The sequence below is a fragment of the Nelumbo lutea genome, chromosome 3, assembly GCF_056320005.1.
Source record: "Nelumbo lutea isolate HS-2025 chromosome 3, American lotus-T2T, whole genome shotgun sequence".
Taxonomy (NCBI): Eukaryota; Viridiplantae; Streptophyta; class Magnoliopsida; order Proteales; family Nelumbonaceae; genus Nelumbo; species Nelumbo lutea.
The window spans coordinates 5,617,764-5,688,705 of record NC_142686.1 but is presented as its reverse complement, the minus strand read 5'-3'; the positions used below and the strand labels follow the sequence as shown (position 1 = coordinate 5,688,705).

Below are 70,942 nucleotides of genomic sequence, written 5' to 3'. Positions count from 1 at the left end.
TCTTATTGGCTCCACTCAGCTTCTAAAACTCAATCATTTGATATTAAGTTCATCCAAGCCTTTTTTTATTGTTAACTGGTAAAAATTTTATTGATAAATAAAAACTATAGTATATATTTACAACAGATGCATTCTCTTATAAACTTTACAGAAAACAGTGAGCCAATTTACTGATGCTCCCCTAGTGCTCTCAGAATAGCATCAATCTAGTAAAAAAGAAAACAGAAAATTTGCCAGCATAATGGATATCCACCCCATACCGATGACTGTCTGCTAAGAGCTAACTCCTTTACAAGTTAAAGGAATCAAAAACAGAATTAGAAAACCTAGGCATCCATGAGAGTTAAGGTTATGAAATGCAAGCATAATGCCTACAATCTAGCCCACAACTTTTTTTTTTTTTTGATCAATAATCCCACAACTAAATTTACTTAAGAAAAAACAATAAATTTTAAGATCTTAGATTTATTATCTGCAATATATTGATCAATAAGGTTAGACTTAGGCTCAGGCTCAATTGGCAAGCCTGAAAATGAGTTCAGACTTGGATCACATGAGCCAAGCTGGCTCAATTCATTTGCAGTGCTGAATCAATGAGATCTATTGAAAAGCATTCGTTCAAAAAAAAAATGAAAAAAAAAAAACAAAAAGTTTAAAACAATAGTATATTGATATGTTGCAAGGATGGATATAGAAATATGATATATTCCGTATTATTGTTATGTTCCCACCCAAAATTCCATGGAGCTCAAAATATTCATGTAAAGGAGTTAAATAAGATAAACTTACAGGGCATATAGGGCCTTGCGAAGAAATAACTGACTGCATCTCAGATGGATCTGAAACATATCCCAATCGTATATAAGGAAGCATATCTGAAACTGCTTCTTTTTCTTTGCCTGCATATACCTGTAGGAAGGTAAATCCTTGTATTCAATGAATAAAAACGTATGAAAAGCATATGTTAGAATTCATGATAAGATATTCAATACATACATGGAAAACTTGTACAGCTAGCTTTCCATGTCTTTGAGCAACAATTCTCTTTTCTTGATATTGAGGATCCTCAGTGTTTAGCAATGCCTGGATGAGGCAAGTCATAAAATATGTGAGTAAAGAGGAACCAGTTAGAGATATGGTGACCTTATTAAAAGAAGGGCAGCAAATGGATTTCACCTCAACCATGATACGGTCATATGGATTATTTTCATCAACAAAACCATAATTCAAAAGCAGCCTTGAATTTGGTTGAGGTCCACACCTAATGTTAACATGACATACCAAGTTTAAGATGTATTAGTAATAAATAAAATAAGTCAAAAAATCAGAAAACAACAAAGAATATTACTAAGGGAAATTTTCCACCACCAACAGCCTTTGTAGAAGCAACTAGCACTGTCAACATAGAATGCAAGGACAACTTAAAAATCATGTGGTGGTTAATTAAATGATCCCAAACAAGCAGCCACTATACCATACAACAATTGAATCCCCAGCCTTATACGGACGGTCAACCACCAGTTGAATAGCACCTTCTACAGCTTCCAGCATTGCCTTGCAGTCACTTTTATATGCCAGCAGCGGGGGTCCTAGAGGAACCAAAGCAAACCTTCGTGCCAAACTAACTTTCTAGTTCCACCAGATAATCAAGCCATCAGTTTGTATGCATGTATGTATGCGTGTGTGTGTGATAGATAGACACAGATGAAAGGATACTAAATAGCATAGAATACCTTTCTAAGAAGCTGTATTAAGAAACATTAGAATGACAAAAGGAACAATAGAAACGAACAATCAAATAGCTTGAACTGCTAAACTGGTTTCAACCCCAAGTTTCTTCCAATGACCCATTATGACCAATGATTCAAAATATCATGTAAAAAGCCTTTCCATGATGAACCTGCATCGTGAATGTAACTCTCACCATTTTACATGAGAACTAAGTGTACCCAACAAATAACAACCCAGTGTAGTTAAAAAAGGTGATTCCTAGGTGTTTTTGGCCTGGCAAGGTGAGCTCATGCCTAGGCAACAAAAATAAATAAATAAATAAATAGATCCATATTTCATTATAAAGTGATTAAATTAGTACAGATATTAACTGCCACTTATACCCATTTTCAAGAAAACTGGTTGAATTTTTAGAACCACCCTGTTTCAAACTCCAAAGTGCGCATGATCACAAAAAAAAAATAGTAGCCCTAATTCTTAGCTTTACATGCACTTTTATTGACCCGAAATAGGTTAGATAGTCATATCAATATATACAAAGAAGCAATAATTATTTATTTGTCCCTATTAAGATGTTTATAACTATACCGCCAGTGTCATTGATGATGGTCTCAAAGTCTTAAAACACAGCTGAACTGCCCGGTAGAACCAGTTAAGCAGTGACTTGAACAGCTTTCCAGTTTTAGGCAGTGTTGGGCCTTTTGGCTGGTTGATGGTTGAATAATAGGTAAACCATTGACCTAGATGCTATAACTACACTATAACAACCACACCTTCAGGGATAACTAATAAGGACTTGTAGAGCAATGGGGCAACTATAACAATAAGTGTATTAAATTTCTCCACTAGTATGCATTCTGGTATCAAATTTTGCAACTAGTAACTGGTAAAGAAAAGGGGAAGGGGATGAGGAAAGAGAAGAGAGCATAGAGGAAAGTAATATCTGTCTCATAAACTAAAGACTGATTCTTTGCAATTTTGTACATCAGAAGGCACCAAATTCTAGGAAGTGGACTAGAATGAAAACTAAAAATCATGTCTCCTTCATAATTGCATGAAATGCATAAGATAACAGCTATTTCAACATCACATATTCTATAAAATAGTACCTGCAAATGCACTACACAAGACTGAATTGCAACAAATGCTTGTTTGAAGATCTCAAATGGAAAGGCCTCAGTAGGTATGTCATATGGATATTGCTGCAAAATATAAAACCAATAATTACAATATTGCAATACCAAGTTCTCACCATCTCCTTTTTGGTTCTGTAAGATCTTGTAGTACATATATGGATAGCTCATCTAGAGCAGGGCAAGAAATGCATGATACCACCTGACTGCCTTAATAAAGCTTACCTTGTACCTAGTCTAAGGTCACTAAGCCCTTACTTTTTTATATATGTTTTATAATGCATTGATCATTAGTGCAAATACAATGTTTACTATTTTATAAGGAAAAAGGATAAAAAGTGCAAGTTATTTTTTAATGGAAACTGAATTTATATAAGAAAATGACCTGAAAGAGAGACCCAGCCATAAACCAAACAGTGTCAAGTTCATTATACTCTCTCTTGATACCCTCGCTTCTCTCAAGAACTTCTGCCTGAATCATTATCAGCAAAAATGTGTTTTAGAACCTTAATCTGCTATGGTTTTCTTACCAACCTAAAGTTTGTGAGGACAGAATAAGTATATTGATACAGAATAGACTCCTCCAAGTGTTAAAAAAAAGAATAATCAGATACAAATAGAAGATAGAATAAGAGATAATAACGAGCAATTTGCTTAAGAGCATGAAAAAATACAACTCTAACAAGATAGTCACCATTCAAAGTAGTAAAGAGGAGGGATAATTCCTTGAAAGTCTGAAAATTGGAAGCATATATGCTAAAACTAAAATTTCTCAATACAATCTGGACTATTTTGAGAATCCAACATAATCTGAACCATTTTAGGAGTGAAAACTGCTAAAACTTGGAAAAAATGATAAAGTTCCTAGAGTATCTGAACCATTTCTATGCCAACATCAATCAATACTTTTAAGAACAATAGTAATTTTATAAAGCAAATAATAAATACTTTTAGCAATGTTTTGACGATCAGACCAGACTGGATAGTTGAACCATTTGAAGCAGAACAACATGTCCTATTCCTAATTGTATGAATCAACCCCGTGCCCCAATTAGCAATTGACACATCACGGAACTGTCAGAACTAGGTGTTAAACCATTAGATCCTCTGAACTGGTATGCAAATGTTATAACAGGATAATTATTGTTCAAATGCGCCCAATTTGATAAAACTCTGTAAAATCCTAAAATGTACCTAAAGTCTAAACATGTAAAGCATGAGAGGAAAGAAACTAAGCAGGGGGAGTTCTTCAGTCATGGGTTGAACATCAAGTTTCTTTTCCTTATTTTTTCTTTTTTTTTCTATATTTCCTTCTTCAGGCATGTATGCCAAAATCCAAAATTGCAGTTCACATGAAATACAGGAACAACCAAATGTAATCAACTTATTTCAAATTTTTTGATGGATTTCATATTTACTAACCGTTATGTTCTCCCATCATGGATTTCCTTTTTTTTTATCAGTAATCGGTTATTAATTTGTAAAAAGAATGGTTTATGTACAAAGCTGTCAAGAATCCCCATGCACTGGCAAGACTTCATGGGTTTCATGCTTTTGTCATATAATGCCTATATTTGATAATGTTTCATATATTGCTTCCCAATCTTTTTCCTGTTATTGGCTGATTTACACCTTTTTTCTGCAATTTGGTGGTAAAATTCATAATATTAACTAACTTGCCCACATTAGTTTTCTTTCCCACATAAGCTGTAGGCACCCTCTTAAGTTATCATTTCATTCCTTGATTGAAAAGATTACCTTCTTAATATTGCAGATTTTTGTTCCATCATATACTGTTACCTACTTGTGGTTTATGTTGCATCTCCAATTGGCCAAATGTGTTCTTCTGTTTATAAGCATTTATCCTCCATTTAGGTTTGCTGATTTTTTTATGCTTTTATGTGTGCATTTCATTAAAGGCCATTACTCAATGTTGATCCCACTTATCTGGGGTCTTGGGAGGAGTAGACTGGGTATGATCCTAAAATTTGGCATTTTCTGCACAAAGTGGCCACCCTCAGACTCAAACCCACATTCTCACAGTCACACTTGCCACTTTGCCAGCCTGAGATTTTTCCATTAAACCAATTAATGGTCCCTTATGAGTGAATTTTTTTGGGAGGAACAGTAAGTAACTGAAATTTTAAATTGAGAATGTATAGAAAATTTACAAGAATGTATATTATAGCCCACAGATAGGCTAGAATATCCAACCTACCCCTTATCTGTACATTTGATATCATCCCATTTTGGTTTTATTTTCCAATGCATTAGGATGATAGACATTTAAACACTATTATATAGGCATTTACTCCATTTATTTCAAATTAGTTTTTTATAGGAAAGGTAACCATGTATAATGTTATGATGAAGAGTCAAATCGATAATTTAATAATGCTATGGTTGATATGTAATTTTCCAATATATTCCATTTTTTCATATTTCTCCATCTTATACTTTTTCATAAGTTCTATCACCGGGAACTACCAGCCTTTATAGATCAATGCCCAGTCTAGTTTTCAAAACATGGTTTCTTCCTTAACATCGTTGCTTTTCCCATACATGCCTGGTGGAGGTTCTTTTCTCGTGTGTGCACCTCCCACCCCAGGATTGAGATTTGGTTTGAAGAAGCTTACTCATCATTCAGTTCAACGCTGGCGATAATCCAGTTCAGATATCAAGAGAAATTCAGATAATACCTTTGTGGCACTCCCAGTCAGATAATCCAGTTCAGCTTCCGACCACAGAAGTGGAGATTCCACAGCTAATTGGCCCCTCCCACGCTGGCGATCAAGCTCTCTGATGAATGGGTACCAGAAAGATTTCTTTCCCTGTTTCTTCTCGTACATGAGATATAGTGCCAAGCAAGCAAGTTCGGACAGCTTGTTTGTTGTTAGTAGTTCAGCTGCATAAAGCATCCAACTGTCAATGAAGAAAAAGCATGCAGCAGAGTCCCACACCTTATCGTGAAAACTAAAGATAGGAAAATACATTAGTCCCAAAATAAACTAAACATCTCACCGATTGTCTCGTTGCCCAGAACCCTCTCGAGAGTTACTACCAAGGAATTCGGCACACAAAATGCAATATCGCCCGCCTACAGAAAGAACAAACATAAATAAAATAAATGGATGAACTTCACAGTGGAGCTGGAATAAGGTCGAAGTAAAACATTAAAAGGAGCAATTCGGTTTGCAAGAGAAAAAACTAATGCAGTCACCTGGAGGTCCTCGCTCGCTGCGACGTAGTGTATAGGTCGATGTTTCTTATCGTGCGAAGGCCTTTCCTTGAGAATGACCTTGCAAGGAGGAAATCCGTTGCTATGCATCCAAGCTTTCAGATCCTCGAACTCTTCTTTCTTACTAACAACTTCATGAGACTTCCCGTCTTCCTTACGCGATCCGACGACTAAGGTGTCAGCACCAGACGCCAAGCAGAGTCTCCGCCGACGAATCGAACAAAAAGCAATGGAATAGCTTGAGGTTTTGATGAAAGAACTCGAAACCCTAGAAACAACAGCAAGCGGACGAGGAGAAGATGGATTGATGGGAGACGACGAAATGCAACTGTTTAGCAGATGAACAGCATCCATGTTGTCCTTCTGTATGGGAAAAAAAAAAAAGTCGAAATCCTCCTGTAGAAAGAGAGGATCTGTGAGGGAAACGTGGATGTGTGGTCCAAGGTTCAGAGTTCCTACGTTTTGATGAACATTTTAGTAGTTACTGACTTGCAGTTGCAGAGCGTGAGCGTCAGAGTATTGCGGTTCAAAGAGTGAGAGAGGCTGGGGACCTGGGAAGCCAAGATATTTTTTTTCCTCGATTGAGTCTCGATTTATCTTGATTTTCTCTCTACTTTGTCTATGCGCCGAGGTGTCGTATCGGATAAGAGAATGAAGCACACAGACTAATGGTAGAGTAAAAACTACAAAGAATCTAGACGACCGGTGTAACTGTAATGAGTTCAGAATTGGCTTTTACATTTGTGTGTCTCTGCTGCTGCATTAAAATGATTTTTTTTTTTTTTTTTTTTGGTTGGGGATCTTCTCCTTGTTTCGGCCTTTCCGCAGCACTTGGGGTCATGGGAACTTCAGCCAGTGGTTCATGGACGGCTAGGGCTTCCAACGGGTCGGGTTTTGGGATTTCCGACCCGACTATTAAACGGTACAAGTTTATTTATGGACCCAAAACCGCCATAATTAATAATCATAGGGAGGCTTAAATATATTTGGAGAATTAATAAATCTTCAGTGCTTTTCTCAAAAAATGCTATTCAAAATACTTAGAATTCCCTTTTTTTGGGTCGGAAAAGATAAATTTCATAAAGCATCAAACAACTTATAAAGGAGGGGGGTCAACCAATTTGCTACCCACAATGCAAGGGCTTCTATGAAGAAGTCTGTGAAGCCCTTTTATGCAAAGTTGTGGACTATAAAATTGGCTTCCCTCCTTGTAAAAGAAAAAGAAACATTCAAGTTTTTACATTCTTCTTAAATATCTTTACAGCAAAAAAAAGCTTAGAGACTTCATTTAAATTCATTGCGTTCAACACCTTGACCAGGTAATTACTATCACTCTCAATCACAAAAGGACTTTTGTTCAACAGCTTCCCTAGTTTCACTCCTTGAAGGCAAGCAGCAGCTTCAGCTTGAATGGGTGAGATTGACATTGACTGGCCAAAAGAGATTCCTTCTATGAGACCCAAGTGGTCTCTAGCAATTGCACCAAAACCCGCTTTTCCATCACACAAAAAACTACCGTCTACATTTACCTTCAAAAAGTTATGAGCTGGGGGTTGCCACAAAAAGATTGAAGCGGTAGCTTCATGTGCTTGCAAAGAACCTAGCCATATTTTATGCAAAGTCCTCTTCCTCTCCTTCCAGGCTCTATTAAGACAAATGAGATTTTTAATGGGTTTAGGCAACTCTTTGTCAAAAACAAATTTGTTCCAACTTTTTCCAAATAGTCCGGAGAATAAGCGTTGTATAACTTAATAGATCTTCTTTGCAATCCTTCCTCTAGCTACAAAGGCTAGTCCACTCCAGGAACCAGTTTATGAATTCATTTGGAGCATTCTCTGTTATGAGATTTAAAGTTGACTGGTGTTGGCGAAAGCATGTCATTAACCACTTTGGAACACCAGTTTAGAGATTTAAAATTTTTCAATCCTCATGTAACCTTAAACAACGCAGTACGTGGTGAGGAAGGGGTTGAACCAATAGGGAAGCAAAATAAAAATTATTATTTTTTGTTCCGAACAAATAAAAGGAAAATGGATCTAGGATTTGCAAAAAATAAAAAATAAAATTTATTAATGTTCATAAATTAAAGAGCATTGAATTCAACAAAAGAAACAAATAAAAGTGATCCAAAATTCGGATCTAGTGGCAGTAGCTTTCTAGGTAGACGAAATACAAGCTTTCTCCTTCAATTTAGCCCTCGAACCCCTCGAAACACCTTAGCCTTGAATCGAACGAATTCAGATATGCAAAACATACAAACGAATAGAAATTAAATCTAAAAGTGATCCTAAGGCTGATAAGAGAAGGAGAAAGCACCCAATGTTATGTATGATTGATATTTGAGCTCCTAAGATTGGATGGTGGAGATTTAGGCACCTAGGGTTGAAAAGTGGAGATTAAAAGGAGTGGGTGGCGCCCTAGAGTTATAATGCTAAAGATAGGGCGCCCTAAATTGGAGGGTGGAAATTAAAAGAAATGGAAGGTAAGGATTTAGCAGTTAGGGGCGGCTAGGGTTTGTTAAAGATGAAAAGAATGAGTGAGAAGGTGCCCTAGGGTTTGCTAAGGAGAGAGGAGTATGGTAATACAGTAGGAGGGGCATCATTATGGGTTTAGTAGACAGGAGGGGCCCTCTTGTGCTCAGTTTTTCATAGAAACACCCCATCTCTCAATTGAAATTCTCACTAGCTTCCCAAATCTAAAAAAAAAACTCTATAAATTTCCTGTTTTTTACCCATAATTTGCAGAGAGACCCTCAAAGGTCACAACATTGAATTTAATCGGAAAAAAAATGGTACAAATTGGTCAATCCAAGGTCTAAAATACCCTTAAAATGATACCCCTAAGGCATCAAAATACAAAGTTATCATTAACCCAAACCACAGGAGCTTAGCGTGGTCACATTTGAACAAGGCATGCATAATTGATTCAGGTTATTTGGTGCAGATAGGGTAGGTTCACACAGTCAACAATTGAATTTCAGAGGCATCTCCAAATGAAGTGTTTAATTTTTTTATCAATTTTTAATGTCCAAAACTTCTTCCAGGGATCTCTGATTTGGATGATGGTGTTGCTATTATTACCTAGATGGCCAGAAGGGGGGGATTAAAATCTTTCTCTACTTGCTAAGAAATATGTTGATTTGACCGTGAATTTCCCTGAATGGTTTCCTTTCCAGATTAGATTGTTCTCCCAGTTTCCTTAAGCCGAAGGAATTCTTTTTATTTGGCTTTTTATTTCTTTTGTGAATGAAGCCTCCAAGATAGATAGGTTCTAGCACCTTCTTTCCTAATTTATTAAATCTTTGACCCACATTGGCCCATTGTTACCTAGGTTTGGTCCCATTAAACGAAATTCTGGTAAATCCTTTAACCATGGATTGCTCCATATTCTGATATGCTCTCCTGATTTACCTCCCACAAGGCACCTTGTTTTAAGATTTCCTTTCCTGCTATAATGCTTTGTCATCCCCAAGAACTCCTATGAAGGAATACATCATTTAGGAAATTTTTTCCTTTGATGTATTTTGCCTTGATAACTCGACACCATAGGTTGTTTTCCTCTATACAAATCCTCCAAGCTTGTTTGGCTAGGAGGGCCTTGTTGAAACATTGGAGATCTTTAAAGCCTAGCCATCCATCATTTTTATTCATACTAATAGTCTCCCAGCTAACTTTCTTTTATCCTAAGAGCCCCACCATAATTTCCTTTGGAGTTTTGCCATGTCTTTACAAATAGTCTTGGGAACCAGGAAGCATGACATGGTGTGGTTTGGGATGGTTTGAACCACTGATTTTAAAAGGACTTCCTTTCTTCCATTTGAAATGAGGAGTTCATGCCATTTGAATGTTTTGGATTTGATTCTTCCTAGCAAGTAATAAAAAGTGACAATTTTTTATATGCCAATGGCTGTAGGGATGCCTAGGTAAATACCTGGGTTCTCTACCTTTTTTATGCTTAGTCTTCTAGTCATTTTCTTTTGCAATTTTGGGTGGAAATTTTTGCTAAAGAAAACCTCATATTTTGAAAAAATTTACCTATTGACCAAACGACCTTTCATACAACTGTATTGCTTCCACTAGAATTTGACTTTCACATGGTTTTGCCCTCATAACGAAGTAGCTGTCATTTGCAAAAAAGAGGTGGGATATTACTAGGCATTCTCTATTTAGCTTCATTCCAGAAATTCTCTTATGCAAAACAAGGTGATGAAGGTAAGCAGAGAATACTTCAGACACAAATAGGAACAAATATGGGGACAAGGGATCTCCTTGTCTAAGACCCCTTTCTAGGTGGAAATGTTTATCAGGAACTCCGTTTACAAGAATCTGATATGACATTGTTGTAATGCATTATAGATTCCAATTAATCCATTTGTCCCCAAAGCCTAACTTTTTTAACACTTTCTCTAAGAAACTCCATTCTACTCTGTCATAAGCCTTGCCCATGTCAAGTTTAATTGCCATCCAGACTTTTTTCCCCCTACATTTTTTCATGTAGTCAATTATTTCGTAGGCAATGAGAATGTTGTCATAAATCCGTCTACCTTGAATGAAGGCATTATGATTTTCATTGGTAATTTTTAGGAGCAGTGGTTTCAATCTATTGACTAAGATCTTTGCTATTATTTTATAGTTGGAATTACAAAGGCTAATTGATCTGAAGTGGCTTGCTTCAGTGGGTTGTTTGACTTTGGGAATTAGGGCTATGAAGGTTTTTTTTTTATTTCTTTGTTTAGGTGATTGGATCTGAAAAACTTAGATATGGCTTTGCAAATATTAGGTCCAACTACCTCCCAATTTTTCTGGAAAAAAAAAATATTTTGAAAACCACTAGGTCCTGGAGCTTTAAGGGGGGCCATCTGAAACAGTTCTTCTTTGATTTCCTCCTCTTCTAAATCCCTCTCTAGCCATCTATTATCTTCCTTTGTAATTTTCCTGCTTAGAGTCTCCAACAAGTCTTCGAAGTTCTGAGTACCTGAAGAAGTGAAAATATTTTCAAAGTAGTTGTTTTGCACTTCTTTTACTTGGTTCTCACCTTCTACCCAAATTCCATGTTCCTTCTCCAAACTTAGGATTATATTTCTTCTTCTCCTTTTCAAAGTTTGGGCATGGAAGAATTTTGTATTCCTATCTCCATGCTAGAGGCAATTTATTATGGATTAATAAACCCACATTTGTTCCTCCCTAGAAAGCCAAGTCTCCAATTCAGATTCCAGAGTATTCATTTTGTCCTCATTTTTCCTCTCCATATTCAATTCTGTTTCCAGAGATTTTTTTATCCTTTCAATGTTGTGCTTTACATTTCCAAAAACCAGCTTGTTCCAGCTCCTCAGCCGTTGCTGGAGGTTTTCTATATTCTTCTGTAGATTACTCTGGGGGGATCCCAATGAATAATCACATCAACTAGATTGAATAGTCTCCTTGAAATTTTCATGGGAGAGCTACATGTGTTCCATTCTGAAAGGCCTAGCTCTCTTTCTTAGAGTCTCCTTAGTATTTATTGATATTGGGTAATGATCTTAGTCTAAGGAGATCAGAACTTTGACTTGGGCTTCTTTGAAAATATTTCTCTAGGAAAAGTTACAGACAACCCTGTCTAGTTTTGCCTCTATTTTCTCTTCACCCTCTCTCTTGTTGGACCAAGTAAATTTAAGACCATGGCTTTGGATTTCACGAAGTCCACACTTTATGAGGAAATCTTTATTGTGGAATAGTCTAGTGGTTTTGCTAGGGCTTCCTCCTTTATTTTCATCTTTGTTGAAGATCATGTTAAGATCTCCACAACACATCCAAGGGCCTTTAACAATAGTGGTCAGGAAGTTCCACTTTTTTAAGAAACATTTCCTTTTGTGCTTCTTTGGTTCTCCATAGATGAAAGTACAATACAAGCTTTGTCCTCTGTCACCATTACATTTGACATTAATGAAATTGTTGTCAACAAATAGGACTTTGCTTATGGTATATTCCTTCCAAAAGAGGGTCAAACCTCCTTTTAGGCCTCCAAAATTGCTACCCCAACAAGCCCAATATTTGAGAAAACCGAGCTTCTTTTTACAATTCAATAGAGATTATTTTTTGTTTCCATTAGAAAGATGATATCAGGGTTTAGATTATTTTTGGTCTCCTTCAAAGCCTGAATTGTTAGTGGAGACCTAATTCCCTGATAATTCCAGCTGATAATCCTCATTTGGCACTTGGGATCTGTTTCGAGACAGATCCCCAAACCCACTTATTGAGATTACTTAGTAGTGTAAAAATTTTCTTTGAGAGTGAAGTCTCTCCATTCACTATTTTGGTTAAGATTTTTGAGTACAGAGCCCGACCCACCTATATAGCATCTACTGAAACCTTCGCATAAAGGATGCCATTTCTTTTCTTTTCATCTTTTTTAGCCTAGGGCCAGAGTGACCTTTTGGTGTTTTCCCCCTCACTTTGGATGATTTCTTTCTTCCAAAAATTTATTTTTCCCCAATCTGCCATACAATGATTTCTTTTTTTTTCTCTCATGAAATATCTTGATGTGGATTTTCTTATCATGTCAATATCAGGCCAAAGTACTGGTATGTTCATGGGTGACAAGGAATTGAAAGTAAGTAAACTGAGGCTACTGACTGAATTCATAGAAGAATGAGCTAGACATACCTCCTTCTCCCATTTATGCTTTGTTTGGGTAAGTCTCCTCTCCCGTGGCATGTTGCTCTGATCCAGTTTTGTTTACTTTCTGCTTGAGAATGCTTTCCACACTGATGTGTTCTTGATGGAGGTTGAATTTTGGCAAAGGGCTCATCAATTGTTGGGTTCAATATTTGTTTTCAGCACAATGAGTTGGGCTGGCCAAATGGGTTACTTTGGCCTGTTTCTCTTGTGGTCTGGAACCCAATTTGTTAAGTTGCCCCTCTAATTCCTTAATAATTATTCCTTTTTTTTTCTCCACTACAAATTGGAAGGCTATGTCAGCTCACTCGCTAGCATGTGGGACACTTGTGCAGTTGGCCTCCTTATGCCCGATCATCCCGCATCTTTTGCAAAAAGTAGGCAATTTTTCATATTGAAAGGCATACTAGTGGAGGTTGCCTTCTTTGTCCTTGTTCTAGTTCCCTCGCGCTAGAGGCTTGTTGATATCAAATGCAACTCTTCCCATTGAGGATTTTCTTCATCTAATTCTGATTCCTCGTTTTCCTCCTGGATCGGTGTCCCCACTAAACTCACCATTATAGCTTCCCACAACCAGAAACATTTCTCTATTGGTGCATCCACTATTCTGATGAAGATTTTTAGCTTCGAGAAAACCACAGACCTAGGAATGGTGTTTGGTTCCCATATACCTAGAATAAGGGGATAGCCTTACACTTGCCAGGGCTCTTGCATTAAGAACAGTTCCATGTCAGTCTTTTTTTTTAAAGCTGATGAGGGCGGATTTGGCCCTCTAGTGAAATTGTGACACCTGGCACCTCATGCAAACCAAGTGCAGCCTCTTGACAACTATGCAGCTCTGCAGAGCTTGCCACTTACAGACAGCTCGGCATGGCTCGCCACAAGTAGCTCGGCGTAACTCAGGGAGCTCGGTATAGCTAGGGGCAGCTTGGCATAGGCAGCTCGCCACTCCGCAGGCAGCTTGGTGTCTTACGAAGAACTCGTCGCTTAGGGGCAACTCGGCACTTAGGGTCAGCTCGGCGATGGCAGGAAGATCTCATGCCTGACAACTATACCTGACAGATCCGGAGACCTGTGCCCACATCTCTCGCTAAGCGGCGCCATGCCTACCAGTCCTAAGAGCTGTCCCTTGACTGGCAGAGCCGTACTTTGCAGCAGCCGCCTGCACCCGCCACCTCAGCTCTGGCAGTAACGGCTGCGGCAGAGAGACAGAGGCGGTTACGCCTGACTTGACAGAGGCTGCTATGCCTGATTTGACAGGACACCACTATATAAGGACTCTGACCCCCAAAGACAAGGGGGAGAGAATGAAAAAATGGAGGTAATCCCTGCTCTCTAGCTCTCTCATTTCTCTCCAAGCTCCCTACAATCAGAATGCTAACTTAGGCATCGGATAGTCCCCACCGGAAAAATACCCCCGAGTCCTCTGATTCAGTTCTTGCAGGTTCCTCAGCTCTCGCCACCTATAAAGAGGAGGAAAATATGGAGTTCTCGCAAGTCCCTCAGCTCCCGCCACCTACAAAGGATAGGAGATCACCTCATGCATAGGGCAGTTGGGTTGCGCTACACTAGGGAGCTCCACCATCCCCTGAGTTACAGGCCGCCTAAGAGCAGGTCAAATGACGAGTCCACCCAGGTAGTTCACCACCAGGAAGCTTGTCACCAGGTAGCTCACCGCCAGGGAGCTTGTCACCAGGTAGCTCACCGCCAGGGAGCTCGTCACCAGGTAGCTCACCACCAGGGAGCTCGTCACCAAGTAACTCACCACCAAAGAGCTCACCACGCAGGGAGCTCCACCATCCTCTCCTGGGAGCAGGTCAAATGGCGAGGCACTTAGCCAAAAAAAAAATTGATACATCACAAAAAATTGGTACGTGACCATAAACGGTTACATCAAAAGCGATCCATAAAATTTCATCCTTTAGCCACTTAACTTCATACTTGCAATTTGGCAAAAAATTTGTAACTTTTTGAAGGACACCAAATGCATTCATCTTCTTATCAGCAACTACTTTGCCATAAACAACTTTCTTGCATCTTTCTTCTAACTTTTTCTGCTTCTCTATGATTTTCCTTTCCAAAGGGATTTCGCATTGTTCTGATTTCATCTCCTTCGTTGAATGCAACTCTTGAGGGATTGTTGAGTTTCTTGATCGGAAATCCTTGCTTGTGTCTATTTTGATCTTCATAAAGTTTCAGGATCTCTACTTCAGCTAGCATTCATTGCCTTCGCATTAACTACGAAAACACTACTAGCTCTCACTGTAGCACACTACTATGAAAGCAAACTTATATGGGTGTTTGGGTGCGTTTCATAAACATTTCTAGAATCCCATTGGAAACTAATTCCAAATCCTATCTTGGGGCTCCCATAATCACTAGAAGAGTTACAAAGAGTATATTTGGAAAAATCAAAGAGAAAATGGTTCAAAAATTAGCAAATTGGAAAAAAAATATTCCTTATCAATTGCGAGTAGATTAACCCTCATAAATTCTTCAACTAACATGATGCCACAATATATAATGAGTTCTTTTAGAATCCCAAAAAATTCTATAGACGAATTGGACAAGATTCAAAGTGATTTTCTATGGAACAATTCAAATGGGAAGAAATCTCTTCATTTGTTAAATTGGGAAAAAGTGTGCACCCCTAAAAGGTGGGGTGGTATGAAAATAAGAAAGCTCCACTAAGCTAATGAGGTGCAAAGTTAGGTTGTAGGATCATAAATGAGGAGAACAATCTATGGATGAAAGTTATCAAAAGCAAGCATTTGAGGATGGAAAATTTCTGGATTTGCAAAACTAAAAAGGGTATCTCTTGGGCTTGAAGGGGTATTCACCTTGCTAGAGATCTCATTAAGAAAGGCACTTGTTGGCAAGTAGGAAACGGTATGCTTATTAGCTTTTGGCATGATAATTGGGTTTATGACAAACCTCTATCTGAAATCATTAACCGTGAGGTTATGACAAACAATAATATTGAAGTCTCGGACATGATTGATTTTGGAAGAGAATGTTGGAATGAAGACAAAATAAAGGCGGAGGTATTTGACCAAATTTGGCAAGATATTAAGACAATTTTTATTGATCCTAACTCTATGGAGGACAAAATTATTTAGGGGTGCAACCCTATGGGGATTTTCTCTATAAAAATAGCTTATTTGTTGAAGTGCTTTTCTGTTCTTAACCTAAACGTCACCTTTAATTGGTTGGCTAATATTTAGAACATCAAATGCCCTCCAAAGACAAAGACTTTTCTCTTTTTCATTCTCAACAATAGGCTTCCTACTAAAAGGCATCTAAGGAAGAGAGGATATAACATTGATGGCTCTTGTATCTTTTGTGGGGATGAGGAGGATATTGATCATATTTTTAAAAATTGTGCCCATAAAAAAACAAATGTGGCTTACCTTAAACACTCCCCTAAAGGGACCAAAATGAGAATGAAGATTTAAGTGATTGGTGGGCAAGGGTCAGCAACAAAAAGGAAAACAAGATTCTTTTAGTAAAGGAAAAACTAGATTTTGTTCTTTGGGCTGTCTGGAAAAATATGAACTTGAAAACTTTCAATAATGTTTCAACTCCCATTCCAATTATTTTGGAACAGGCTCTTGATATGTTTTTGGAGTTTCTTGATGGGGGCAAAGATAAAGACATTGCTTGAATGGACAAAGTGTGGAAACCAATTTTTTGGAGTGCTCCAAAATTTGGCACTATTAAAATAAATATTGATGCCTCTCGTAACAGTGATGGAAAATGTTATGTGGCTAATATTGTTCGTGACCATCTTGGTCAGGTGCTAGCGGTTAAAGCATATAAACTTGGCACCTGTACCATCAACTATAGGATCCTATTATAATCGACGGTGATTCATTATTACTCATCGCATGCCTTAAGAAAAATGTGGAAGTTCCTTGGAATTTGAAAGGTATCATCTCTTTCTACTTGAGGAGGAGAGTTCTGTTCAAGGAAGGTCTTCAGTACCATCATATTTTCAGATAAGCTAACCAGGCAGCAGATTGGCTTGCTCATGAAGCTCTTTCTTCTTCTACCCCTTCCCTATATTTTTGTATCAACTCCCTTCCCCCTTCCCTTCTTATTTGTTTTGCTGATTTTTGGGGACGTACTACCCCCCGTTGTATGTAGTACACTTCTTCGCTATTCAAAAAATAATAATTATTATTATTATTATAAGAGGGATTGAACTAGGAAAAGGCCTATCGCCTATGAGGTGTGATATGACACTTATCACACATTGAATAAGAGCGGCAATTTAGGGCTCAATACCTTGCACTTGCATTTGCTTCCAAGTAAGACAACTCGAAAATTTTGGTCCACTCATTTGCTTCATGCTTCTATAAACTATCTCCTTTCCACGCACAAACACACGAGCCTCTCAACTGGTATGTGTGTAGTTTGTTTCCTCTCTCTCCCTCTCTTCCCCACCTATCGTGTTTGATGAATTTCACTCATCCCTTCTTTTTTATTCCGCTATATAATGATTACTATCAAGAAAAAATTATGCAAAATGTTGTTAAATGGTTATATTTGGATTTACAAGTTTGGGTTTTGACATTGGTTTGATTCCAAATTCAGGTCCATGTTTAGGGTTAGTCTTGGATTGGCACTTAATTCCATCTAATTTATACTCGTATTTTATAAAATATGATTAAAATGGATTCAAACATTTTTATGGCAATTTCCGAGTAGATGTTTTAAGGGTAAATATTTTAAACTATCATTGTGGTTTAGCTAATTGACTAAGTATATCCCTACTGTTCGACTATTGTGTAACACTATCCTTACTGTTTTTAACAATTGGCTAGCTCTACCTTTACCGTTAGCATCCATTAATATTCCATCAAAACTCTTCTTCTTCTTCTTCTTCACTGTTTTCTTCCTTTCACTATCCCTCACTCCCCCCTCTCTCTCTCTCTCTCTCTCTCTCTCTCTCTCTCTCTCCTCTCTGCTCCTTCTTCCCCTTCATTCTCTTTCCCCTGTTTCATCACCATCACTACAACTCCAATTGCAGTAGTGGACTCCTTCACCCCGATCCCTGTCCTCGACTCCACCTCCTATGTTCCAACAACCGTTGGGTTGTTGCATATCAAATTCTGGCTATGTTTCGTGAATCGAAACTTCCCTCACTCCCCTATATATTATTATCGTGTCTTCTCCCAAATTGTAGGGGCGAAATGAGAAGCCAAAAAGAAAACAAGGTAGAGAAGAGATAATACAACACATATTGCGATATAAATCTTGAATCAAGATGAAGGCGCAAATATGTAGCAAGAGAAAGGGAGAAATCATTGACTATAAATGTTATCTCTCACTTTAAGGTGAAGGTGCAAATCTTGACCTGAGTTGCACATCCAAATGCAGATACAAGCAGTTGTATTAATTGAATATAATGCCACCAATATGAAATTCCCGAGCCAATTAAATACAAATCCTCTCATCATTAAACGCAAAGAATGCATCACTATTTGTTTCACTTAACATAATTATCGTTAAAATGCCACCTTAATCATCAATCCTCATGGTGTGTGTGTGTGTCTACTTGGCTTGTGTTGGACTCGACTTGCTAAAAGGGAAACACACACAGAAAACTTATACATGCAATGAGAATGAATGGAACACAATTTTCACCGAAAACAGAGAAAATCTACATTCATCAGAAGCAACAAATGATGTTGGAGGTTTCTTCATATATTGTCCCGTTGTTTTAAAAGGCTTGAGCCTTGAGGCGAGGAGCTTAAATCTTGCCTAAAGGCTTAAGTCTCACAACTTTGGTTTGGGGCGTAAGCCTTTGTCAGAATGAGGTATAAGCCTCAAGCCTCAAGGCATGAGGCATAAGCCTCAAATATCAACATTTTTTAGTGATTTTATGCAAAAAAATTTACATTTTTATGTATTTTTATAGCTCAAAATATATAGAAAATTCACTTTAATAATTATGGGTCAAATAAAAATAGTAAAAATGAAAAACTAATAAGGGAAATCAAGTTTTATTAGTTTTCCTTAGCACTTTATCCTAAGAGAGTTCGGTGCAAAAAAAAGGGCCAATCAAATTATTAGTTTCTCTTGGATTAATCAAGTGGAATTTTTTCTTAATATGCTAATTTAACATCCCAAGTTTGTTGTTTTTATGTTTTTTTCTAACGGATTTACTTATTTTTATTGATTTTTTTTGCATAGTTCAAATCAACTACATTGTTTATTTTCTTCACAACTATTGGATGACCATAAATCTAATGCCCATTATATAGATGATTCTACATATGAATAATTTTGTAAGATCACATTTTGAAACATAAAATGTAAAATGTTTATAATTGTTAGATGATTAATTATTATTTTATTCAATGCTTAAACTTAAAACTTATTGCTTACAAAATTATATTCTATGGACATTTGTACCTTCCATCATTCTAACTTGGTAATATTACGTGTTATTTTTATAATTTATAAATTTTAATTACTCTTTTTCTTAATTTTTGAGGCTTATGCATCATCTTTTTGAGCCATTATGCCTCAAGTACGCCTTCAGCATTTTAAAACCTTGATTGTCCCCTTGTGTGTGTATTGAACAAGGACAACACAGATAATGATTCACCACTGTCCCCTTGTGTGTGGACGACAACATTAATTCACCGAGGTTCACTCAGGGATTCAAGGTTCACTTAGGGACTCACTACAACCGTGAGCGGTGGTCTCCCCACTATGGTTCATGAAAGAAGGTAAATCCCGTCCTCATAAATCCCATTGCTCCCTTTCACCATAGTATTGGCATGGCTATGGTTCTGGTTGAGATTGGGATGAGTTGCAGCGGGGTGGAGTTTGTGATCTGAGAGGGAGTTTGTGCTGGAGCTAGGAGTGAGAAAGGGGCCGGAGGTGAAGGGGTCCGCTGTTGCAAGGAGTTGCAGCGCCGATGCTGAAACAAAGGATAGATAATGAAGGGGACGAAGGAAAGAAGAGAGGGGCTGAAGGTGGAGGGGTCTGCTCATTGCAGCAACAACAGTGCTGAAACAGGGGAGAAAGAACAAAGGGGAAGAAGGAGAGAGAGAGAGAGAGAGAGGGGGGGGGGGCTAGAGGTGAAAGGGTGACTAGACCTAGCAGCGAAGATTAGAATGGTGAAGATGAAGAAGAACTAAAGGAAAAATGGACCCTTCATCAATATTTTAATGACAATAGTAACTTTCCGAAACAGTATGGATAGTGTTAGGCAATAGTCAAACAGTAGGATATAATTAGTTAATTAGGTAAACCACAAGGGTAGTTTAAGAAATATATCCATTTTTAATGATTCATAGATGGATTTAATCAGGGGAATATTACAAATATTGAATGTTCAAGAGAGATAATGAAAGAGATGGAGATTTAAGAATAATTTTAATAAAAAAGAGTAATGATAGGTTTTAATGGAGAAAATTAGAGACGTACGTGAGGGTTTTTACAAGGAGATGTGTATAGTAAATTTTGTATATTTAATTTTTTAACTATATGCAAAGAATTAGAGAAGGGGAGATGTGTGATGCTTTTGGTGAGAGACCTCTCGCCTCCATACTCTCTTTCTATTATATCGTAGAGATTCTTGACCTTCACAATTCATATGCAATTCATATATATATATATATATTCAAAATTATTATAGTATTTTATTATAATTATGTTCTAGTTTTTTTAATTTCATTTTATTATTGTATATATAAACAATTGTATACATCAAAATTCATATAAAATAAAATTTTAAGTTTTTTTTTCAAACTATTGTCTTTTTGTTAATTTATTTTTTTTCCATTTTTTAAAATATACTTCTCATGGTTTGGCCTTGCTTGGCCCAAGGCTCGGACGACACAATACAGGTTTGTCTGGGCCCATGCCATGGGTCATACCGGACTGGACCATTAAAGTATCCCAAGGTAGCAAGTATGGCCCCACCTAGCCTGTGGGCCAGGATGGCCCACCATGGACCAATTTACACCTCTAACAAAATGAATTTGGATTAAACCCCAACAAGAACTCAAACATGGTAGCGAATCTTTGTTAGGGATGCAAACGGATCGGATTGTATTCGAATCAGGGTATATCCGAATTCAATCTAACATTGTTCATGTCGGACCCGATCCAATCTGATAGGACTCAATTTGAATTCGAATCATATCGGTAAGTTGGATGTTCAAATCTAATCCAATCCAACTTATTTTATTTAAAATTTAATAAATTATTAAAAGAAAAATAAAATATACTAATTTAAATAAAGTAAAAGCAACAAATACAATGTTTTTTTTAATTATTTTCATCATATATATACATGTTTTTTATAAAAAAAATAAATAATATAAAGAATTTCTAAATAAATAAATAACATATATATGTATTATATATTTATAAATATATAATATATACCATATCAGACAAGAAATATCTGAATCCGAATACAAATATCCGATCAAGGTGATCCAAATTTGACCAAATAGGATTGAGTCTTGGATCGGATCAAACGCTCCATTTGCACCCCTAATCTTTGCTACCCTGGAAATGAGGTCACGTGCCCTACAAGTTGTCTTTATGGCTTTTCTTTCTTTTTTTTTCTTTTTTTTTTTGTTTAAAGCAAATGTTTTCACTATTACAAACAAGCATTTTCATCCACTCAAATTGGATCTCTATTTATATGTTTCATAGAAAGTTTAAGCTATACTACTTATAAAAGAGCAAATGCCCCTTTGTTTGGATTTTTCATTTGACGTTTTCTACCCCTATTGTCTAAGCATACAATGAGCATAAAATGTCATTTACTCACTTTAAAAACTGCCTACTTATAATAGTTTAGAAACTACCCACTTGTTTTTTTTTTTCTTTTTTTTTTGAAATGAAACTACCCACTTATAATTAATAGTTAAAAAACTACCCACTTATAACAAGAAACTACCTATGAATTATAAATAGTTTTGTCTTAGAGATACTTCCACGTGCAAATGCATGTACACATTTACTCTACAATTCTCATAACACCAATTCAACAATTATCTTAATATCTTCTCTAGTTCTCATACTCTCTCAATCTCTCATACATTATCCGATTCTCCAATTCTTGACTTTATTGAAGTTTTAACAATAAGAATGCTTGCTCATCAACTCAAGTATCTCAAGTTAGCAAATTGGGAGGCTTTGACTATTGGAGTTGAAAGGCTTCAACCATTGAAATCAAGTTAAAAGGTTTCACCCAAAATAGATGATCAAAGTTAATAATTTTTGTATACTCAATAGTTGTATAGCATTCTTTTCAAATTATTGCAATTTTTTTATTTTATTTGATTTTTTAATAATATAATTTTTTATTTCAATTTATAACTGTATTGTATTTTTATATTTTATTAATTTATTTCATTTTCCAAATTTCATATATCATTCGTCCAACCATTGTATTCTTTGTATCATTCAAATTTAAATGAAATAAAATTCCTATTTTCCTTCCAAATTGTTATTCACTTTGAGTATTTGTCTCTTTGACTCGTTGACTTCTTTTTTGGTTAAGCATTTTTTTCATTTATTTGTTAGATTTCTTATTTTTTCAAATAACTCACAACGAAAAATTAGATATTTTAGTTTTACTTAACAAATAAATAAAAAATAAAAGTGTCAAAAAAAATATATCCCAGTTCGGTCCATGCCCAAGGCCCAGTCTGTGGCCCTGCCTGACATGGCCCAGGCCCACGACACAGTTTGCAACCTGCCTAGACCAGGCCCGTGGCACGATCATGAGCATCAATGTCGACCTCGACATGACGAAATTTGACCAAATCATGAGCATCAATGTACGTGGTGTTGTTGCCGGGATAAAGCATGCAAATCGAGTCATTATACCTTGCTGTTCTGACTGCATCCTTTGCACTAGGAGCGTCACGGGGTTGATGGGTGGGTTGTCGCCACCCGCATACTCCATTTCCAAGGGAGTTGTCGTTGGGATCGTCAAATCAGTTGCGGCCGAGATGTGCAAGTATGGCTTTCGGGTTAATTGCATCTCGTCATTTGCCATTCCGATCCCATTTATGATGGAAGAAATGGTCAAGATGTTTCCCGGCGTTGATGAGCAATGCCTTGTGGAGATGGTTTTGGGTCCCAGAGAGTTGGCTGGGGCTAACTGTGAAGCTAAAGACATTGCAAATGCTGCACAGATGGGTTTTCCTCATGAAATGATGGTCTGGACTGTTGAGAGTTTGGGCTCTATTTCATTTTCTTGAGAAAAAACATGACAAACATTTTGTTTTATTTCTAAGGGTAATTTTAACATTTTTAAATTTCTTAAATCACAAATGAGGTCATGTGATATATACATAATTGACGGTCCATTAACGGTAGGTACTAGATTGTCGTATTTTAAAAGTTCGGGTACTAGATTGTTGCATTTTAAAGTTAAAATACTGAATTGACAAGCAGAGGGTATGTATTGGGAATTTTCCCAAATTAAAAAAGAAGAACGGGGAGATGGTGGTGCTGCCATAGTGCCACTACTGCTTGTTGCCATGTTCGTCCCAATTGTTGTGTTGTCGTCGCAGATTTACAACAGCTCGCCAACCATCACTACTTTTCTTTCTTTCTCCCTCTTTTTGGGTTCTCCTTTATTCAATATCTAATCTCGGGTCTCAACTACATGTGGCTTTTTTGGCATTCCATATCTCATATTTCATCTATTTCCCCTCTCAAATTTTCTCTCTCTAATTCTTTTAGGTTTATATCTCATTTTCCTATTTGTTTTTTTTTTCCAACTCAATATTTCCTTCTAATTTTCTGTTGTCATTACACATACCCTAGATCTCAATATTTTTTTCGTATTTTGTTTATTAACAAAATAAGCTAATGATTTTGTAGTTAACTAATGAACCTTAAGGTGGTGTTCGGTTTGAATGAAAAATGTATGGAAAGGCGTGGAAATTTTTACAAACCTTGTATAGGTTTTCCTGTCTTTCTCTTCATTTTCCTTCAAACCAAACATATCTTAAATGATTCAAAAGTCAAACCGTTCAGCTCAATAGTTTATTGACTAAATTTGGGTGGATTATCACACACTTGGACATTTTATTATTTTAACCCTTTTATTTATTAAAAACAAATCTATGACACTAAAAATGTATGATGTTTTTACCCCAAAAAAAGGTATGATGATAGAGGAGTTTTGACCAATCAAGTCCTCTATGGATTTTGATGAATTCCACTTAATTAATTACTAATTTACCACTTTTATGATAGGTTGGTTGGTTATATATATATATATATATATATATATATTTTCTAGCATCACAATTAGAGCCCATTTATAAAAGTTCAAAACAATGGTATGGCTCAATCCATTTAATATCGTGTTAACCTATAAAAATACATTATTTAAAAAAATAGAAAAATAAAGGAGTTATTCACGTGGATGAGAAATTAGTGAGTGTGGAATGGTCTACACCACACATTTTGATTCCATGTATCTCATATACATTTTATGAATAACTATATAGTTAATCATAAATATATAATTTTTGCATTTTATATGATAAATATATTGAAAAAACGAATTAATAAATTAATATTAATTTTAATAAAAATAATAGTAAAATAATTAAAAATTTTTAAAAAAGTAAATTAATTAATAGTTTATTGATAAAAAATATTAAAAAATATATTTAAACAAACGATTTTGTTTCTAACAAATATGTTTCTAATTTCGAGTTCGATTCTATGCTTTGTTTCTAAAGAAAAGCAATGGCAGAGAAAGATAATAACACCGGTGGAGGAAAGTTTTGGCAGAGCACAAAAACATAGATATTCGGCATGAAGTGGAAACCTCCAAGATAAAATGATGTGAAGCATGACGTCAAAGTCAAACTGTATACGGACCCTTCATGAAAATATACAGTAGTCGATAATAAGTGTAGACAGGATTGATCCATAATACGGTATAGACTAATTCCATTCACGACCAATCAAGCATCCTATTCATCCCGTGGCATGGACCGAAACCACCAGATGAACACCGCCAAATCAGGGATTTGCGGTGGCTGTGGCTGGTGCAATAGTGCCCAAAGCTTGAATTTACATTTGCGCCCCACAATATTCCATAGCATATCCCCGTCGTATACAGGGAATATCTTTCGATGATGTACCAACAATGCATCGCAAGATGCTCCCAATATACGGCAGAAATATGCTGTGGGGCGAAGATCTGAACCCCCAGACCTTCGATATAATAGATTTTCCGTTTCCGTGTGTATGCGTGCGTGCTTTATTTGCTGTTAACACTTGGAAAGCCAGTAATCCCCCAAATCCCCGCCCATCAGACCATCATCACACCTTAAAACAAATATCGCAACGAGAGCGCGTGAAAGATTAGCGATCTATCTAATTCTAATCTTCTTTCCCGCATAGAAAGAGCGCCTCTTGACGGTTTTCTTCGTCGCGACTCGTCACCATTTGGTTTTTGGGCCTCCGTTCGAGGAAGCGTCGTCGCCCTTTAATTTTTATCCCTCGTTATCGGTAAGACTCCACTATCACTCCTGATCGCAACTAAAACTTCAATCTCGAAGGAGAAAGAGCGAGAAGATTTGTCGGGTGATTTCTCTTTTCCGCTGGATCTTCGATTCTTCGTTTTGCATTTCCGCTTTCTAGGGTTTCTTTCTATCTTTTCCCCTCTTCGCTCTCTGTGATTTCTGATATCAAAGGTAGATTAGTTTCTACCTGCAGAGCACGAGAGGAGAAGATTCGTGGTATTTGTCTAGGACATCCATTTATTGTAATTTAGATGTTCGATCGCGTGGTTTTATAATGTTTCGAGTCAGTTCGCGTCAGTCTAGGGTTTTCTAAGCCCGGGGAAATAGAGGTTCAAGCGGTATTGCTGTTTTCCGGTTAGGGCTTTCTGGTTGATTGTCAAGGGTTTTTTGCTTTGCATAAGTTGGGTTCCTATCCCCCCTTCTTTTTATATATTGGTAGTTATTTGTGACTCGTGGGCAGCGGAACCCGACTACATGGCAGCAGGAAGGGATGGGGGCTACCGTGATAATGAATTCAGAGACCGCGAGTATATCAAGGCTTCGGGGAGAAGGGAATTTTATTACTCAAAAGAAGAAAGCGATTACTATCACATCAACAAACATGATCGTGGAAGTGGTTGTAGTCGTAACCTTGAACGAGGGAAGGAACGGGACGCCAGAGATAGGATTAGAGTTAGACAGAAGGATATCAAGGAGAGGGAAGTAATAAATGGTGGCTACCGTTCTTCTTCCAGCACGAGCAATTCAGGCAGCACTGGCAGTGGCCACAGGCGAGGTGGGGTTTCTGTTAGGGTGGCAGAACGCGAGCCAGGTGAGTTATCAAGTGGAAGTGGATCTGATGGTGCCATTGCATCTGAATCACAGGTTAAAGATGTGGAGGTTTCAAAGCGCGAAAATGGGACTAGCTCACCCACGGGTAAGAAGAGGAAATTCTCTCCAATTGTATGGGATAGAGGAGAGAAGGATGTGAGCATTTTACCTGAAAATAGGGTTGCTCCAACAAGCGCCCTGCCACCTCCGCCTACCATGCCTAAATCTTACCGCCAGTCGCCAAATCTTGCTCCTGAAGCTGAAGGTAGTAAACAGGTTTCTCCTATCAAACCTAATGAACTTCGTAGCATGCCTTCTTCACCAGTCAAGGAAACAGTTGCACTTGGTTCGATGGCCTCTGTTGCATTTGATTTTTCAGCAGGTTTTTCCTCCTCATCCCCCCAGGAGCAGCACTGGAGCAATGACCTAGAACCGGGGCAGCTGGAAGAGGAGGATTTTGTTCCAACACGAAATATATCTGCATCACGATGGGCAGATGAGATTAGTTCCCTGGGAAATGAAAGCGAAGTTTCTGATGATGAAGACATGCCTAAGAGGAGGAAAAAGGCAGGGTCAGTGGAAAATAGATTAAACACGAAAACATCAAGTCCTGAGCTTGGGGAGCTGACAAGAGAGGGCTCTGAAGGGTCTCGAGCTAAATCATCTGATTCTGATGGAGGAGGCCAAACAAGACTTGCCAGTGGTGGTGAACACCCTGAAAATGAGTTGGATAAGAGTGATTTCGTGGAGATGAATGATGAATCTGAGAACAGTGGTGCCAGTGATCACCAGTTGGATACAGATTCTGAGATGGAGAATGATTCCCGCAAGACCCCAGAGCCTTCTATACCACCACAGAGAAATATAAACATGCTTCATGGGTGCAGAAGTGTTGATGAGTTTGAGAGACTCAACAAGATAAATGAAGGTACGTATGGTGTTGTCTATAGAGCCAGGGATAAGAAGACAGGGGAAGTTGTGGCCTTGAAAAAGGTGAAGATGGAGAAAGAAAGAGAAGGTTTTCCTTTGACCTCTCTAAGGGAAATAAATATTCTCCTGTCATTACATCATCCATCAATTGTGGATGTCAAGGAAGTAGTTGTAGGAAGTAACCTTGATAGTATTTTCATGGTTATGGAGTACATGGAACATGACCTTAAAGGGCTGATGGAGGCGATGAAACAGCCTTTTAGTCAAAGTGAAGTAAAGTGTCTGATGCTGCAACTTTTAGAGGGTGTCAAGTATCTTCATGACAATTGGGTGCTCCATAGGGATTTGAAAACATCAAATATTCTTTTCAATAATTGTGGTGAGTTGAAGATCTGTGATTTTGGGTTGTCTCGGCAATATGGGAGCCCATTGAAACCCTATACTCATTTGGTGGTTACTCTATGGTACAGGTGAGCACGAAACTCTTTATGTCAATATCAACTTTTATCTTACATTAGTAGTGGCTTTTAGTTTTCCCTTTCATGTTTCCAACCTTTTGTCATAATTTCCGGATGGCTGTTTGATGACCAAAGTTTAGGAAATAATCTCAGGGAGCTCAAATCTCATTTCTTATTTCCAAGATTATTATTACAGTAATTGGGAATTTGAAACACTTGTGCTCAGCTTTCATTATTCATGTTTTCCTAGATCTTAATTGACGTCTTGCTAATTTAGCTTTTGTTTCCCATTTTGTGAAGGCATCTTTATTGTAACTTTTTGTCTTCATGCTAATGAATGCCATCATTTTCAGATTCCTTCTTGTAATTTGATTCCTTTTTGCACAATGCAAAACTTGATTTGCAGCTCTTTTTAGGTTCTTAATAGCAATGTCTTAACTTACGCTATTTCTTTTTTATTGGTAATTCTTTTTAGAAAAGAAAAATTGTGATGCAAATTTTTATAATCAATGCAATGGATAATTCATAGTTCCATGCCACAGTTTTCCCTCCCTAGCTATGTTACATACTTTGGTAAAGTTATTATTTCCCTCCCGGTAAAAGATATCTTAATATCTTAAATCTTTATTTCAATCTATGCACTTCATCACTTTGGGGAAACAGTATACATGGTACGCATTTATAATATTGTTCACTTGTTTGTAGTTCTTTCTGGGTCTTGTCTATCCCTTTTCAGCTTATTAATGTTTGATTTTGCCATTTTATTTTCATTTTCTTGTTTTACCATTTGTATCATTGCCCTCTCTCTCTCTCTCTCTGGTGGGAAGGCTCAAGTTATGATGTTCTGGTTCCTCTTTCCTTTTTCCTTTATTTGCAGGGCACCCGAATTACTACTAGGAGCCAAGCAATATTCCACAGCTATTGACATGTGGTCGCTAGGTTGCATAATGGCTGAACTTTTAGCTAAAGAACCATTATTTAATGGGAAAACTGAATCTGACCAGCTTGACAAAGTGAGTGCAGTTACCTTGATTTCTTTTTCTTTCTTCTTGGATGCACAAGTGGTCAAGTTTGATATATTTTTTTGTTCTTGATCTAAGATTTTTAGAACTCTCGGCACACCCAATGAGACGATATGGCCAGGATTTTCGAAATTGCCTGGGGTCAAGGTCAATTTTGTTAAGCATCAGTAAGTAACTTCATGCCATATCCCATCCCATGTTCATTCGTTGGCAATGACATCTGTGTTCTTATTTTTGCCACTTTTTCCCCAAGCCTCCAGATTCTTGTTAGGCTTGCTAGCTTGCCTTGATTACATTTTTCTTTTCTGTTACACAGCATACATTTATGTTTGTTGTAACCACTGATGTGCTTCTTTTAGGTATAACCTTCTCCGTAAGAAATTTCCAGCCACATCTTTCACTGGATCTCCAATACTCTCTGAATCTGGGTTTGATTTGTTGAACAAGCTTCTAACTTATGACCCTGAGAAGGTATATTTCTATTTGTTAAGGTAGATGCATTTGTTACAAACATTGCATTTTGAGCAAGGTTTAAAATGTCGATGTCGATGGAAATGTCGCTTACCAAAATATAGGACATATGTTGGAAATGTTGAGGGAAATATTGTAAAAATTAGAGACATCGTGGAAATATTATGAAATATGTGGAAATATGCAAAGATATTTTGTAAAACGATAAAAGAAGCATTAATACATATTTCTAGACTATTATCTTATTCCCAACCATTATAAAGCTAAGAAACTAAGATCAATAACAAATTAGCAAATGACGATTTACTGATTTATTATGCATTTTGATGTTTTTACAAGGTTATCTGTTATTTTCTTTTCTTATTTTTAATTCTGATTTATTATAAATTCTAATATATTTATTTCACACTAGTAAATAGAAATACATTTATTCTGATTTTTTAAATATTAAAGTTATAATACATTTATGTTTTATTATAAGTTTAATAAACTGATTCTCCATTTTGTAGTATTAAGATTATGATAAATTCTGATTTCTTATAAAACTTAATGAATTTATTATGATTTTTAATACTAAATTTATAATAAATTATGATTTAGTATAAAATTTATTATGATTTTTTATATTAAATGTAGAATATGGTTTATTATAAAATTTAATGAACATTTTCTGATTTTAATAAATATTTTAAAAAATACTAACTAGTTAATATTTTATTACTTGAAAAATATTTTATGTTTTATATTATAAAGTAATTAATTTATTCTTTTGTTTTTATATTTTGTTAATTCTTTTTTATAAATATTTTATTTGAAATATTAAATAGAAATTATTAATGGAACAATCTATATTAATATACTGTATTATATTAATATAATATACTAATATATTATATTTTTAATGTATATTAGTCGACATCCTGTTGATATAATAGGAAAAACTGTATTTTTTTGGTTATTTGGACCAATTTGGTTGACATTTCCGAAATATAGGAAATGTCGGCCAACATAATGTAATTTTTATATTACCATCCACTTTCATGTCGGTGAGCCTCGACATCGACATATGTCGGGCGACATTTGGCAACATTTGAAACCATGATTTTGAGTCAATTCTTTGTTGATACTCAAGAAATGTTGCTATTGTTCTGTGCAGCGGATAACTGCAGAGGCTGCCCTTAATCATGAATGGTTCCGTGAAGTTCCTCTTCCAAAATCAAAGGATTTTATGCCAACATTTCCTGCTCAACATGCTCAGGACAGGTAATTTGGTCCAATAACTGGGAAGCAGCATAAGCATCAAAAAGCAATTCTGTTAACATATTTGCCATGTCACTGTACATATCATTCAATATGAGTTTTATTTATGTGAGCAGGCATCTAAGAAGAATAATGAAGAGCCCTGATCCACTAGAAGAACAACGGAGGAAGGAGTTGCAGCAAGGGGAATTGGGCAGTGGTGGCTTGTTTGGATGAGAGAGTTGAATGGGTATAAGGTCACATTTGAACTCCCTTTCTCAGATTTTGCATCAAAGGTCACCATTAGAGGATGCAGTTGAGGTGAGCAATGTGTCTTGCATGTCGAGTTGCGCAAACTCTTTGAGGTGATCACTTGTGCTGTTGCTTAGCAGGCACCTCTGGTGATTTGGCTGGACAGATGTATTCTTTTGTTGTTTCCTGCCAACTAAACAGTCACAGGATATTTCTTTTGTCCTCGACCATTGATGATCATAAAAAGTGCATCCTTTTTCCCTGCTTGGGTCGCAAGGTGTGGCATAGTGGAATTTCTTTTTCAGTTTAATTTGAAACTTATGTAACATATTTTTCATTGGCACATTGTAGACATGCTCCTAAAATCTGGCTATATCTACCAGAATAGAATGGATTTACTGCCTATTTCCAGTTCTGTTTCTTTTAATCTTCACATTGTGTTTGCAAGAGACGATTGGTGTGAAGTGGAGGGATGTACCTTGCTTTTCATACCTGAAGAATTGACTGAAAATGTTGCACTTCATAGTTCATAAGGTAATTTATTGATTTACATCTGAATAATGTTACCAAATGTTGGACTTTGCTTTGCACCATAAAGGATTTTTCATGATTGCAAATGTCACAATGGCTGCTTGCTTGGTTTTTGGTTGTCACTAATTAATTTTAGTGAATGTAATATCCCAACAATCACCTATAAAGAACAAGTGTTTTAGGCCCTTTCCTCTGCCCACAAAAATGTAACTTTGCCTCTGGTGTAATATAAATATAAACAGATAAACAACTGGAATTTGTTCATTGCATTGTTTACATGCAACCCGTCTTTTTCCACTGCAATTATTTCTAAAATGGCAGATGTGATGACAATACTTCTGGAGAGAAATATTGGTGAATTATACTTGGTAAATGGAGTTTCTCTCCTTAGTGCACCATGACATCTCTATTTTTTGAGGAGCTCCATGTATCTATTTCTGTATTGGTGAATGGTGAATTGTACTTTCACAAAGAAATATTGGTGAACAGAGTTGCTCTCCCTTATGCACCTTGACTGAGGAGCTTCATGTATCTATCTCTGTATTGGTGAATGGTGAATTGTAGTACTTTCAGAGTTGCTCTCCCTAATGCACCTTGGCTTGTGTATGTTGGGCTGATTGGGGGGAGCTCCTTTCTTTAATTTTTAAGGAGATCCATGCATCTTTGTACTGTCACTCTATGCTTTGGGGTCCTACCTGTACTTTCACTGAAAAACACTTTTTTTTTATTGATGATGGCATTAACAAATTACAACATACTTACGAAGACCATGTGACTAATATCATAGTTATTGATCCTAGTGTTATTATAGCCCCTTTTCTGAATAAAAATGTACTTACGAAGACCATGTGACTAATATCATAGTTATTGATCCTAGTGTTATTATAGCCCCTCACTTAGGTTATCTTTTCATAGCTTTTGTGTTCTCATTTCAACATTGAAATAGTTTGTAAAGGGGTATTGATTTCCCATTCATGATTAATAGTTATTGATCCTAGTGTTATTTGATGAGTTATAGTCCCTCACTTGGGTTATCTTTTCTTGTCTTTTGTGTTCTCATTGCAACATTGAAATAGTTTGTAAAGGGGTATTGATATCCCACTCATGATTAATGGTCAATAGATTAATTATAAAGAATTTTGCCCTTTCTCTTCAAAATCAGTCAGCACAAAGATCTTATTCATTAAATTATAATTTTACATACATTTGCAGTTTAAGTTGTGGCTTCCTCAAAAAAAAGTGTGAAGCTTTGATGGTTACTAACCTGAGCAGTATGCACGTAATGATCCAGTCCTTGAAGCTCCTTTTTTTGGCTGGAAGCATATGGTCTTGTGGTCAGTATCCTACTACCACCCTGCTCATTATTTCATCCGGAAAATCTTATTTATTCTCTTGACAAGCTTCTTGTCCTGAATAAAGAATTATACTTATAGGTGCATGAATCTATGGTAGTACCTGTGTCAATGTGGCTCCTCGAATGTTGCTCTATTAGGTTCATGCTTCGTGGCACAATTATTTTATTAGGTGGGCTTTTGGTCTGGATAACTAATTCCTGAAAAATGCTAGATGTTGCACTGGTGCAATCTTTTTGTTGCATATTCTGTCTCTCTGGTATCAATTAGTTCAAGATTTAGATTGCTTTAATCTTCTGAGATACCTATCTGCAAATGTTGCTGCAGTATCAAAGTAAGCAGGTTGAGGAGGTTATTTTATAGGACTTAAATCGTTTTTTGGTGCTGCAGCACTGGTTTTTTTCAGATGTGACAAAATAGAGGTACCGTTACAAAATTTGGTTTCTTATTTGGAACAGTGTTAGACTCCTATTCACTTTTCACAATAATGTAAAAATCTGTTTAAATTGCCAACTCTTCACTTCTATGATCAATATTTTTTGTGTTTAAATCTTACCATGGTTGATATGATTTCCTTGTAATTGTAATTCTCTAGATATTGATTCTTTTATAATTTAAAGAAAGAAATATCCTTTTGGAATTAAAAAAGAACTTACCAATAAGTTCTTATTTTATGGGTTGTATACATTTCAATAACACATGCTTGGAGGATAGTTCTCGAATTCTCGTAAAAGGCTTCACAGTTGATGGGGTTGACAGGTGGTCAAAAAGGTAGGCTTTTATCTAGAACAGATGGTCCTTGGGCTGTTAAGGCTTCTGATGAGAGAAGCAATGTTGTTTACAGTCAATCTGAATGTCTCTTTTAGATCGACTCCATTATCTGCTAACGGGTTTGCTAATTCACTTGCCAGGACAGGGTGCTACTGTAGAACTAGAATGATGGGGGATCCATGGCTGGAGGTCAAACTGTAATATTTTGAACAATCTGAACATTCTTTTACCTACTGATATTTAGAAATAGCCTGGCTAGAGAAATGGTGGTCGCTGTTTAGTTGTGGATTTGAGGGGCAAAATGAATCTTTGGCTGCATGATGCTGAAGAATAGACCTGCAAATTAAGAAGCCCATTTGGTTTGCAGGAATAGGGGTCCGGAATTGCAATCAGAATGGCCCACTCCGATTCCAGGCGTTTGGTTGGGCGGAATCGGAATCCTATTCCCATTCCAGGTGGAATGGAAATCCCCCATTTGAGGGAATGGCCATCCCCGACAAGAAATTGCTAACTCAGTCTCAAGCAAGAAGACTTCAAATCTCACTTGGAACCCTCCACCTCCTGATTTTATCAAACTAAATTTTGATGGCAGTAGCATGGGGAATCCAGGGCCTTCGGGTATTGGGGGGGTTCTAAGAGATGAGAAAGGTTATGTAGTAGCTATGTTCTCTGGCCCAATTGGAGTGGGAGGCTCTTTGAGGGCTGAGGTGTTAGCAGCTTTGGAAGGGGTACAAAGGGCCAAAGACCTTGGGTAAAGAGAAAGTTCAAATGGCTGATCAAGGATATGGAAGTCCAGTGTACTTGGGTAAAGAGAAATGCCAACTCCTTTGTTGATGGATTAGCTAGGCAAGGGGTTAATAGGGTTTCTGGGTTCTGGGCTCAGTTGCAATTGTTGTTTTTATCAGTTTGGGTGCATTTCCATCTTCCGGGGAGTTTAGATACCTTAGCTCTTTTTCTTTGTAATTTTAATTCCATTTAATGATCTGTGGTTATTGATTAAAGAAAAGGCCATTCCCGGCCCACTGCCGGAATAAAATCCCATCCCCACTCTTCAATATAAGGAAAGACAAAATGACAAAAAAAACCCCTCAAACTTCTCTAACCAGTTCCAACTTTCTAACCCTCACTCCCCATCTCTCACTGCCTCCTCATTTGGCAGTTGAAATTTGAAAAGTTAAAAGTTGATCTGAACTGAAACTCCGGCGATGATGACAAGGTAAATCACCATCAATTTTTTCTCTCCCCTTCCCTTATTCTTCTTCCTCTCCTCCTCTCTCTCTCACACCTTTTTATTTTCATTCTTTCCCCAGTTTTTCCGCTGCTGACCAGACCAGACCACAGCAAAGTAAGTTTTCCTTGGTTTTCCTTCTAGCAAAGTATTTCTTATATAGATTTTAGTATAAAGTGTTTCTGCCATGTGGTAAATATGGATTTCTCACATACCTCAAACCTCATGGCTGGAATTAAAACAAAAGTCACCCTATTTTCTGAAATTGTTTTATGCAACGATAAAACTGTGTGGTTTTAAATGTTTCTATCAATTGTCTTCGTACTTATTTGAATGTGAGATCTTGTTAAGAGGCCTGTCCATGTTTGCTGACTCGATGCGAAATCTGAATCAAGCCTTGGTTAAGTTGTTGAAATCATCTTTTATTTAAAGGCAGACAGATTTGGTGTCACTGTGAATTGTAGTTACAATGAACATGACTGACTTGTATGTAGGTATAATGAACAATTTGGGTTGGCCATGAAAAAAACAGGGAATGGACTATATGTCATTGTCAGGTAGAGAGAGATGTGTTGGAAGTACCCAGAACATCAATAGATTGATACCCACAATGCAACTCTCTCTCTCATTGATAAAAGTTGAACCCAATGTTTTAAAACGCGGAGGCGTGACGCGAGGCATTCCACTACCTAGAAGCGTGAGGCGTAGTTCAGAACACCAGAGGCATAAGCCTCCCGAACACAAGGGGCCGTAAGCCTCCTTAAGAGGGGGGGTGGGTTAGGATGAGGATGAAGAGGAAGGGGGATGTCATTTTTTTTCTTTATTTTTAATAAAAATATTTTATATTAAGAAGAATAAAGATGCATAACATTAGTTGAAAGGGGGCATCCGTGAACCATGGTTTCTTATTGCAATTACCAAACTACCCCACAGCTGATCACCCCACTCCCACTCACCCCTTTGTCTGCTGCTTTAGTGGCTATATTGCTATTACATCCATCAATCTCAGGATTTGCCAACGGCTGAAGTCATTGTAATCGTTAATGATCAATCCAATATACCATTCAGGCTTCTCAGCCATTAAGGGGGTCTTCCGTGTTATTCAATAAAAACTGTTTTTTATTTTTCTTGTTTTTAGAAAATTCCACATTAAGAAAGGAAAAAAATGTTTTTACACACTTATTTTCTCAAAATGGAATAAAAATCATTCGTTTGATTAAAAACATAGAACAATCTTGTTATTTAAACCAACAACAAAATACTCCCAGAACCAAAACACATTTTACAATGCTCAAGTGATTTGCTATGGAAGAGTTTTGACCAATCAAAACCTACCTATGAATTTTGATCAATAACACCTGATTCACTATCATGTTTGTGATTTCAGTGGTCAGTTGTTTTGAAGCTCTATGAGTCTCCTATCCAATAATTCAAATTCGATCTGAATCAATGGGGAAATAAAGAACTTATTTTTAAGTCAATAAACTAATCAGATCAGATAGGGGCAATTGATTAGTAAGGAATTATGGTATTGTTTTGGGTAGAAGATTTTGTTTGGAAGGATCAGTTTTGAGGAAAGGTGTTATGGTGTGGTATTTATTTGTTTGGGCTAATTTTGAGTGTATGGTGCTGTTCATTATATCTCATCACCTCTTTATTGTAATTCCTTTTTAGTTCTTTTATTATCAAAAAAGGGTAAAATAAAGAATTTATTTCAGTTCCATTGCTGGTTACTAGAAATAGATGGTAATGGGCTTAGCTCTAGGCTAATGAACATTGGATTGAATTAGGATAGACTGGTTTAGAATGAGGATAGGAAAGGATTTTAAAATTGAACCTTCCCAAATGCTAGTTTCCGATCAAGTGTTTTCCTCTCTTTGCCTAATCAAGAAATTTTGAGTTAAAATGTTGCTCACATTTAGGGTAGATATATATTGTTTGAAAGAAATGTGCATTTAAGAGAAAGAAATCTCACATTTGATCTTCTGCACTTGTTGGTAATTACACAGCATTTGCAGTAGCCCCCACCAGCAAGAACAACCTCCTCCAGCTCACAGATGACCTTTGTAACCTTTTCTTTGCATTTTGTCCAAGATTTTATTCTCCTATTGATAGACAGAACCTTAAATATTACAACCAATGATACATGCAACTGGTAGATGGCCATTGACATACCAACAGAACCATACCATTGGCCATAATATACCAAAATAATTAGTTAAATATCAAACAAGAAAAAAAATAAAAACATGGCAAATTTCAGTTTGCTTCCTCAACTCCTGGTTCTTGTTTTGAAAATCTTCAGCCAATGCTTTTGCCTAGGGGTGGATTTGAGCTGAGCCGAGCTGAATACTTGGCTATTTGAGCTCGGATTGCAAGAATAGTATCAGGTTCGAGCTCAATTCGAGCTAGACTTTAGCTCGAGCTTGGCTAGGTTCATAGCTCGCATGTTTGAGGTTGGCTTGGCTTGAGCTTTATTATAAGCCAAGCTTTTTTTGAAAAATAAAAATTATATATATAATCATATTTTTTATTTTTCAGACAAAAAATTAAGAATCATAAAAATTATTTAATATTATATATACAAAATAATTATAAAAATTATTTTTATTTTACATACAAGAAAATAAAAATATAAAAATTATTTACTATTATACATAAAAAATAAAAAATCGTATTAATAAAAATATTATTATATATATAATAAAATTATTTATTATATGTATGCATGCATGTATATATAATAAAAATCATTTATTTAATACTAGGCTCGCGAGCTTCACTAGTCGAGCTTCATTGGGCTCAAGCTCGGCTCGATTAGCAAACAAGCTTATATATCAGGTTTGAATTCGGATCGAAGCTTGGTTTAAACCGAGCTCGAATAGCTCGTGAAAGGCTTGGCTTGTGGCCACCCCTACTTTTGCCAAGGCATTCTGTACTTTGTACTATTTGGATGAGGCTCTTAATGAGCTCATAGAAATAACTCTCTTCAACCTCTTCTAAGATCTTTCCTTCAAGTTCCTGATCTTGAAGCTTGGGCAAGGAGGTTTTCTTCATCTTCTGCAAGTAAGTGTTGTATTCCCAGGAGTAAAAATAGCATTTAGTGGGTTGCATGTTCCTCTATATTATCTTGTGGACTTTAGAGTAGTCTAAAAAGTTGTATCTGCTCTATTGGATCTCTATCATCGATTAAAGTCAAAGTTGTCGGTGTTCCTGGTGCCAAGAGTGAAGGAACAATCCATTTTCTGTATCCACGCCGTTGGAGTTCACGGTCATGGTGATGGGGGTGGAGAAGACTATATTTTTATTTGGCTTTAGAGTTGAAATTGTGAGATCAAGTTGTAACTAAGAGATTCTTAGTATATTAAATAAAACAATTAGAGGAAAAGAAACTAACCGGTGTATTTTACCCTAGGGGGTGTTCTTTTTTCGGATTTTGAGAGGGGGAAAGTTGGTCAATGGGTTTTTGGTTCCCATAAATGTTCTTTTTTCAGATTTATGTGGAGCAAGGAAAGTTTATTTTCCCCCTATCACTTACCTCCTAGGTGGGTAAATAATTTTCTCACATGGGGGAAGTTGTCAATATTTTAATGAGATAAAAATGCCTTTTTTAATAATGAATTTTAATGGCTAAAATGGTGTTCTTTTTTCGGATTTTGAGAGGGGGAAAGTTGGTCAATGGGATTTTGGTTCCCATAATCCTATGTTCTTTTTTCAGATTTATGTGGAGAGCAAGTAAAGTTTATTTTCCCCTATCACTTACCTCCTAGGTGGGTAAATAATTCTCACATGGGGGAAAGTTGTCAATACTTTAATGAGACAAAAATGCCCTTTTTATGATAGATTTTAATGGCTAAAATGGTTATTGCCTTGAGTAACTTACCAAAAAGCGAACGAGGCCCAAGTATTATTGTACCCACTGGTGGTTATGATTGGGTTAGGGTTTTATGTTGATAAATCCCGTACTTGGGAACAGAAGGAGCTGTCATGTTCTTTCTAAACATTATCGAACAGTGCCTTGCCTGCTGGATATTGACATTTTATTTGTTTTTTCTGTAATCAATCTAGATTATGCCATGATTAATCCATTTTGTACAGAAAAATGCAGAGACAGTGCTCCATCGCTACATGTTCTGTTTGCTGCAATGAGCCGCCTAATCCTGCAACCCCCATTTCTCCAGAGAGACCTGTTTGGGCCCTCTTTGTCCAGAGAGACCTGTTTGGTCCCCAGCAAATCAACGAGTGTGTTTTTTTTTGTTCGAATCAGCCTTATTAAGGCTATTGCACCAAATTGTTCGTTCAATAACTGCCCTGTTAGTATTTTTATTTGTTTTACGTTGCAATTAGTACCTTGAATTAACCAGTATCATTCAGTGGTAATTACCAAAATTCAACTGGGGGATGGGGGTGGAACGGGTGTGATCGGTCAAAGCCCTTTTTATATTTTTTCCGGTACCAAGTGTTTCCCACTATATCCTTAAGGTATATTGCAAGTCTTAAAGTTGTCTTTTTGACCCACTTCTGAGGCTATCTATTAAGGCTATCTAGTAATAGGGGTGTCAATGGACCGGTTTTTGGTTGGACTGTCCAAATCAAAATCCATTTGGATGGATTGGATGGACCACTAAGACCTTGAATTTGGAAGGATTGGATAGACCTATATGACATATTGGATTGGACATGGTTCGTCCATAATGAATTTATATCGGATTGAGCCAATATCTGGTCCATTGATAGAAGATTAGAACATAGGTGTCTCAATGGACCAGGTTTGAGTTGAAACCAATTTAAATTAATAGGAATTTGAACAGATCGAACAGTCTCTGGATAGGTCCAAAATATTCATTGAACTGGATTGGACCGGGTCTATTTGTAATGGACTCACATTGGGACCGGATTGGACCAAATCCGGTCCATTTGACACCCATATCTAGTAATAGCGAAGGTTAAAAGCAATATTTTTAATTTGTCATTGATTTGGATGGTTGAACCATTTGACTTGTCACTTAGTCGCAATTCTGGGTCTGGGTTGTGCTTGAATTGTTGACCCATTTGACCTTGTTATTTGGTCTTGGGTTACATACTAAATGTGTATTTAGGTTTTTGGAGGCCATAATTTCAAAGGGCCAAAGGTGCTTTCCCTTGCTATTTTTTGCTAAAAAAGCCATTATTTGCCTAAAACTGTAATTTTAGCATTTTTATAAATAAAAACAAAAAAACTAAATTAATAAAATAAAAATCAAACATAAATTATACACATTTATTAATATAATGCATATCTATATAAATATATTAAGCTGAAATGTGTACGTGAGGTCTTAGGATGAGGGAAATGGATTCCAACAGTAGTTTTTGCTTTTTTTTTTTCCATAGAAATTACAAGAACGTCACTACTAATTCTCTCTTTTATTTTTTTTTGCCTTTGTAAATTACAAGAATGCCACTCTCCTACCACTCTCTCTCTCTCTCTCTCTCTCTCTCTCTCTCTCTCTCTCTCTCTCTCTCTCTTCTTACAAATTACAAGAATGCTACTCTCTCCAATTGAGGGAGACCTTAGCTTGGCATCTCGGTTGTTAGGGGACTTGCAATCAAAGGTAGTCAAGTTAGAGCCGAGCTGAGCTCAAACTTTTGAGTTCAAGCTCAAGTTTTTAATTCGAATCGAGCTCGAGCTAGATGAGACATCAACTCAACACTTCGGTCACTAAGGGAGATCTCGGCTCGAGACCTAAACTCGATAATTAGTCAATTAAGGGAGATCTTAGCTTGACACCTCGCTTATTAGGGAAATCTCAGCTTGATACTTTAGCAGTTGAGGGAGACCTTGGCTCGACACCTTGGTTGTTTGAGAGACTTGCAATCAAAAGTAGCCGAGCTCGAACTTCTAAGCTTTTGACTCGAGCCGAGTTCGAGCTCGAACTCAAGTCTCTAATTTGAATAGAGTTCAAGATTGATAGTTTATGAGTGAGCCCCTGCAACGCAAAACCCCTCCGCTAGTCTATACTTAAATATAAATAAGGCAAAAGTGATTTGTCCTCCTAATTGGTTTTTAAAATTTTGGTTAAAACTGCCAGAATCATTACCATAGTTGGATTTGGATCATTCATCATTTTGTTTGCATCAAATTCGAATATGATGATCTGATACCATTGGTTCACAAGTTAAGCCTGGGCCCTATGCTATTTCTAAGAAATGGGATGCTTATACAAACTTGTTCCTAATTGGCATGCTAACTAGGGCTGTCCTCTATCCATTTAGTAATGAAATCAGATGTAGATTTAATTCAAATCAGATTTGGATATAATTATAACTGAATCCGATCCGCATGCAACTTGACAACAGCCCTATCACGAACTGCCAAGAGATGAAAAAAAGAAAGGGAAGTGCCAACTTACCAAGGTTGAAAGACCCACCTAAATATGTTGGTATTTTGCAAGCCTTTCTGTGCAGTCTTGTGAGCTTCAGCAAGGTTGAAAGGCCAAAAATTGATCTTTTTTGTTTGACCACCAAAATCCAGAAATATGAGAAGACGTGTGCGGAAAGACCTGAAAACACCAAAAACATCGAATTTAAGGAAGATTCAAATGAAGCTTTTTGGTCTTTTTGCGTGATATATAGCATCCAAACATATTTTTAAAGGCCCGGTAAACTAAGCTATTTTACCAAACGGTCTTTGTTTTTAAAGACGACTTTATAAGTTCAATATGTCCTTTGGCCATCTGGGTTGTTAGAAGGCTTTTCTAAAAACAAGATTTTAAAAATCGACCCGGATATGGAACTGCGTTGGCCACCTTTTTATGGCTTGATGGTTCGACCATCTGGGTTAAGCGGTCCAAAAGTTTCAATTATATATCTCTTTCTACCCTTTGGAATATTAGGGTAGGATAGGATATATATGTTATGAGAAAGGGGCATGGGAATGAGAGTGGAAGGAGGGTTTGTGACACTTGTGACTCAGATGAGGGAGGAAGCAGAGGCGTGGGTGACCTGTAGCAGCGATGGTGATGGCAATCTACAGTGGCAACGACGAAGTTGACTTACAGTGGCAACACATCTCTCAGATTTTTCTCTCTCTCTCACACACACACACCTGTAATCTGAAATGTCTCTTACAGATCTATCTCTGAAAATAAGCTCTCTCATCTCTCTCTCATAGATCTGAGACCAATCTTGCTTCTCTGTCTTTTTGTTATTTTATTTTTTTTGAAAATTTTAAATAAAACATATTAGACCACAAACCATTGCCCGGGTAAAACGGTTCAACGGTTGGACCATCTGGGTCAGCAGTTAACAAGATAACAGTTCAGCACTATAACGGAACCAATATCTTAATCGGTTTCTGCTCCAAACGATCCAACTGTCCGAATCAACAATGGTTCAAAAGCGCTGTCTAAAAAAAACTTGCCAAATGACACCTACATTAAGCTCCAACCTACATTAGATCAATAAATCACCCAACCAAACTGCCACTTGTTGTGGTAATGAAAAGATTAGATGGGGCAGGTCCCGCATGAAAAGTGAAAACAATATTTAGTAGTCAAATGAACCCATCTACATGTATTTGAATTTGATTAAGAGGTCCGAGTCTAGTTTATGGTGGAACTACAACCACAACTACTATCATTATCATGGTCATCATCGTTATTTTTAAGTTTCTGGAAGTTTGAACTCTTTTCTTCTTTTCAGAAGACGAGAATGGCTGTTTTTTAAACAAGTTTTCACACAAAACAACTTCACTCCCAGAAATCTCGTATTGTTTCAACCGGCGACTGCAAGAGTAGACTGTCGCAGTGGGAACAAGGCCGAGGTTGGTTACAAAAATTGTCACTTTGTAGTGAAAACTATGGTTTTCCCAAGTACAAAAAGGACCAATGAAAGTTCAATAAAGAAAATAGTGTTGATCAATGCCCGATCTACTGTCCACCCGAAAATTGTCACTCCACCAGGATTGGACTGCAAATACAATACTGCATCGAGCATAGTGTGTGTCAGGTAAGCACAACATTGATGGAAGAGGAGAATATATCGATTCTATCTAGCAAAATATATATATAGATAATTGACAATAACACTACAAACATATCACATCCCTGGTGATGAATGATTGAATTCCTGGCTGAGAAAGCGATTAATGGTGGTACATGATATCTAGAAGGATTCACTCTTGTCTAAGTAAGTGCAAGCCACAAATAATCCAACCATCATTATGAAGTTTGATTTAAGAGGGAGGTGGGAATGAAGAATTCCTCATATAGGACAAATTAATCTCTGTCCGTATAACGTCTCCCCACATGGGAAGACAACAAAGATGCATAATTGTAATTCAGTGTATTTCAACCTTGAAACATAGTCCTGACAAGACCACTGCGACTACCATGGATGTGGAAGAACATACTATGCATACAAAATACTTGCTAACAATGGAAGATGCCAAGCTTTTAAGATCCTACAATGTCCACCGATATATTTTCAAGTGCCCGAGTTAAAAACACAATACATGCTATTATTTTATGCTGGAACACTGAACAGGAGAGGAGATCTGACAAGACAGAGAAACCTAGTTTAACTAGAAATGAGAAAGATCCCTAGGATAGAGGAACTTCTACAAATCTCGCTACAAGCACATGATACCTTTAATAAAAGTAGCTCAACACGATTCATTTCCTTAGGCAACATAGAGCTCATGCAATTTGCACATGAAACTCTAGAAGCTAGATGGAAAATTTGGAAAATTGAATACTTACACATTCCTAAGAAGGAAGGTGCCCTGGGAGTGTGAAATCTTAGGACATTCAAAATTACCTTGCTAGGTAGATGGCTACAGAGGTTCTGTGAGAAACAGGATAGTCTTTGGAGGCATGCCATTGTTTCAAAATATGATACAAGAAATTTTGATTGGAATCTAGGTGGGTCTATTTCCTCTTTTTTTCAAATAACTTACATTAATCATTGAGAAATTCTAAGTACAACGGGGGGGGGGGGGGGGGGATAAACTGTCTTAACTCCCCCAAATGAGGCAGAGGCCACCAGAAGAAATATAAGTAAAACCTAATTAGAAGTGAGCCCAGAACAAGGATTCCCTATTCACCCCTTGCTTGGCGAACCCATCAGCAAATGAGTTAGCACTTCTTTTCACCCGGCTGCACTTTATCTCAATGTCCTTGATCAGCCAATTAAATTTTTTCTTTTCATTGCTGTAAGTGTAAATCCATGTTCCAATCTTTTTCTTCCTTTAACCAACCTACTACCCACCTCCGAGTCACCTTCAATTACCAACTTACTAATATTCAATTCTTTAGCTCTTTGGATTCCTTCCAAGGCTGCTAGGTCTCAGCCCTGAGAGAGTCACCTTTTCCAATTGGGCCTGAGAAAATAGCTAATACATTCCCATCCTCATTCCTGAAGACTCCAATTGGGTCTATTTCCTCTTACGGTTGTATGGTGTGGAAAAGGAACTGAGAAGGCTTACTTATGGGTTATACATAAAGGGAAATGGATGCAAAATAGGCAAGGGATCAAGGGTTAGGTTATGGAAGGACAAGTGATGTAATGACCCAACCACTTTGTGGAGATTTTCCCCTCACTTTCCATGGCAGAAGCTAACTTGGAGGCTTTAATCAGGGACTCTTTTGAGGTTCACAATGGAACCCTCTTTTGAGAAGACATTTCAATGATTGGGAAAGATGGCTAGTCTTCTACATAAAACTCACAGTGTCATCCCATACTTGGATCAAGAAGATATCCATCACTCCATTAGCACAAATAGAAACGAGAGATAAATGAAAAGGGGAAAGGGGAATGTTAGAGAATAGATCTCCTTATCAACAGAGTGCAGGCAAAAGCATGTCACAGTGATATGCCAATCTTCAGGGGTTAGCCAGGGTTTGGGGGGTTCTGGGTATTTGGGGGGGGGGGGGGGCAGGCTACCTCCCATTGTGTAGCCCCTGAAGCAAAAACCAGCAAGGGAAACTGACAATGCCTCTTGAATAAACAAACCATTGTTTTGAAACAGTCTCCACACATTAGGAATAAGAAGTGTATATGAAATAGGAGATTCATCCATCTTGATCATAGTTACAGCTTCATATTTCATTGTCAACTTTATCATGAATCCAAGAGGAGATGCTTCATAGATGGCATAATTCATTAAAACTATTCTTACTTCACTGGTATTTGAGGCATATTAGGGAATTAGATAACTATTTCATGCTAGTTTTCAATGGACAAACAAAGCAAAACAAAAACAAGAATAGAAAAGAAAAGAAAAATTCTGACATGTCATGATGATCACTTACAGCATGAATGCTTCACATGGTTATGTACTTCATAATGCTCATAAATGGAAAAAAATTATGGATAACTACGCATGTGTATATACATGTACACGTAGACAAGCATGTTTGCTTATTATGAACAAATCCATCTTGTAAAGAGGGAGCAGTAGCTTTATCATATTTCTAACTGGCAACACTGAAATTGGTTAAAAACAGCACCAGAAGATGGATTAGAGTATTTATCTATACAACTTGAAGAGATGAGAAATAAGTATCTCAGAGTATTTTATTTTATGCTAAATTGAAGAAGAAAGTTGTCTAGGGAACCTAGAAATTCCTATTAGCAACCTCCTTATTTTACAATTAATATGGATCAGCTAGAATAGATCAGCTGCCCCTGTGCCTTACTAGAACAAGTCTAAAGAAGAGGTCTGCAGCTTTTGGACCCGTCTTGTGGCCTCTGTGGCCTATTGCCTGAAACAACAGACCATCTGAGTATCCACTGTTCTGTTTCTTCCAAGGTGTGGGAGCACTTCCTCAATGCTGTTGGGTAATGCCAAGGTCAGTCAAAGACTAACTGTGTTGCTGGAAGATCCAAGGTTTGAAGAAAAAAAGGAAAGCTGGTCTGGAGATCTGTTCCTGCAGCTGTCTTATGGTCTATTTGGACTGAAAGAAACAATAGAATTTTCTGTAACAAGTTGAAGAGTTCAGATGACGTAGTGCAATGTGCAGTTAGTAAATTGATATCTTGGTCTCTGTAAAATCTAAGCTCAAAAACCTGAATTTGCCTGAGTTGTTTAAGATCCCATTCCCTAGGGAGTTTGTAATCTGATCTGCTTTCCTAGCTAACCTCAGTGTGGCTAGGAAGCTGTTGTACTATTTGCTAGCTGTTCTAATAAAATTTTGTCTTACCTTTCAAAAAAAAAAAAAAGAAGAAGAATAGACCAGCTGCCCTTCACAACTCTGCTATGGTGATAGGATAATAGACTATGGATCATTAGTAACTTGATCACTCTACAAGTAGCACTTGGAACTGAGGTTGGTATAGGCTGAACTTGGATGTACCAAAGATAACATATAATCTATAATATAATTGGTATTAACTATTGTAAGTACATAGATTTAGGCACAGTGATTTAAAAGGCGTGCCTAGGCACATAGGCAGGGCGCATTTTTAGGGTATGTGCCTCGCCTAGGTCCTAGGTGCATCCCTTTCAAAAGGTGCACGCCTGGTGCGCCTAGGTGTGTGCCTGATGTGCCTTGCGCCTCAGCCCAGCCATGCGCCTTTTGAAAATTTTACGTTTTTTTTTTTTACTTTTTTTGAACTTAGCGGCTAGGCCGGGGGCTCCGAGCATCCCCTATTTGCTAATGTTGTTCATTCATTCATCATAACAAAATATATTCTTAAAAAACAATTAAAATTATAAAATCATTATTTTTTGTGTGTGAACTAAGAATTTAAGACCCTAACATGGACTTGTTTGGGCTTGCCTCAAGGGCGTGGCACAAAGGCGGCTCATAGAATCAGGAATGTAATATGTTTACATCACATTAGCTACTTAAAGTAATGCAATTGAGGGAAAAAAAAGAGATTGTGGGTTTTACATGCTTGAAAATGTTTTATATGTTTGATTTTATTTTTAAATTTTCATTTGAATACACTTTACATGTTATGTTTATGTATTTTAATTTTAGATAATAAGTTTTTTAAAACACTTATTTTAAAACTTAAGTTTATTTTTTTATTAGTATTAAGTTTAATATTTTTCTTTGTATTTTTTTATTTTTTTGGCATTTTTTGAATTTTCTAACTTTTTTTATTTTTTAGCCTTTTTCTTTGTATTTTTGCGCCTTGTTTCTAAAAGGCGTGCGCCTCAGGGAAAATTGGCCCTTGCACCTTTTTTGCGCCTTGTGCTTTTAAAACACTGTTTAGGCATCATGGGAATTGCGATAGAGATCAAGCAAGTACATCATCACAGTGTGTCCATATTGCAGCATAGGCCAAAACCCACCAGTGTGACCCCACCTTACAATAACTACCAAATTGTATGGGTGCTTTCACCTTAAGATGTGATATAACAACTTGACATTGTAGTGCAAAGCAAGCTGGTCTTAACTTAGGAACCTCGCCACCACAGTTTTACCTTGCAAATTAGTGCAACATCGCAATGACCTGCGTTGTGATGGCACTCTGCCTTAATACCATATTGCAACACTGTGACAGTATAACTCACTCACACTCACCTCGCGATGTTGAGCCAGCACTTAAGCCATCCCCAAGAAAATTTCCAAGGCACAGTCAGGCACATTTCTAGAAGAGGGCAGTAGCTACACTTTGCTCATTTGCAGATCCCGAGGAGAAGGGTGGGAACCCAGACATTGGGGTCTCTGCCAGACTCAAACCCTAGCCTCCCTCAAGTTCTCTGTAACCTCTTCCCTCCTTCCTCCTCTCCTTACAGAGCCATCCATCTATCATCCTTCAGGTTGTAGCCTTACCCACCCTGCCTACAACTACAACATATCTGGGGCTGATAAAAGAATAGAAGGAAGATCACATGATAAAAAGCAATAGTATCAATTATACAGAAAAGAAGATCACAGCACTTGTAATCTGTTTTCAGCTTAATAAATAAAGTTATTTTGCTGGTCAAAAAAATTATACAGGAGATATAGATGTATTTTCATGCAGGAGGATGCACCACGTAGCATAAAATAGGATGGGCCTTCAAGAAATCAAGCCGCGACAAGCGCTTGTCTTTCTATTTTCATAAATGACAAAAAAGAACTTTTATAAAGAAATAATGAACTTGTAGCATAACCTGATTCAAGGTAAAACAATGATGTGAAAGTGAAGGAAACAAATCAACTACTAATCTTGCTCCAAACAAACATAACAATAGGTAGATAATTAGTCCCTGCAGAGAAGTTGCCATAAATGGGGGCATTCAAGGCTTTGATACTATTTCAAAAGTCAAATTTATAGAAGAAAATCATGAAAAATGCCTAATCATTATACACAAGAAAGGTGCTCTTCCAATGTACCTGATGCTCAATGGAAAAAATGGTGATATATCTAACAAGCATGGAAGAATATCTGGATCTAAAGAAGATTTCTAGGTGCAGATTGAGATTATAAAGACTGAAATTAGAAGGATTATGGGGTTCCCTTACCTTTTTGGTAGTTTTTATTATAAGATGGAGCAAACAATTTTCTCTTTCCAATTACTGATAAAAAAAATTCTCTTTCCAGTTTGGATAGTGCCGTTATACTCATCAGGAAGGAAATATTTTGGTTGGTAAAAAGGAATCCTAGTGTCTAAGGAGCATTACTCATGTTTGTCTATACTCCATATTTAATTGCATTAATTGATATTTCTCCTATTATACTATTAAGTTTTAGGTACATAATTTGCACTTAGCTTGAAAACAAAATTCTGTCTAGAAAAAGGTGCTTATTAAAGCTTGCAGTCCCTTTGATGTGACATGATCATATGACCTGCCAGCTCCAAGGTCCACAATCAGGGACCGAACCAATCGTTTAGATTGAGTCCACGAATTGTCTCTTTCCAGCAACCTTTTCCATAAGCTTTAATGAGCTTTATGCAACAAATTATATGAGAACAACAAGATTTCCTACATTTTATGTACTTGCGTTTTTTCTTTTAAGTTGGTCTTTTCCCTAAGAACCTGGGCCATTTATGAGCTAAGTTCTTTTTCAACCTTGGTGATGAAGATCCAAGTTAAGAGTCGAGGTTAAACGGTGGGATCCTACCACCATCTCTTCCTAATTTTCTTTTCTTTATTGTTTTCTTCTTCAGCTTTTGAGACCATGATTAAAACTTTTGGTTTTCCCTAATGTTTCCAAAACCTTAAGTTCTTCTCAAAAAAAAAAAAAGTTTCCAACAACCTCCACGTTAATGGGAAGAGAGGCAAGATGTTCACATATCTTTTGCTGTTTATCAACAAGCATACAAGAAGTTTATCAACAAAACATGAAATGTAATAAAAAGTTAGCCTAATTCAATGTACATACTACATACCAAAGGCTTGTCTCTTCTGATATGTGGACATATAAGATGCCAATTGTGAATTTGTGGGAAATGGAAGATAATCCACCGACTCCAAATCACTTTCAGAGTAATTTATTGATATTGAACCAACTTGGTTGCTGGCCTCCAAGTTTCCCATACTATTTGAGACTCTTAATTGAGATGCATCAGTAGAACTGCACGTAAATAAAGCATGCCACTGAGATGCAACTGAAGCAATGCCTTGCGCTCTGTGGGAAACTTGGTTGCTGGCCTCCAAGTTTCCCATACTATTTGAGACTCTTAATTGAGATGCATCAGTAGAACTGCACGTAAATAAAGCATGCCACTGAGATGCAACTGAAGCAATGCCTTGCGCTCTGTGGGAAATCTTTGCAGCTGCATGCAAACAAAGAACTATTCCAACAACCTGAACAATTGATGAGACCTGAGAACATCAAAGTATAGGAAAAAGTGAGTCTTGAATATACAAATGGACCAAATTATAAAACAGTAATGAGATACAGCTTGAAAGAAAACTTTTGAGTTGCACCAATTATAGGTGCTTCAAAAAGAAGCATTGCATATGATGAATACATTATTAGTTGTTCTAATAAAAAAAAAAAAAACATTATTAGTTGCAGAATATTGAGGACCACAAAATTACAAAGACTAAAAAAGACCATCACCCAATTTTGGTCTCTGCTATCTGGGGTCTACGGAGGAGTTGACTGGATACCGACCTAATGTATAGATGGCAATTCAGTGGTTAATCAGGTAACCACTTCAAAAAGTAGAAACCCTGCGTTGTCTTGTGTACTATCCTGCCTAACACGTTGGTGCTTTCCATGGGGCAGTTCAGTTTAGGTTCAAGATGATGTCTAGTCAGGCCTGATAAAGTCTGAGCTAACCCATTCTATACCAAACCACACCTTTGCCATTTCTACTAGCATCTTAGAGAGTGACCTGAAGTTTTCATGTGGAATAATCTGAATAAGAAGACTTCTTGTAAAAGGTAAGAATCAGAAAGATAATGAGAAGTGTGATGGGGTAGGTTAGACCACATGCGAAGAGGTGCCAAGTAACTCCAGCTGTACATTGTTGTTTATTACAAACTAATAAAACCATTATTTGTTATTAATCAGAAAGAACAAAAAAGAGCTTTTTGTCTCCTAGATTTTTCTATTGGGGGCTCTTCCAATCCATCTACAAACTTAAGGGTGCTAACTTGGGGTTCATTTCTTCTTATGCCTTTCTTTCTAGTTTCACATCATAAGCATTTTAATATTAGAAAAAGAAAACGTAATGCCACCATACAAAAATTACGTCTCATCAGATCTAAAACATTATATACATAAATACGTATACAAGTTACATGTCTGATGATTATGAAAATGCATCTAAAGCAATGCATCACTGCAAACTACAATGTGCATCACAAACCCTTAAATCACAAAATAACAAAATGTTAAAAAGGAGGTTTCTGAAAATACATGTGGGGTCTTATGTTTTGGCTTTTTCTGACATAAGGGCTGATGTTAGAATTAGTCTTACAGCTATACCAATCTGGTAGATCTCCTCTCTCTGAAAACCAACCAGATTGGATAATTGTGAAGTTCAGGTATATAATTTTAACAGTCAAAAGATATAGCAAAAAATATGAGGATACTTATAGGATGGAGAATTACAATACTGATTCCAGTGAACTGTATTTTCTGCTGTTGGAGATTTCTCAGATTAGATTGATTGGTAGTCTTATTTCCTTATTCTCAGATTAGATTTGATTGGTAGTCTCATTTCATTGTGTGTATAGCTTTATAGACAATACTTACAACATTTAGGATGGGACCTTAGATCATTGCTAATAGAAAATCCCCATTCTTGGGCCATCTAGGAATGAAAATATCTACTTCAATACTTACTGCAAAGTCTCCCCCATTGATAAAACTGATTCCATGATATCCTGTGGTCTGGAGCAGTGTCACAAATTGACTTGCTGTCACAACTAAGAATGCCAGAAGAAGATAAATACGAAACCTATGACTTATTTTAGATAGATGATGCCTTAGACGAATATGCTCCTCAATAAATACTGATACATCATGATTCCTTTCCAGAAGCATGCCATAATCTTCAAAGTGGATAATTTGCAGATTGCATACTAAACTGAACAGAAGGCAGGCAGATAGGAATATTGTAGTCAAATATGTCCATGACACAACCAGAGCCAAAAAGATAGCAACAGATTGCCACCAGGATTCATGACGCACATATATAGCACGGATTACTTCACGAGCAGTCTTCAGAAGGAAGCATGGTAACATCCATAAAACAAGCAAGCAAAAAAAATCCTAGGGAAAAAAATTCAATCAAACTTGCTTAGAATCGAATAAACAAGCCCACCAAATCCTCAATGCAGTCAGTTGCTGATCAACAAATAATCAGTAAAAAATATCAAATACTTATAGAATAGCTCCAGTGAAAATAAAAGTAAAATAACTGAATGTGTTGGTCATGGTTGATAACTACAACTTCAAAGTTTTACAGGACATAATATAAGAAAAAAGACCAGGAGGCAGGAACATGATCCTGAATGCCATGCTTGCATTTCCAAGCTCTAAGAAACAATTTGGAAGTCATTCTATTATCGCAATGTTGCATCTATCATTTTTCATTGTTCGGGTGTAAAGGATGTGTTTATACGCAGTCAATGTCGATCTGGAAATCCTGCCTTAACAAACCTGATGGCATGGAGTGGCAAGTGCTTGGAATCCATCTAGAAATTCCATAGATATAGTTAGAAATCAGCTAGAAAATCACTTCCCAACAATTAGTAATTTAGTACCAAAGGGAGAATTTTCCTTCAAGAAATAACAACAAACAGAAGGTTGCCCATAAACTAATGTAAATCAACTTTGCAGAGTAAAAAAAATTCCTTTGACTTTTGATCCCACTGTAAGATCAGAATTCCCTGAGATACTACAGTGTTCTAGATCGAACTTGAAATATTTGCTCAAAACAAACCCAAAAGACTTGGATGGATGAACGGTAAAACTAGAAAGGACATGTTAGAAACAAATTCATATGAAAGAACCTAGGATTAGCTCCAATAGGTGATAAAATGGGAAATTAGATTTAGGGTCCGTTTGGTTTGCATTCAGAATTGGAATCAGAATCAAAATCCTCCGGAATCAGAATCGGAATGGTCCATTCCCTTAGTCTGTTTGGTTCAGACAGGAATGGGAATGGGAATTGAAATCAGCAGGAATGAGATTTCATTCCCAAGGGAGGGGCAGGGAATGGCCATTCCCTCAAATGGGGGAATGCCATTCCATCAAGAATGGGAACGGGATTCCAATTCCATCCAACCAAACAGTTGGAATCAGAATAAGCCCATTCTGATTCCAATTCCAGACCCTCCCACGAACCAAACAGGGCCTTAGATGGTTTAGTCACGTGTATAGATGACCATCTACAGCACCTGAGAAGTGATCTGTTACAAGTTGAAGTGGCCCGCACCAGCTAGGGACAGACGGGGAAGGACTTTGGTAAAACTAATAAGAAATGATTTAGTGTCCATAATTGGGCAAGGCTTTTATGACGATGAAACCCGAAAGGCAACATAAAAGTTCAATGAAATGTTAATTTAAACCAAGCAAAGAAGTCATTATTGGTTATTTCGATCTTTTGTTTTCCTCGTGTATGATGTTTCTTATATTGTAGATTAGCTAGAGGATTACATCCTGGTAGTTAATATGCTAGAGAGTACGCAATAAATGACAAAACGAAAAAAAAAATCACCCCATACTATCGGTTGAACAATCGAACTACTTCTTTAGTTCCTCTAAAAATCTAAATTTAACCATCTATCTCGGAACAAACCCAGAACTAGAAAAGAGGGAGATGGGAAGACTTTTTCAATAGAACAGCATGAACTAAAATCAAGAAAAACAAGAACGTGTAAGTGGGTATTTCTTACCTCGATCTTCTTGATGTATTCCTTGCGAAATCTGCTCATATGTCCGTGATACCGATCAACGAAGAGAAACTTCCGAATACCATATTTGCGAAGATTGTGAGAAACACAGAGTAGAGAAACAGCAGCAAGGCATGCCTCGGAGACGAGGATATGGAGCTCGAATTTGTTGATCTGGTACCTTTCACAGTCGGAACAGCGCGAGATCTGGAGTGCCACGACCGAGATTGAAACACCCACAAGAAGAAATATGAACCAAGAGAAAAGAATGCTCAAGAGAGAGGACTGGTGGAAGCCTAGAAAACAGAGAACAGTTTCCAACCGTTGGAGGGCTTGATCGAGTTGGGTATCCTTCTCAACTTCTTCTTGTGTTTGTTCTGGGTCAAGGAGAGGGGTTTGTGCGGGAGTTTGTTCTGTTTGTATATGAGCTTCAGCCATTGGCGACACCGCGACAGAGATAGGATGAAAGGACGTATGCACTACAGGATGTATGGCTGAGCCTACATATAATAGTGAACAGGAGGGAAGAGAGTCTCAGATGTAGGATCTTGACCTTTAATTTAATTTATTAGAGACAGAGTGATGCCTTTGTTCTATCTTTTTATAGGTTTTTGTGTACATTGGAAGACGAGAGTGACTGTGGCGCCCATTTAAAAACCAGGATCAGATAAATACTTCATAGATCTATCTGTCAAACAAAAACAAGGAAAAAAAAAAAAGATAAATACTTGATAGAAATCTTTACCCGCGATGGTAAAACGCTGTACAGAATTACAGAGATTTGTCAAACCCTCGTTGAGCTCATAAGTATCATAATTCATACATACACACAGTGATAGCACGTTGCCGTCCTGGTTCCACGCGGTCATCTTCGCCGGCCGCCGAGGGACGAGAGGGGTGGCCGAGAAATTTGGAGAGGGTAATAGGGAGTTGAAAAGCAAAGACAAACTTCAAAGACTTCAAATGAGTAGAGATAAGAAAGGTGTTAACTGAAACTGACCCAGTTGGTAAGCTCTCTAGCTGGTTGTAGCGGAGTCTTGGGTTCAATACTTCGATTCCCGCCTTAGCCGGAGTTATTGAGTTCGGGGAATGGACTAGACATGGTCCAATGTTCTTGAGTAGTTGATTTCCAGTAAAAGACTGGAAGGTCTGATTTTCAGTTAAGAAGGAAAAAAAAAATCCCACCACCCGGTTCGGTTCAATCTGAGCCATTTCAGGAAATCATTGATTGGTAATTTTACTTACAGTCATTCACATGCATCCTTAACACAAACTGAATAAGCGCCATCGTATAGTTATTGATAGGCAACTGAACTGAATCATCCATTGGATTGTCAGGTTAAAAAAGTATATACAGAATGGCCCACCAATTGTGTCTATAAGCACCAACGAGGTGATCAATCTGTGAATACACCTGGGTATGTCAATATGTGGAAATGTGGGTGATCGGCTTTGATTTGATTCCTGGCGAGTTCAGGGTCGATGTGATATCCCTGAGAATAGTTTTATATTGTTTCATGGAATATTGAGCAAAAAACAGACAAAGCCTCTCTTTCCTCTTGCTCCTCTCCTCTTTCGTTTTGTCGGGGAATGAATGATTATTGTGAGCCAGAGGCAGAGGATTACATTATTAATAACTTGCATTGCACTGCACGGTTGCTTTCCAGTTGTCGATCCAATTCCAGCCCATGTATATGGTAGATAACCAGAGGCCAGAGCCTCTCCCTTTCCATCTTTTTCCACGTCTCCTTTATTACAGTAATTCCATTTGTCTCGATTTGACTTCAAGTTCAATTGGATTAAGGGTGATCTAAATTTGATCTATTCATAATTTGATCAATTGTGAATCCTATCTGTTTATGCAGCTTAGAATTTGTAACTCTGGCCGCTATGAATTTTATTTCATTGGTCTAAGCCTGGATAAAAGAGGATTGTGTGATATTGGTGTTCCTGTATTAAAACTTTTGTTTTAAAATTTTATAGTTATAGATTTTGGTTTATCTTTTTGTGTTCATGTTATAACATTTTCTGGAATATAATGTTATATGGGCAAGAGTAATCCATAACCAAATTATGGAAAAATAGGATTCATGCAGCTGAATTTGTATAAAAATAGGTGAATTAGGTGAAGGTGACTACTTTATTTTTTATTCTTTATTCTAAATAAAATTTTAATTTGAGAAGTGACTAGAGAAATTCTTTATGTTTATCTGCTTTCTCCTCCCCCACCACAAATCCAATGCCATCAACAAAAACTCCACAAACTACCATTTCTCCAAACCATTTTTGAGGTAAAATATGCCATATATCCATTACAGTAGGTATTAGTTCAACCAAAATCCAACCCAATCCTAGCCAGCATTAAAATTTGATGCACTTGGGTTGGGCTTAAGACAGACATAATTTAGATTGATTAATTAGCTCATACTAAAAATTAATATACATGTATGTGTGTATGTATGTATGTATGTATGTATGCATACATACATGTATATATGCATTAATTATTAAAAAAAGAATATACATATATGCATGTATGCATATAAATGTCTTTTTTTTTTGTATTTAAATATGTGTCTATATATGTACATAATTTATAATTTGGACAGGCTCAAGTTGGGATAAGGTCGAACGAAGCCTAAGATTAACCAAAAAATTTAAAAAGCTCAAATTTTTGGACTTGGGCACAACTTGAGGATAAAAAATCCAAGCCCAACCTGTGAAGTTGTAGGCTGTGCCAGTCCAGGCTTAGCTTGAGCCCGCCTAAATCGTACCCCTAGTATCCATGTTATGTTCTATGCCTTTGTACTTTTTTAGGTTTTTAATCATATTTTTTTTCTTCCATTATAATCTTCAAATTTGAGATGATGGGGTTATATTCCCATTTACAAGAAAATGTTCACTATAAAACTAAGGGTGATTCATGATACATCTCATTTTTTTTCTAAATTAATGATTAATGCAAAGGCAATTTCCACCATTGCAATCAAAGGTAGGCCTTTTTAGAGTTCAGTCCATATCAGAATTGTTTTATTGATTTCTCAAATGCATTTACGCCAACCCTCTATAACACCATCCCTAGTGAATTGGGAATCTTTCCCCCTTATTGTGGATGGCATTAGAAATTCTGAGGTGGACTGAACTCAAATTACTCCTTAAAGGTAAAAGGATAAAACAATGAAGAGACACTTAGATTTGACTACTAAAACATATTTTCATGGCATGGACATGAAATTAGTTATCCACATTATGTAGTAAATGAGATTGGATATGCTTCTCACATAGGACGCCTCATACCGACCTCACACATACATCCTACCATGCATTGGGAATATCTCCCATACTTATAAGTTATTATTCACGGGAATGTTCCCAATGAACAGCCGACACCTGTCCCGACGGAGTCCCACTCAAACTCGCATGAAGGGCACGCGAATAGTCAAGTAGCGCCACTTATCTTGCATGCATGTGCCATGCACGAGCAAAAATCGACACATTCTCTTCATGCGTTAGAGCTGAATGTTATTTGTTTTGACAGCTCAAACCATCCATCACCACCCACTATTGCACTAAAACTGGCTGCCTAGGCACTATTGATCTTCTTACTGGGAAACGATAGCATGGCAAGCCGAAATGCTACCACATGGATATGCCAACAAACACTCTCCTGGCTATTCGTAACTGACAAGTGTTTGACTACTTCACCGGCCAAGTTATCCCACCTGAGAGAGTACTAGCGCAAACAACATTGAGCCTTCTAGCTTTGGCTTCTCCGCAACCTTAGGATCCATCCACCGGTACCTCCCACTTTCTAAGACAACTGAACAACCTCGAGACATCCCCCTTGCCTAACATGGCTGCTTCCATGCTTCCAATGGATCAATGTGATGCGGACCTGTCTTCACTGTTCCTCTCCAACATCCCCATCAACCTCCCCTCAATGTTGCCTCCTCATCAGTGCTCTCAGGTACTATCTCATAGCTATAGCCACTTATAAACTATTGCTTATGTTATTTACCTATTTATCTCTTTTGTCCATTAACATGAAAATCATCTCGTGGAACATTAGAGGTGTTAACGATAATAAAAAGGTCCGAGAGCTAATAATGTTCGTTAAAAAAGAAAACCCGACCTATTATTTCTTTTGGAAACCAAACTCTTGGCTCAAAATAGCTCCCGACTAGCAAAAAAAAAGAGATTCTATAACTTTGTCTTCCAAGAGGCATCCGATCATTTTGGTGGCCTCCTCTACTACTGGATAAATTCAACACGGTCAATACTATTCATGTTAATACCCACTTACTCTATCTACAAGTCCTAAATTATCCTTCTCATACACCCTGACAACTCATTTTATTTTATGGCCACCCCATTAGACACCTCTGAAGAAACCTATGGGATGATATTACCCAACTCCAAGCAACAACTCATTCCCCCTGGATCATTGTGGGTGATTTAAATGACATCTACAAGGCCGAGGACCACAAGTCCTTCAAACATAGCCCACCTCACCTTTCCAAGCACTTGCAAAACTTTATTTGCACATTTGGTCTAATTGAATTTGACCTTATGGGGCCCCAGTTCACATGTACCAGTGGCCAAAAGGAACCAAACATACCCCCTCTTGGTGTTAGCTATTCCCCAATACCATCCTTCGTCACTTTCCAATAATCAATTCTGACCATGGGCCCATATCAGTGGACATCACACCATCCTCTCCCCATAGAAAACCCCACTTTCATTTTATGCCATTTTGGATTGATCACTCTGGCTGCAAGGAAATAATCTCTGACTCATGGAATCAGCCCATACACGACTCTCTTGTTCATTAAGTTATCACCAAATTGAAATCCTGTAAACTTGTTCTTGAACATTGGAATAAAACCCAATTTGGTCAAATACAAAGTCACATCCAGAAAATAACTAACCAAATATCAAATTTACAAATGAGAGCTTTAACAGAGGAGGAGCAAAGAGAACTTCTTTCTCTTAAAAGCCAGTACAACTATTGGTTGCTCAAGGAGGAGCAATTGTGGAGAGTTAAGTCAAGGGAGCTATGGTTAAAGGAAGGGGACAAAAACACAACTTTTTCACCACATTGTTAACTTTCAAAATTCAAAGAATAATATTGATTGGATAAAATGCCCTGATGGCTCCTGGACCTCAAATCGGCCATCCATATTCTAGATATTTAAGGATGCTCTTGTTGAAGTGGAAGGCAACCAGAAGACTTTGATATAGTTTTATTAAATGGTATAAACCTCCCCACCCTCTCCACTCATCATCAGGACACTCTTTTAGTCCCTCCATCATTTGAAGAGCTATCAAAAGTGATTAAATAATTTAATCCTCATAAAGCACCTGGATCTGATGGCTTTACACCATTCTTTTTTTAGCATTTCTGGAGCCTAATTGGCCATGACATCTACTCCATGGTGGTGAGATTCTATGATACAGAATTCCTGCCAAAAGAAATAAATAACACAAATTTGGTTTTTGTCCCAAAAAACAATAAGCCAGTGGATGTCTCAAGTTCTAGGTCCATTAGCTTATGCAATGTGCTGTATAAAATCATATCCAAATGGATGGTACTGCGCCTCCAGCTTGTTTTGCAAGATTTGATATCTTCTAACCAATTTGGCTTCTTGAAGGGGAGGTAAATCTCTGATAATATCTTGTTAGTAAAGGAGATAACACACAAGATGACACTCTGGTCTAGAGGTAAAAAGTACATTGCAATCAAATTGGACATGTCCAAAACATTTGATCGTATGGATTGGTCTTTTCTATATCATGTGCTCAGGAAGATGGGCTTCCTAGATAAATGGTGCAATCTATTACACCAATGTATGTCTACTGCTTCCTTCTCTATCAAAATAGCTGGTGAATCTCATGATTACATTTCTCTGAAATGGGGGTTAAGACAAGGTGACCCCATCTCCCCATATTTATTTATATTAGGTATGGTGGTCCTCACCCAACTATTGAATAATGTTGTGTCATTGGGCCATTTTGAAGGAGTTTAAATTAGCTGGACTAGCCCACCAATCACAGACCTCTTCTTTGTAAATGACTGTATCATCTTTTGTAAAGCTGAAATTGGGCAAGTTAAATCCCTTGTTAACCTACTAAAATCTTTTGAAGCCATGTCAGGGTAGAAAATAAATTATTCCAAATCAAGCATATTCTTCAGTTGTAATGTCCCTAGACATCACATAAGGATTCTCTCCCATATTCTACATATCTCTCACACCATGGTTGGAAACAAATACCTTGGAACCCAAGTTGATTCAAAAAGTCGTTCCTCCCATAAAGAAGTTACTGAGGTCTCATCAAGAGCCAATTCTTGGAGCTCAAAACTCCTTTCTAAAGGAGGAAGAACCACCTTGGTCAAATCTGTTCTACAAGCCATACCAATTTGCACCATGGTTACAACAATTAACCCTCAATCCACATGCTTTAAGCTAGAAAAAATATTTAGGGAATTTTGGAGGGGAGACTCAACTAAAGCTTCTAGACACACAATCTCTTGGAGTAAAGTCTATCAACCAAAACAATGTTCAGTAAGCAAATATGGAGGTTGTTAACAAACACATCTAGCATTTGGAGTAGCCAAATACTTCCCCCACACATCATTTTTGGCAGCCAAGAAAGGTCATTGTAGCTCCCAATGGTGGCAGCAAGCCCACAAGTTGTTAAAATAGTTATGGCCTAAGTTACTGTGGTCTGTAAAAAATGGCAGTTCTATCGTGGCAGTAGCCAACCCCTGGATCCCCACACTCTGGTCACGTGCCTCGACTAAAAGACTTGGTGGCACACTCTGATATCAGAAATTTGTTGGTTTCCGAGTTACTAAATGCAGAAGGATCTTGGGACCTCCCCAAGTTATAACAACTTTTCCACGAGTCAACGGTTGACCATATCTTAAGTATAACCCTAGAGCCGAGCTTTTTGGATGACATTTTGGTTTGGAAGTGTAACTCCTCAGGTATCTACACCGTTAAATCGGCCTATAGGTACTTTGCCTCCGTTGGGTGCTCTACATTTGCCACCTTCTTCGACTAGAAGCTTAAGGTACCATATAGATTCCATCTATTTCTCTAGAAGCTTTTATGGGATGGAATGCTCACAAAAAAAAAAAGTCTTGCCTAGCTAAATGAATCGGATAGGCTTTGTACCTTTTGCAAGGTTCAAGAAGAATCCGTGCATCACCTCTTCTTCTAATGCCCTTTTGCTCGAGCAGTTTGGTGTGAGGCTTAAATTGGGCTAAGCCCATCATCCATGCTTACCCAATCTATGCATACGACTCTAGCCAATTAGTTCCTCACATTAAGTACTCATTATGGTAAGCAACAAGCAATGAAAAGCCTAAGCCATTTTAGTATTATTGGCTACCATATTTGGAAAGAAAGTAGACCCCAAAAAAGTGGCGAACATAGTATCATAGTTTTTACATGAAGAGTATTTAATTCACCCTCAATCTAGTTGACGCCCCCAATATCCTCCCACAAATGGCATGCCCACACTTCCTTGGTGGTTCTTTTGACCCAGTTTTTGGCAATGTAGGACGAGGGTTCATCATTTGCCACCCCAGTCAACAGTACACCATTGTTGAAGGATTGTCTTGCTGGGCAATTAACAGCTATGATGCCGAAGTTTGAGCCCTGCTAGGAGGATTGCAAGAAGCCTTAGTCTACAACATCTCTCTTCTTTTGGTATATTCAGATAATGAAGCTTTGGTAAATTTTGCAAACACTGGTAATGCATCTTAGTGAATCGATCAATTACACAAGAATCACCTCAAAAGACTAATCTCCTCTTTTAGTTTTGTATATTTTGTGCATGTTTATAGACAACATAATCAAATGGCCCACCTTTTTGCTTATATTTCATGTAAGGGCCAGCTTAAGTTACACTACAACTCTTAGCTATCACCACATGTAACTTTCTTGTTATGAATTTATCTCTTCTTTTCTTGCCAAAAAAAAGTCTTAACTTGGTAATTAAATTTAGGGTAAATTGCTGAAAACTCCCTTGAAGTTTTCTGGTTGTTGCTGAAACATCCCTTGAAATTTGATAATTGCAATCACCTCCCCTGAAGGCCTAAATTGTCTAACATAGTTGCAAGTAGACCCCCATTATTAGAATCCTCTAAAAATAGGCATGAAAATGACCAAAATACTCATGAAGTTACTTTTGACCAAAATGTTTATTTCCTAAAATTTTATCTCATATGAATGGTTAACCCAAACCCTTCTAATCACTTCCCTAAAATAGACTTATTTTCCAAATTTGGCCTTCATATCAATTGCTTATAGGTAAAGGCATAGTTTTAAATTCTCTTTTTTTTGTTACTTATAAAGTTTATATTGTTTTTTTCTTTCTATAGAAACTAGCCTCAATAGTAATTGCATGGGTATCTTGGATTTTTTCATGCCTTTTATTAGAGGATTCTAATAGAAGGGGCCCACTTGCAACTATGTTAAAAAATTCAGGGGACACAATTGCAATTGCTAAACTCCAAGGGAGATTTCAGCAATTTACCCTTAAATTTAAGGGTAAATCCCTTATAAACCTCTCCAAGGTTTTATGAAAAAGACCTTAAACCTTGCTTCAACTTTGACCTTCCCTTAAACCTCCCCTGACTTTTGAGGATAAAGGGACTTAAAGACTCCTTGTGTTACTTTTAAGAGGATAGAAACATTTAATGCCTATTATGCACATTCTAATTCCTCCTATCAAATTAGTAGGTTTTTCCTAAATCCAACTTTACCCTTAAACTATTAATATGAGTAAATATGATTAGTATTTCATTTTTTTATAGCATAAACAAACTTGTTGGGGGGTAAAGAGAGGTTTAAGGGTATTTTATCTTGTTATTTTTGGTTAAAGATTCAAAGGGCTTTTTTTTTTGTTGAAGGGCTAATGGTATTTCAGTCATCAAACATTTGGTGGTTTTGCATAAAGGCAAAATTGACATTATAATATATTTAAATCCACGACATTAGCAGTAACTCTTAACTATCTATAGGGGTGTACGAGTCCCTTTATACCCAAAGGTCAAGGAGGTTCAAGGGAAGGTTAAAGTTGAGGCGAGGTTAAAGGTTTAAGACCTTTTTAGAAAACCCAAGGGAGGTTTAAGGGATTTACCTCCTATACTTTTTAAAGATTAAAATGTTAAAAAATTTATGAATAAGTATCCTATACTTTGGATCAAGGTTCAAAATATCGATATGCCCGATATGTCGGTAGGGGCATGCCAGATGATATCAATACTATTTTTATACCATTTTTATTTTTTCGAAACTGGTTTAGGGGGCCGGTTTAAGGCTCCTCCACCCTCTGAACCTGTCAAACCCCTGATACACCCACTATAGGGGCATATCGGAGGGGTTTTAGAACGATACATATCAGTTGATACAAGCCGATACGTGTCGATACTTTGAACCTTGCAAACTTTTGATGCAATGACACTTGTGGACCTTAAGTGTGTAAAAATAAATCTAATGGTGGGTTGGGGTTCTGAGACCATGGCTCCTTCAACTTGGCCATGCTAGCAAAGCTAGCCTAGAGGTTGTGTTCTGACTCAAATAGTCTCTAGGCTAGAGTTTTAAAAGCAAAATATTACCCTTAGTCTTATTTTATCCATGCAATGTAGACCTTCTTGGGGTTGGAAAAGTATACTTGAAGGAAGGAATATTTTGGAAAAAAAAGATATATGCTGGAGAGTTAGCCTTGGGTCAAAAGTGAGGGTGTGGGATTATCCATGGATTCCACATTCTAGGTTTGGAGGGCTTCAAACTGGTGGGACCTAGACAAGAGAATTTTTCAAATTTAGAAGTGTCTGAGTTACTACTCAAGATGGTAGAAGTTGAAATAGTGAAAAAATAAATTCCTGAGTTACTACTCAAGATGGTAGAAGTTGAAATAGTGAAAAAATAAATTCCTTTCTGCACCTAGCTTTTGCCCAAAAAATCTTGGATTTTGATTTCTCATCCAATCCATGGTCCGATGGAATTGTTTGGGTAGGAAGCAAAAAATGGAAAAAATTCTGTTAGGTCTGGTTATTTCATTACAAAGCAAGCAGAGGAGGGAGTGTTTTAAATCACTATAGATTTAGGTCTCGACAAAAAGTATTGGAACTTGGTGTGGAGCCTCCCAATTTAACAAAAAATAAAGCATTTCCTATGGAGATGTGTAAATGGTTTGCTGGTTGTTTAGAAAGATTTATTTTGAAGAGGTCTGGTTGATTCATACCTCTCAACCAGATCTTTGTGATAGATGTGGGAAAGTGTTTGAATCTATCTTACATTTGGTTGTTTTCTCTTCTAATCATCGTTGCCTTTCAGATGTTATAAACTTAGATCTAGCTTTTAGTTTTTAATTCTATCTTGTTTTTAGTGATTAGGATTTTGTTTCTGTTGCTGTTGTTTGTGTTGTTTCTCTGTTTGTTTAATGGAATTTTCTTTTCACAAAAAAAAAAAGACCTGCAACATTTTAATATCTTTTAATTTTGAAAATTATACAAAGTCTAACATTAGAGAAAATCTATGATGCGGAAAAGATATGATATGAAAAGAGTTATGACCAATAAATAGAGGAGCGGGAAGTGGAAGCAGGTATGATAGGACACCCACACCATAGTGGTAGAAATGGCCGGTGGCTATGGTGGTAGTTGCGGTGATGAATGAGGAGGTGGGTTTTATGCTGGAGGTGAAGGACAGATCGACTTTCGTCAATTGATGAAGATTTACCATTTGCAAGCATTCTCTCAATATAATAAACTGCTATTATTTAAATTGTATATTGTATGTACTGAACATAAAAGCTAACAATTGGTATTCAGTAGTAATAGATTGGGTAGAGTTTGAGTACATATTCATGGTGGTAGCCAATGATTAAAATAAAAATGTGCTTGATGCCTGAAGTTCAATATGGATGCATATCAATATTACCAATACTCTTATATTTTTTATATATTTTTTTTACCTTTTTATTTTATAAAGTATTAAACGACTGAAGCCCACATTTATTTATAATAAATGACTTTTGTATCAAATATATTTGAATAGACCAATATCAATACAATACATCCAATCATGTCTATATTTTAATCATTGGTAGTAGCATTATGGCATATGCATTATAGGCTAATCTATGTATACAAGTTCACATCTACGCCCCACAACATATCCCGACCTTGTATTGGGAATACCTCCCGATGATGTCTTATCATCTTCCGTACTTTCATCAAGAGGTGTTCCCAATACAAGATCAGGATGTGTTGTGGGGCATTGTGGGGCACCCCCTTGTGCGACACATATGTGAATTCTATTTATACATGATATATGTGCATATTTCGAAAAGAGGTGGTGATAGATCTATTCCTCCCATGTACCACATGCTTGATGCATCATTACTTTATCTATTATTGCTATTGTATCAGATTTTATTGAATTAAGTTTCTTTGCCACTATTAGCCCTCCAGTAGTTTTAATTTTATTTTTTTAGGGTTTTTCACATGGAGGGTTTATATTTTGTAGTTCATTCATTATAGGTAGACTTGTTCATGGGCTGGGTCGGGTTCAAGTTGGGCTTTGCTTTTACATTAATAGAATATGCTTAGGCCCTAGCCAGAAATTTGGAAAAAATATTTTTATTCGATTAAAAACTATTTTATTTATATTAAAAAACCTCAAAACCTAAAAAAAATATTTTTAATCGGACTTAATCATAAAAAAATATATTCAATTTTTATGATATTAAAAGACTTGTAAAAACTATTTATATCAAAAGACCTGTAAAATTTATATTCAATTTGTAAAAACTATTTTATTTATAATAATAAAATATATTTTTATTATATAATACATTATCAAGTCAGGCTCGGGCTGGGCTTTTTTTAGAAAGCCTGAGCCCATGAGCCTGAAATCCTATCCAAGCTCAACTTAGATTGGGTTACCTAGCCCATGAATGGAATATCAAAGTTAGCATTAGGATTCACATAAAAATTTAGTTATATACTTTATGCCTTTATTATTTATTAATAATATCAAATAGTTTTTAAACTTTTTTCACCAAGTGCCTCATTTGGGCAGAATTAGATTGTGTTTGGTAGGGTTTTTAATAAGTGATTTTGTGTCTTATTGCATATTTGCATCTTAGAAGCCAAACACACCCTTTTATTGAATTGCATCGACTAATTCTATTGAAAATAAATTTATAAATAAAACAATTTCTTAATTCATGTAAACCTATTTTTGGCTTGAAATCTAGCTGACTGCTGACTAGCTTCTTGTTGGCAACGAGCGGCACCTGAGAAGATGAAAGGAAGGATTCTTGGGGGTTTACTCGGTGGGAATACTCTGATGCTTAAGTTAGTATCATGTCTGGGAAGTAAAGAGAAAATGAAGGCTAAGAGTGAAGGTCACGCTTATCACTATATTCGAGCGAGTAGAGGTTTTTTCAGAAGAAGCTTCTCCTCTGCCCTGAGGGCTTTTATAGAGGCGCTTTTGTGAGATCGGGCATAACCGCTACTGGGCCCCTGCCATAGCCGTTGCCTACTAGGGCTGCGCAGGTGGCCGTTGTGACGTGCTCCTTGCCCGGGTAAGTGACACATCCCCTAAGTGACAGGCATGCCTCTGCCTGCTGAGAGACGTGGGTGCAGACTGCCGAAAGGACAGGGACTGCGTCGTCAGTAAGGGACTTGGCGCAATCTGATTGGTACGGCCTGTTGGATAGAAGCTTCCTGAGGAATGCTCGTGCGACTCATTCATGAGCTACTCTTCAACGAGCTCGGAGTACTTCAGGAGTGCCCTTAGTAGAATTGGTCCTCGGGATGACTTGTCTGCTTGGGAGCTCGGGCGAGCTGGTTTTCTTAGCTTGCGAGCTAAGGTTGCCTCGGAATATTCCTTTGGAGGTAGTTCGGGGAACTTGGAGCTCGCGTCGTGGCGAGTTCTTCGTTTGGTGTGCTACGATGTAGCGAGCTGCTTTATGGGCCTATTACTTAGCTGTACTGGACCACAATTTTGAGCTATCGCCTATGTCGAGTCAGTGTCCACGTGTCGCCGTTTCATAGATTGGGTCAAATCATCCTTCATCAATTGCCCCCCACTCCTCGGGCTAAGAGTATCGCCTTAGCGCGGGGAGTTTATGAAGCGCAATGGACTGATTTGACCAAAATTCAAACTTGATTGACTACCCCCATTAAATGCATTTGCGAAAATCAAGAGATCTTCTGACTTCCCTAACTTTTCGGATTCCAAAAACGTGCTAAGGTGGCCTTTAATTCCGAACGTCATGTAGCTGCGACTACCTTAATCGTGGAAGATGTGCCGCCAATCGCCTTCGGTTTTCAGAAGGCGTGTGGTCAGGATGTCTGCAGACCGTTGGATCTGCTTTGATCTGGGCCGTCAGTTTGAAAGGACGGGGGCTATAAATAGGGGGCCCCCTCGGGCCCCATCTTCTTCAACGCCATCTTTTGGATTCTGAGGTCGCGTACTTCACCTAGCCTATTCGAGCTCCTTAGTCTGCTCCGTTCCGTCTACTCTAGTGAGTCCCAATCGCCGTCAGCCATGTATGGGTACCCACGCCATACCTATCTCAGGGGCGATAGCCAAGACGATGATGCTCCCTCGAGCTCGGGAGGAGCCTGGGAGCATATCTCAGAGGCTTGGGAGGCCTCTGGTGACATGGCGTCTACTTATAGGGGAGGGAGCCTAATACCTTTGGCCCTTCCTTAATGACAGCGGAGAGACTCAGGTCTCTGATCCACTACTTTCGCCTCCCTAGGGAACTGTTTTACAGCCTCCCTACTGGCAACTTCCCCTGGGAGCATGGTCCCAATGATATAGTAATCTTTCAAGAACAGCTTGAGGCTGGCTTGCGTCTCCCCCTGCAACCCTTGATAGTGGAGGTGTTGAATCACTTCAACGTCACTATTGACTAGCTTCATCCCAACGTAGTTTGAAACATGGTTGCGACTATATCCCTGTGTCACGAGTATTGCCTTCCTTTGGATCTTGATATTTTTGTCTCTATCCTTTGTATAAAGAACGCTACTCATGGGGTTCTTCCGAAGAGGCACTTTTATTACCTCTCTCCCCGTCGCGGCTATAAGCTCTTATACGAGCTGCCGAATAAGATTCCTGCCTGGAAGCGGGACTACTTTGTGGTCCGTAACCCCAAGGGGTGGCCCTTTCCCACTGCTTGGAGGGGTGCTATCCAAGACCCCGAGGAGAAGCTTGTGCAGGCAGGCTTGAGTCTGGGAAGGTCGGTCTTTTAGGTCGCGTAGTGCCTTGTGACTATTGTGTACACATGCATTTTGTTTCTTGTTGGACTAATATCTTGTGGTCTTTTGGCAGCCATCATGTCTAGTGCCGATTCGCGCCGCCTTCTCTTAGGTAGCCAGAGACACCAGGTGAAGAGGACACGCCCCGACCGGACCCCTCATTCGGGAAGCACTGAGTTCGGGTCTATTGAGTCGGTTCTACCCTCTCCTCCGCCCGAGATTCTGATGCCCCCTCCTGAGGGGGCTAGTGGGATTAACCCTGGGGGAAACGAGCTCCCTCAGCCAGGGGAGGCCCCCTTTAACCCCCTTCAGCTTTGTCCTAACCCCCGGCTCCCAGTGGGAAACTGGAAAGGGGTGAATGATTACTTGGTAGCTTGTCGGAGGAGTCGGAAGGCAATTACTAATGACGAGATTGCTCAGTGGAGAAATATGGAGCCCGGGGATCTCTCGGCATTCGCCTCTGCCCATTGCATGGTGGTAAGTGGCCTTTTTTCCCCTCTCTCTTGTTTGCCCTTTTTCGCTATCTTCTAATCTTCTTTTTTGTCGATAGGTAAATTCCGCCATCCATGCCATGGCTTTCTAGACGCGCATCCATCGCGTCGACGCCCTCGACCAGCGGGCTACCAATCATAAGCTCCAGGTCAAGCTCGACCGGATCCGGGGTGAGCTCCATCACACCCGCAAGGGGAGTGAGTCTCCGGAGCTACTCGTCCACGACCAGGAGGCTCAGATCGCTCGGCTTACTGAAGAGAGCGCACGTTATAGGGAGGAATCGTCAAGGATGGTGGGGGAGAGGGAGCTCGTCAGGCAACAGGTGCGGGACTTGGAGTTCACTCTTCTGAATCGGACCCGAAACTTTGATAAGATGGTGGAGGCTGAGCGAGAGAAAGTGGTCTGGGATTTCAAAGACTCCCAGGAATTTCATGACCTCCAGGCGGAGTATGGTTCAGGTTCGTACCACTCAGAGTTTAAGCTTTGTTGGTGGCTGGTTCGGAAGAAGTTCTCCGGGCTCAGCCTCGACGGCATTACTATGAAAGGTCTGTCCCCTGAGACAGCAGACCAAGCGGATGAAGAGGAGCCTGACTCTCCGGAGGATGAGGAGGCGGATCCTTGAGGTGGCGTTTCTCTAGGCTTCTGTGGCTTCCGGGTGCCGTAAACCCGGTCTTTCACAAGTTTTCGGTTGGGCGGTTGTGCCCTGTGATGATCAAACCTTTCCTGGGCTGCTTAGCTCGGTTACTGCACTTGTTATTTTCCTTTTCTGCTCTTTCCTCTCTTTTTTTTAACAATGAAAGTTTCTTCCTTCTTCTGAGTATGATGAACTCCCTTTATTTCTACTAACGCGATCTCATCATTTGAGCTATCAAAGTTATATACTCGAAGTAGGGCTCTTCGGTAGGTGTTATCCCGATTTGTCACGTTTAAGGCCTCTGTGGTATACCGCGAAGTGATTACTACGTATGTCCGAACTAAGCATTGGTTGGTTATTCCTCAGTTCAACCAACGTATCGAGACGAGCTATGCTTCGTAGGGTTTGAACCCGAGCTGCTTACGCCTTTGATATTTCATACTTTGCCTTCGCTACTGAAGTGGCTGTCTTTCATTCACGCCGAGGTCTTTGTTAGCTTGGTGTTTTGACCCTTAGGCTTTGAGAGTGACTCGTGGCCTACTCTCGGAGTTTGCCCATGCCATAGAGGCGATTGGGTCCTCTTGTGACCCTCAGGCTTAAGGAGGGACCCGTAGTCCGCTCCTGGATTTCTCCGAGGCCGAAGTGGCAACTGGAGTCTTCTTATGCCGAGGACATGTTAGCTCGGTGTTCTAGCCCTTAGGCCTTGGGAGTAGCTCGTGGCCTACTCGATTTTTACAGATAATATTGCCTCAGGTTGACAATATTCCATGCTCGAGGTACTTGTTTCCCTTCGAGGGTCTCGAGCTTGTATGTTCCTTCCCCGAGCACTCGTTTCACTCGGTAAGGACCTTCCCAGTGGAACCCGAGCTTGCCAGCGCCGGGCTCAGGCACCATAACTGTACGAAGGGCCAGGTCGCCAATGCGGAGGATTCGCCTCTTGACCCTGGCGTTATAGTACCGAGCTACTCTCTGTTGGTAGGCTGCGGTCCTAATGTACACGAGGTCCCTTACTTCGTCGAGTAGGTCGAGGTTGGTATGTAGCTCATCTTCGTTTGTTTGATCACTGTTTGCTTCTAGGTGCAACGTAGGTACTTCGATCTTTGCGAGGATCACTGCTTCGGTGCCATAGGTGAGATTGAAGGGTGTTTCTCCCTTGGCGGTCTTCTCTGTGGTCCGGTAGGCCCATAGGACACTGGGTAGTTCATCTGCCCACAATCCTTTAGCTTGGTTCAGCTGTGCCTTTAGTCCGCGGAGGATGGCTCTGTTCGTGACTTCTGCCTGACCGTTTGATTGAGGGTGCATGACTGAAGTAAAGTTCTGTTGGATTCCCATGTCTCGGCACCAATCTTGAAATTTAATGTCCTCGAACTGTTTGCCGTTGTCGGAAATCAATACCCGAGATAATCCGAAGCGGCATACGATGTTCTTCCAAAAGAAGTTTTGGACATTTTGGGTTGTGATCTTCACGAGGGGCTCGACTTCTACCCACTTGGTAAAATAGTCCACTGCCACTACTAAGAACTTTCTTCCACCCGTTGCTGGCGGGAATGGTCCAAGTAAATCGATGCCCCACTGCGCAAAGGGCCATAGACTAGTGAGATACTTGAGGTCGGTAGCGGGTTGGTGGTAAATATTGACATGTCTCTGACATTTGTCACATTTTCTAACGAGTTCAATGGCGTATGCCCTCATTGTTGGCCAATAATACCCTTGCCGAAGCGCTTTCTAGGCAAGGGCCCTGCCCCCCAAGTGTCCGCTGCACAGACCCTCATGAGTGTCGCGGAGTACGAACTTGGCTTCGGTAGGTCGCAAGCAACGCAGGTAGGGGAGCATGTAGGATCTCCTATATAGCCATTTGTCTATCATGACGTATTTAGCTGCCTGGCGTTGCACCCTTTTGGTTGCATTGCGATCTGCAGGGAGGGTCCCGTGTAACAAGAAGCTCATGAGTGGGTCAATCCAGCTTGGCTCTGCTCGAACGACAGGAACGACCTCCTTTTCCCCCCCGAGAATGCTAGGCCGAGACAGGTCCTCTATGTACACGGTTCTCATGGTGATGTCGCTAGTGCTGGCTAACTTGGACAGGGCATCAGCCTCGGCGTTCTCCAACCTAGGGATCTGTCTGATGAAGTGTGACTGGAAGTTGAGCAGGGCCTCCCTAACTTTGTCTAAGTAGGCGACTATGGTTGGCTCGCGAGCTTCATATTCGCCCGTCACTTGGTTGACTACGAGCTAGGAGTCGCTGCAGATAACGATGTGCTTTGCTTTTACCTCTCTAACTAAGGCTAGTCTGGCTATCAACGCCACGTATTCTGCTTCATTGTTAGATGCATCAGACTTGAAGCGTAGCGCGTACTCCAATTTCATGCCACTTGGGCCGTGTAGAACTATTCCGGCACCGCTGCCCTGTTGGTTCGAGGCCATCTACATGAAGGATCCAGGGCTCCTCATCCTAGCTCGCGATTGGCCGAGCTAGGAGAGGTGCCACACTGGCTACTACTTCATGGGGTTCAGACTCGACCGACTCGGGAGCTTCGGGCTCACCCGAGGTGGGAGCCTCACGCTCAACCGACCTAGGAACTCCGGAGCTGAATGTGCATTCGACTATGAAATTTGCTAAGGCTTGGGCCTTAATGGCAGTTCGTGGCTTGTACTAGAGGTCGTACTCGTTGAGCTCAATGGCCCACTTCGTTAACCAACCGGAGACCTTGGGCTTAAGCAATACTTGCCTCAGAGGTTTGTCGGTAAGGATGATAACAGTATGAGCTTGGAAGTACGGGTGGAGCTTCCGAACTACAATTATCAATGCGTATGCTAGCTTTTCCATCTCCGGGTATCTCGTTTCTACTCCCTGCAGCACTTTACTAACATAATAGATGGGTCGTTGGACCCGATC

At 38.2% G+C, this 70,942-nt stretch overlaps 4 protein-coding genes and 1 long non-coding RNA gene across 54 annotated transcripts in view; 3 read left to right on the top strand and 2 right to left on the bottom strand.

Moving 5' to 3' along the window:
- The window catches only part of LOC148862552 (Rubisco methyltransferase family protein), a 9,928-nt gene extending 2,996 nt beyond the window's left edge, over window positions 1–6,932 (bottom strand). For 7 of the 11 annotated variants that reach the window (XR_016109613.1, XM_088976555.1, XM_088976558.1 and 4 more), the window contains exons 1-9: window positions 6,085–6,932; window positions 5,886–5,961; window positions 5,564–5,769; window positions 3,250–3,336; window positions 2,841–2,933; window positions 1,475–1,629; window positions 1,177–1,261; window positions 997–1,083; window positions 790–909 (exon numbers count right to left, since the gene is read on the bottom strand). Coding sequence is in view for 9 of the 11 variants with exons in the window: in XM_088976555.1 (XP_088832681.1) it covers window positions 790–909; window positions 997–1,083; window positions 1,177–1,261; window positions 1,475–1,629; window positions 2,841–2,933; window positions 3,250–3,336; window positions 5,564–5,769; window positions 5,886–5,961; window positions 6,085–6,456 (1,281 nt within the window). In the remaining 2 variants the exon portion in view is untranslated. Of the gene's footprint in view, window positions 1–58; window positions 288–789; window positions 910–996; window positions 1,084–1,176; window positions 1,262–1,474; window positions 1,630–2,840; window positions 2,934–3,249; window positions 3,337–5,563; window positions 5,770–5,885; window positions 5,962–6,084 lie in introns of those variants that run through there. The other 4 variants (XR_016109614.1, XM_088976556.1, XM_088976561.1 and 1 more) reach the window with 3 other exon arrangements.
- A 15,584-nt stretch (window positions 6,933–22,516) lies between these two features.
- On the top strand, window positions 22,517–22,999 carry LOC148862551 (short-chain dehydrogenase reductase 2a-like). The gene has a single exon (XM_088974181.1). The coding sequence runs from the start codon at window positions 22,517–22,519 to the stop codon at window positions 22,997–22,999; it is 483 nt and encodes a 160-aa protein (XP_088830307.1).
- Window positions 23,000–25,015: 2,016 nt separating this feature from the next.
- LOC148862550 (cyclin-dependent kinase G-2-like) lies at window positions 25,016–38,735 on the top strand. 36 transcript variants are annotated; one of them, XM_088977319.1, is made up of 15 exons: window positions 25,018–25,277; window positions 25,752–27,501; window positions 28,367–28,502; window positions 28,590–28,678; window positions 28,871–28,982; window positions 30,139–30,245; window positions 30,359–30,542; window positions 30,640–30,750; window positions 30,825–31,007; window positions 32,217–32,338; window positions 32,438–32,528; window positions 32,684–32,778; window positions 34,287–34,343; window positions 34,438–34,472; window positions 38,454–38,735. In XM_088977319.1, exons 2-7 carry the CDS (start codon window positions 25,766–25,768, stop codon window positions 30,456–30,458), a joined length of 2,280 nt encoding a protein of 759 aa, XP_088833445.1. In that variant the 5' UTR covers window positions 25,018–25,277; window positions 25,752–25,765; the 3' UTR covers window positions 30,459–30,542; window positions 30,640–30,750; window positions 30,825–31,007; window positions 32,217–32,338; window positions 32,438–32,528; window positions 32,684–32,778; window positions 34,287–34,343; window positions 34,438–34,472; window positions 38,454–38,735. The 36 variants fall into 36 exon arrangements, with proteins under 36 accessions (XP_088833436.1, XP_088833429.1, XP_088833454.1 ...); XM_088977316.1 differs by lacking the exon at window positions 34,287–34,343 and having other exon boundaries at window positions 30,614–30,750; XM_088977302.1 differs by having other exon boundaries at window positions 30,614–31,007.
- A 3,146-nt stretch (window positions 38,736–41,881) lies between these two features.
- On the bottom strand, window positions 41,882–53,946 carry LOC148862549 (zinc finger CONSTANS-like protein (DUF3537)). 5 transcript variants are annotated; one of them, XM_088977332.1, is made up of 5 exons: window positions 53,458–53,946; window positions 52,634–53,318; window positions 50,577–51,005; window positions 48,667–49,102; window positions 41,882–42,319 (listed from the first exon to the last, which is right to left on the bottom strand). In XM_088977332.1, the coding sequence occupies exons 2-5, from the start codon at window positions 53,066–53,068 to the stop codon at window positions 42,177–42,179; spliced, it is 1,443 nt and encodes a 480-aa protein (XP_088833458.1). In that variant the 5' UTR covers window positions 53,069–53,318; window positions 53,458–53,946; the 3' UTR covers window positions 41,882–42,176. The 5 variants fall into 5 exon arrangements, with proteins under 5 accessions (XP_088833458.1, XP_088833459.1, XP_088833460.1 ...); XM_088977333.1 differs by having other exon boundaries at window positions 53,454–53,835; XM_088977334.1 differs by having other exon boundaries at window positions 52,634–53,314; window positions 53,458–53,764.
- A 2,438-nt stretch (window positions 53,947–56,384) lies between these two features.
- Window positions 56,385–63,560, top strand: LOC148862548 (uncharacterized). The gene is made up of 2 exons (XR_016110906.1): window positions 56,385–56,597; window positions 63,195–63,560. It is a non-coding gene; the product is annotated as an uncharacterized LOC148862548 (long non-coding RNA).
- The last annotated feature ends 7,382 nt before the right edge of the window (window positions 63,561–70,942 follow it).

Bases quoted from the DNA above. Each gene is read 5' to 3' on its own strand.
- LOC148862550 (XM_088977328.1), top strand. From the start codon at position 25,766: ATGGCAGCAGGAAGGGATGGGGGCTACCGTGATAATGAATTCAGAGAC. The intron at 28,503-28,589 runs GTGAGTGCAGTT...TCTTGATCTAAG, and splicing joins AATCTGACCAGCTTGACAAA to ATTTTTAGAACTCTCGGCAC. The intron at 28,983-30,138 runs GTATATTTCTAT...TGTTCTGTGCAG, and splicing joins TAACTTATGACCCTGAGAAG to CGGATAACTGCAGAGGCTGC.
- LOC148862549 (XM_088977331.1), bottom strand. From the start codon at position 53,499: ATGACCGCGTGGAACCAGGACGGCAACGTGCTATCACTGTGTGTATGT. The intron at 51,006-52,633 runs GTAAGAAATACC...TTTTTTCCCTAG, and splicing joins AATACATCAAGAAGATCGAG to GATTTTTTTTGCTTGCTTGT. The intron at 49,103-50,576 runs GTAAGTATTGAA...TGATGTTCTCAG, and splicing joins TCAATGGGGGAGACTTTGCA to GTCTCATCAATTGTTCAGGT.
- LOC148862551 (XM_088974181.1), top strand. From the start codon at position 22,517: ATGAGCATCAATGTCGACCTCGACATGACGAAATTTGACCAAATCATG.